This window comes from Anoplophora glabripennis, unplaced genomic scaffold (assembly GCF_000390285.2).
Source record: "Anoplophora glabripennis isolate ALB-LARVAE unplaced genomic scaffold, Agla_2.0 scaffold99, whole genome shotgun sequence".
Taxonomy (NCBI): domain Eukaryota; kingdom Metazoa; phylum Arthropoda; class Insecta; order Coleoptera; family Cerambycidae; genus Anoplophora; species Anoplophora glabripennis.
In genome coordinates this window covers 1069355-1141443 of record NW_019417182.1, presented here as the reverse complement: position 1 = coordinate 1141443, position 72089 = coordinate 1069355, and the positions used below count along the sequence as shown (strand labels likewise).

Sequence of the window (72089 nt, the reverse complement as noted above, 5' to 3'; positions counted from 1 at the left end):
CTATATTGTACATTACAGATACGTAAGTAAGCATAGGTAACAATTTAACTATCCGTTTATTTAACTAAATACTAATCGAGACTCGATATGTTATTGTTTTTAATTATTGTAACAAACCACTATAGTTAAACACAATTGTTACCAAAATAACCGGATAAACGGATACTTGTCCAGCACTGCATGCCATACACCACGCCACGAGATGACCTTATGGGGACAATGGGAATAGATAATGACAACGCACGACAACCATAGAATGGGGTGGTGTCACTCAATAATAAAGACATTTATTTTGATTTAGCTACAAGTGTACCAAACACGACTTTATCTGCAGAATTTATGTAAGAGGCTATATTTGAGTGAAATTTCGCAATCTTATTTCAAATATTATCACAAATGAGTAAAATTATTTTGATAATTCAATATTGAGTGAAAATGTACTCAATAATTTCGCTCAATGGATTCACCTTCGTTACTTTCATTCACATCGATTTTTTACAGTGTACAGGATATAACTTTGAATGGGAATCATATTTATAAGGAGGTTGCTTTTGTAATTTAGAACCAGGTAAATTTGAATTTTCAAATTTTGTCGTATAAATTTGCTTTGATATTTTTTTTTTGTAATTTTCAAGCCAATGTAAACTTAAACGATTAAGTTTAAATAGTTTAAATACAGGTAAAAAACTGAATTATAACTCGATTATTCATTTGATTAAAAAAAAAATTTCATATTGGTTATTATAAGGAACATATACTTTAGACATACATACATACACCATGTATTAAATGTCGTAATTTCTTAGTAGTGAACATTTTATATGTTTGTTCACTTAAAACTACAGTTTTATTTATTGAACACAAGAGTTCTTTATTTCGCAAGATGAAAAACACAAAAAATTACCCTGTTTTCAATTCCAGTCGTGAACACTCTACAGGGCGTTAGGTGAAATGACGAAATGAGAAATTCCGTTGCTTTATCGGCCATTAGCAGATCAATTTTATCGCGACCTATATTTGCTTGACCCTAATTTTTTTTAAATGAGATAACTTTTTGCGCTACAGATGGAGAATATTTTTAGTAACGATATAAATAATCGCTTCCTATAAAGAGCCATCTTTTCGTATCGTTAGGACTTCTTTCGGAATACGAGAAACTTAGTTACTCCCTTGATACCCATAAAATATGTAAAATATTTATAAACTTTCACGTCCATTTATGCATGATAAACACCGCTTATTGATGAAGTTACCTAATTTCAATTGCTTCCTTAATTTATAATGCATGTTTGGACCCAAACAACAAGTAGAAATGTACAGGGTGTCCCAATGTTCCGTGTATATGGACTCACAGATGGTTTAGATTAAAATAAAATTTCAATAATGATCTCATCAAAATTATTTGAGTACATATAAATGCAGAAATTCTGTAGTACAAGATTCTAAATTTTTATGACTTAAATTGTTTGTTTTCTAGTAGATTTGTATTTTTTATATTCTTTGTTTTCCATCTCAGTCCAAGAAAAAGTAAAAACAGTATTTTACAAAGAAATACAGTCCGTACGATATTTATTGAGATAGAATTCCAAGAAGACCCCTGCGTCACTTTCTTGGAATTAACCGCATTCGACACTGGAGGCAGAAAGACATTGGCGGGCGTGTTTCTTCGTAAATGTATCGTCCTGTGCATTTTCAGTGTAATTTCTTATTAAAATAGGTAGATGGAGATTAAAAATAAAAACTACTTTATATACATATTATATTTACCTTATACATATATTGTAATATTTTGAAAACAACGCGGAAAATTTCAAGACACGCCCCTGTAGCGGTAAATTGTTGCAGTAGGTACGATAGCAGAACTTTATTGGCTTATTCTTTTGTTGGAATTCTGTCTCAACAAATATTATACGGACTGTAGTTTATCTTAATTTTGGTTCAATATCAAAACTGTGTAAGTCAATATACAGGGTGATTCAGAACTTATCCAAAAAAAAATTGGATGTACAGGGGACTCTTACAAATACAATTTTGTAAAGAGAAAATCAAAAAGGACAGTTCGAAAATGATTTAAAAATAAAAAAACTTTCGCAAGGAAAGAAATAAATATAATTTTATAGTAAATACATATATCAGCAAATTCAACCGCTTTTGCCGTTATTGTTATTATTAATTAATAAAATTAATTTGTGGCTTTATGTAATAAGATAATTTAACATATCTGATGTTACAACTGTTTAAAATTTTATCCACCGACATGTACATACATTTGGGTCCGTCTTACTCAGTTTCTACGAACTAACACAAATGTTGTCTTGCTTCACCATAACACAAATGCTTCACCATAATACAAATGTTGTCTTGCTTAATCATAAATTAAAACTATATCCACCAACTCCGGAGTTGCTATACACGCAAGCTATTTTTGACACTAACTATTAAAAAACTATTGTAAACACCACAGATAACAGGTGAACACTTTCGCAACGACGATTTTAAAATCGGATTTCAGTATTCGCATATCTAGAGATAGACTAATAAACTACAGTTGTCCAGCTATGTAATGATTGAATATACTACAACTTCAATAATTTTTTTCTCGGAAACTATAAGGATTTTACAATTTTTTTTTACGATATTGACTCCATTTCTCATGCTGCATCTATTCCCAATTTTTTGCATAAGTTGTGAATCACCCTGTATAAATTTAAATCAATGTATTTCTGTATTTTTGCCTAACCTACGTATAAAACATTGATTAGAAGCAATGATTTACACATACCAAATACAATGACTTTAATATTTTTATTTTTGAGCATAAGAAGCAATAAGTTAGATGAGCCCCATCAAAAAGTAATGTTTGTAATTTACATAATGAAACAGATCTGAAATGAAAGCTGTTTAATTTTTTTACAATTTTGTTACTAAAAATGGTAATTATTTTCAATAATCTTCGTGAATAATCTTCGGGTTAAAAGTTTCTGAATTTCCCAAAATATAATTTCTTTTTCTGTTATTAATAAATAATGTTTTGCTGGCATCTAAAATTTGTATCGGAAAAGTGTCGGGTCATAATTATTATTAATAAAATAATTGGGCACTCGAAAGCTGTTACATACAAAGGTTTTGTAAGTAACAGCTTGAAAAAAGAAACCTTTATTTTTATTTTAAAATAAGAACTGAAATTCTAATGGAAAAAAATATGCAATAACTTCAATTACCATGTAAAAAAGTGTCAAAATGGCAAAACAACTTTTGTATTCGAAAAAGTGGTTTTAAGGTTTTAATATCAATAATACAAAAAAATAAATTTAAAATTTTTCAATCCGTGCTATATTTTTTTTAGTTATTTTAGAAAAACCGTTTTTTTTTCAACTTTGCAATTTTTTTAAACCATGTTCGCCATATTGAATCGAGTTTAAAGAACAAGAAACTCAATTTAAAATTTAATTTTCTATACGGTCATATTTTTTTTGTCCAGGTAATAATTTCTGCAAATTTAACATTAATCCGTGACAGAATGCTTGGACTATCAGCTTAAGCCCGCGAGGCCTAGGCCTAAGGCAACAAAATTTGGGAGGGCAGTACAATTTTAGAAGCGAAATAATATCATTCATATCGGACTGCGTGACTTTTTTTTTAGAATGAAACGAAATAGTGTTTAAGTTTTGAAATTTTATGTCGGTAAAGCGCTAATTGATTGCGCGAGCATTTTTTTTACTCGAGGCCTCCCTCAGTAAGCTTAGTTAAAATTGTCCTACTCTTTTTTATTTGAACACTAAGAATCCGTTTCATATAAACGCCTAATGTAGAAGTATAATAATTTTTCTTTTATTATCGTTACATTACACTTTGAGAACCGCTGGAAAATTTCCTAAGACCTTGTGAATTTTACCGTTAAAATTATTACACTTCTGTATATTTGCCGGTGCTTTATGGTGTCATAATTTAATTTGGTAGATATTAGAGGAATTTTATACGTCTTGCCTCCTTATTAGACGTCCGTATAAACATTTTTGGCATATTTACAAGAGTGAATTGGCATGAGGTCATCAAAGCTATTCGGTCGTATGAATGTATTGATAGACAAAATAGTTTATAGTATTGGGTTACGAAAGCCCGAGCAGTATGAAAAACGCAGAAGTAAGGCAGTTGCCACCAGCCTCTCATTAAGTATTGTACAGAGAATATATAGTCAAAACTCTTATTGTTATTGATGTTCTTTCAACATGTAAACACAGTTTGTGTATTGTTTGATTACGATTATATGTTATTAATGATCGGAAGTGTCGACGTATTATTTGTGTTACCTTACATAGCAGCGGTGGGATAGACCCAAAACTACCCAGTGAGATAAAACACAGTGTTGTGAATTCTGCCGAAAAGATAGAAGTGTAAAAATGGGCAAATCCAGATCTCATTCCAGAAGAGCAAAACGATCGAGGAGAGCCAGGAGGGCCAGAGACAGCAGCAGCAGCAGCAGTTCGTCATCTACGACAGATGAACGTCATCGTAAGAAAATGAGGAAATTAGAGAAAAAGATAAGTAAACTTACGCAGCAAGTAAGTGATAGTCAAAATAGTAACCAAGTGTCTTCTGTTCGCGCTGTAGTTGATGAGAACATTATTCCTTTTTTTGATCCTAACGCGAACAATCTAACAGCAATAGAGTGGCTGTAGACAAAATTAAGCCATGGATCATGTTTAAAGATTAATACAGATGTATTAGTGGTTATAATAATGATTAAACGATTAGGTTAATCAGATTAATTAAAATTAAACATTAAATAATTTTAGTTCGTCGCAGTTGGTAATGATATCAATAGTCACAGTAGACGAAAACATTTTGTTTGCAGTTAGCATTTACAAGATGTACATGTTATTGATTGTGTAATTATGATTTAACAGTTTGTTTATTCAGATGTATTTAAAAAATAATTTTTATTTGTTGCAGTTTGCACATTTGCAGTTTGCGACCACATCAGAGGCAATTTATTTAACAGATAAATTAAAATTATTTATTAACCGAATTTCATTTGTTGCAGTTTGCACATTCGCAGTTAGCACATTCGCAGTTAGCGACCACATCAGGTGCAGTTCGCACATTCGCAGTTAGCGACCACATCAGGTGCAGTTCGCACATTCGCAGTTAGCGACCGCATCAGGTGCAGTTCGCACATTCGCAGTTAGCGACGACATCATATGCAGTTTGCACATTCGCAGTTAGCGACCACATTACGGAGTTATCGATTAAAAGATATGTATATTTGATTGTGTGTAAAATTAATTATTAACCGAATTTCATTTGTTGCAGTTTGCAAAATCGCTATTAACGACCCCATCAGGAGCAGTTTGCACGTTCGCAGTTAGCGACCACATTAGGAGCAGTTTGCACGTTCGCAGTTAGCAACCACATTAGGAGCAGTTTGCATATTCGCAGCTAGCGACATCATCAGGAGCAGTTTGCACGTTCGCAGCTAGCGACCTCATCAGGAGCAGTTTGCACGTTCGCAGTTAGCGACCTCATCAGGAGCAGTTTGCACGTTCGCAGTTAGCAACCACATTAGGAGCAGTTTGCACATTCGCAGTTAGCGACCTCATCAGGAGCAGTTTGCACGTTCGCAGTTAGCTACCACACCAGGAGCAGTTTGCACGTTCGCAGTTACCGACCACACCAGAAGCAGTTTGCACGTTCGCAGCTAGCGACATCATCAGGAGCAGTTTGCACGTTCGCAGTTAGCAACCACATCAGGAGCAGTTTGCAGGTTCGCAGTTAGCGACCACATCACGCAGTTAGCGATTAAAAGATATTCTGCACAATCGTGTTTGCGACCACATTAGGTGCAGTCTGCGACCATATCAAGTACATGTCCTGAGGACAGGACAATTTTTCCAGGATGGCCGAGTGTAAGGGATTCTGCTGACCAAGGAATTGGCATGAGGTCATCAAAGCTATTCGGTCGTATGAATGTATTGATAGACAAAATAGTTTATAGTATTGGGTTACGAAAGCCCGAGCAGTATGAAAAACGCAGAAGTAAGGCAGTTGCCACCAGCCTCTCATTAAGTATTGTACAGAGAATATATAGTCAAATTGTTATTGATGTTCTTTCAACATGTAAACACAGTTTGTGTATTGTTTGATTACGATTATATGTTATTAATGATCGGAAGTGTCGATGTATTATTTGTGTTACCTTACAAGTGCACCGTTTAAAAAATGCATGATGTTCTGGAAAGTTTGTTTAACTTATACATAACAAATATAAAACTATATTTAGTTTTGCGCTAATGTTTTTACAACTGACGTCCCGCCGGCCGACGAAAAAATGTAAACACAACCTACATTACGACTTTATGTAGGAAAAGTGAATGAATGCCAGACTATTTCGGGGCGTACGAATATTTTCGGTAGTGACTTCAAAAACTATCCGATATTACTTAGTATTACGGTAACCGGTGACGTGCGACGCCACTATTTTTAACCTTATACGGGGTGTTCCTGAGCAGGTACGTGAAAACGGAAAATTTTCTATAAAAAAAGATTTTAATTATTTAGTAGCTTAACCCTCAAAGGTCATACTAGTGCGAATTCGCACCACCGTTTTTGTTTTAACAGCTGGCATTTCTCAGGTAGCAGCTGCCGAGGGTTTCCCCCCACCACGATAATTCCTTCTACAGCCCAAACAGTCGAGCCGTACCGCAGCTGGCCTCAGTCTGTTATTGTCGGATTGTGGTTGAATTTATATCATATACCTAATCTAGAACTAAAGTGAATTGAAATACAAAGCATTTTTATTTTCATTAATAGTTTTAATTGTATATAACATATTTTTGTTAATTATTTATCTATAATATTGTTTAAATTAATATTTTTATACAATAGAGTGCATCAGAAGAGCCAAAAATCACAACTTCAAAAAAATACCTATATTCTAGATACCGGGGAAAATCGACAATGTCACTATCAATATGGGGTATTTTTTTCTAAAAAATATAGACTGAACTTCAAAATCCTTTTTTAACTTTTTCTCTAGCCATTAATTATTAAAAAAAACTACGAAAATTCATTTTTCGAAAACTGTTTTTTTTTCGGTCGCATTTTTTTATTATCAAATTAATTTTGGTTTCAGAACTGATTACATCATTCGATTTCTCAGAAAATTTTACCCCAGTTATGATATAAATATGTGAAGTTTTCTTTAACAAATAAGGAAGACAAGACAAATTTATTGAATTTCCATAAAAAATAAATTTAAGAATATTTCATATCGTTTTTTTGTCAATTTTAAGCACATTAGAGTATCTACTTTGCAAAACACGTCTTGATTATTCTTAAATACTTCAAAGTTCTTGGAAAAATAAATTAATTTGAAGTTGTTAATTTCGATGGCATCTATGTAAATAGTACATAAACATCAAATTCGGTCTGTACAATTTCGACTATGACAATTTGTTGCGAGTTGCCTAAATATGTGACGTCACACTAAAAGAGTCTATATCCTATTGTAATTGGCCTTTACTACGCCAGTGCTGCCACTGGATATCATGATTTTTTTATACAATTCTAGGGAAAAAAACACCAAATACGTTTTTCGTGTATGTACCAAATAGAGAAATATAACTTAACAATTTAGATATGGTCGATTTTAATTTTGAAGTAAGGAAAGTTCTTTTGATAACCAAAATAGCGAAATTAAAAATATCTCTTAGATTAGGAAACAAAACATGGAACCTGTTAGCTTAATTTTAAGGCGGAAATACACATACCAGTATAATAGGTAAGTAACTTACATGCTAAGAAATGGCATATGTCGGCGGATGGCACACTGCTGATATATTTGCAAGTAAAATGTAATGCCTCGTTAGTATATGGCTTATTGGCATGTCAGCAGATAGATAGCAACTGGTAATACACATGCCAGTTTTTCAGTGATCAGAGAGTTTTCAAGACGGAAAATAATAGGTTAACTATGGAAAATGTGCGAAATGAATTAAACAATATTATCCAATTACTTGCACCTCAATTGGTAGTTAAAAATATTAAGCAACAGAGGATCAGAAGAAAGAAACGAGATATTTGGGTAAAAGACTGGATTAGCAGAAGGGAAGAATATGGAGCAAGCAGTTGTTTGCTTACAGAAATGCAGCTAGAAGATACAATTGGTTACAGAAATCATTTGAGGAATGCTTCTTGAAAAATTTGATGAACTGTTATTGAAAACTGGAAACAAAATTCAGAAAAAAGATACCCATACAGTCATCCAAAGTAGAAAACAAAATCGCTTATAGTGGTGATAGCTACTGGAGTGCCAGCAACTACTTAGTAGACACGTTCCGACATGCTGCTTGAACTCCCCCGAAACCCCCCGTCACACATTGCATGCCAAAAAATCAAATGATGTGCAATTTACTTGCGCGCCTTCTTCAGGCATGCCTTTCAATAAATACACATACCAGGAGCTATCTCCTGCAAGCTACTTGCATGCTATTGTGCAAGCAAGAGGCATGTGTATTTCCGCCTTTAATATCATCCGTTTGTTTTAATAGATTATATATAAACTTCTGCATCGAAAAAAATAAGTAAGTTTTAAAAAGAATTTGAAAAAATGTTGTTTTTAATTCTTTTGGATTGGTTTAAATTGTAGAGCATTTACTTTGGACTTGGGCTTTTTAAATATTTTTTAAGAGTATGCATTTATAAATTATATTACTATTTTTCCAGTAAAACCTACCACTTATTTTTCTGAAAGTGTATTTTAAATTTTAGCTTGTTTAAAGCACAAAAATTATTAGATTTTTTTTACAAGATTTTTAAGATAAAAAAAATATCTCATTCGGTGCAAACTTTATGACATCCAGTGTATACTTTTCTGAAATAATGCTTTGTTTAATACTTAGGTACGTGAAAGATACTAAAAAAAATGTGTTTATTGAACTTGTCTGGAAATATCAGGATGTTCTTTGTTGCTATATAATCTGAAAATAGGAAAACAAAGCTGTAAGATTGAATAGGTATGCACTTTTGTCATTAGTTCCCAAAATTTCAGAACCCTGAAATAAGGCTTAAAATATTTCACCCATTTTCTAACTTTTTCTATTTTAATTGATATGTATGTAATATTTATCAAGTGTTTAAAAATATATTGCCAATGTCCTGCAGATTATCGATATCGAAACGAGAAGACCTTTTTGTGCCCTTTGAGATCTCGATTTCAAAAATTATTTTACCGATAATCCCACGGACAATATTTACATTAAAAAAAAACTTAATTAGGAATCCCTTGCGTTTCTTCTACTGTTAATGAGAAAAAAACTAGTGATTCCGTAAGCTTATTCCAATCGATAATCTAAAGATCTGTACCGAGCTTCATTGCCACGTCGCCGGTTCACCTTCGACGTTTCGAGAGACATGTCGCTGTCTCCTTCAAGAAAACCTCTTAACCTGCTTCTGAAGAAGGAAGCGATGTGTCTGCCGAAACGTCAAGAAGTCTAGACCGATGACGTGGCAACCAGTCCGGAAATTGTTCAGCCACATTTCAACTTGTAAATGAACATTCAATCCTGCCGTCTTCGTTTTTATTATAAACAAGCACGGCACTCGTCAAACTGTTAACGCCCCGCATTTGCATTTTCCGCAACGATAAATTTAATTCTAAAAATAAGACAATGGGGGCCACTAATGCGAATAAATGTCTCTCAAAAGGCCGCGTAGTTGATGTTACGATCTCCCGCCTACGTCAATCGGAAGGCGGGAGAGCCTCTGGGAAAAAAATTGATCAATCGCGGTTGCAAGAGGCGTACGGTAATTATACATTTACTGTAGAAGGGAAAATATTACAGAGAACGGGGTTTTCAATGAAGTATTAAATAACCGCGTTGTTTTCGGATAAAAAGTTTAAAAAGCCCTTTACGCACAGAACTCGTTTAAAAACATAACTACACTGAGAAAAACTGTTCGTTAAAATAAGTCTTCCCATTATATTTAAGTCTGTACAAACTGGATTGGACTATAATCATTACACTTTTACTTAATACTAAAAACAATATATTTATTGTAAATATACTTGTTTGATTTCAATTTATTAGAATAACCTCTGTTATTACTTGATATCAGTAGGTATGCCTCACCGACAGTAGTTCAATGTGGTACAACAAAATATTTGATAGTTTTGGATTCAAAACTATCATCTACTAATCGTCACATTTTAGTTTTCTCAGTGTATAAAATCCTCTGCAAAAAATGTGTGCCGGTTATCCATTCATTTCTGGAAAAGGTCGAAGTAAGTAGCATTCATTCAGAATCTTTCTTCCCTCGGAGAAATTGTCAGCCGGACTATAAATATTCTTTAAAAAGCTCCGTCGGTCACTTTTGTATCCCACTTCTGATTACCATTTGTCACTGTCACCGTTAACTGAGGGATATCGGATGGGCGCGCAGCAAAATGACAAATTCCAGGAAACTGTAATATTAGAAGCTTTGTGCACCAGGAATTTGCAGCCCACACTGTTTTTTATGCCGTAGATATTGCCCTGCGATTAAGGAAACTGATTGCGTTGAGATATTTTAGCTATTATATCGTAGATAAGATGAGATGGTTTAATGAAATTATGATAATTTTTTTATTTTATTTTTCATCAATGCAGGATATTCTATTATCATTGTATTGTTAGCGGTGAAAAATACTTTTAGTACAGATTTATATATTTTTTAGGAATTTGCCAATTACTTCTGTATTTGGATCATAATTTTCAATAATATCAGTATTTTTTTTGTAAAAAGAAACCACTAACTGATGCATAAGTTTATTTTGAAATAAGCTGTCCCAACAAGTATACTCTAGCATTAATAACATGATTTTCCGTCTTTAAATTTCAGAAAAATAGTTATTTGTTTCAGATAATTTAATGGAATTTGGAGGAAATTAAAATTCAGCGGATTGATGGTGAACATTTTCAGTCAGTAAAAACAGAGTGTTTTTTTATAAAAACACCATAAATGATTTTTTTGTTGTAACCCACAAGCCTTTAGTTATAAGTGTACCTCCACTATCACTTTTTGAACTACACCATCACTTGATGAACCACCAGAACAATCCTGATCACATCGAAAAACCCATACTGTTATCTTGAAAACTTTCACTTCTTTCACTACTATTTAGCCACGTTTAAAAAAGAAATTTTTATGTCCACAACTTCGGGCGAAGCCCCTTCAAATTCTGATAGAAAACCGAGATATCTATCCATTACAATAGGAATAGGAGATGAAAAAGAAATCCTAACAGGACCTTTAGTTACAAAGTAACTAGTTAATTTTTAGTTTTAAGAATTACACAGCGCTACAAAAAGTCAACTAGGGTCATCTACTAGACCAGTGTATCCTATATTATTTTGATCCTCTGTATCTGAATCTAAAATTAGAATTTCCTGATCAGTTAATATCCTAACATCAAGAAATTCCACTAAAAAGCGTTTTTCAAGATTACAAATCGTGTAGTCAGTGTTTGGAAAACCATAACCCCCATATAACCCATTAACCTGTTATTTGAAGATTTTGATCGCAAAAACTTACTTTCACTGATTGTATAGCTTATATGTGGTATAGCTAAGGAAGTATAGTCATTCCGAAGTCAGTTGAACATAAATAAAAACGCCTAGTAATTACTGCTCGGCAAGAACCAACGGGAAGATATGAGCATATCCTTCCAGGAAAGGATGAGGAAAGGTTTAGGCTAGAAAAGTTATTAAATAAAAATAATACCGCATTGCTGCACTGCACTGCTAGGCAATTTGTCAACAACTGAAATTTATGGCCAGTCGTCCAGTGCAGCTGTGTTTGAGCGCCTTTGGTGCGCGCGTATTCTTCAACTGGGTGTGTACATTTCTACCACCTCCACGTTTAGTTCTTCCAGGCCTGTATATGGGCGTGACTAAATAAATATGGGAACAAGTTTTTCAAATATTTCAATGCAGAGTTGCTGCGTCAGCGACCGAACCTGGTACATACTGCCTAGCTCTGGTCTGCAATTGAGATCGGAAAGACATACTGTAACACATATCTGTATGCCCCAGATCATGAGTCTACAAAAGCTCGTGGTTATCTTCATACGCCCTTATTTATGGGGTTTATGGGGTTATGGCGCAATGAAATCATGAATTCAAATGTTTTTACAATCACTGACAGCGTACTAAAGTCAGTTTGAAATCTCGAAAATCGTTTTCTAAAGGAGTGTTTTGATGCTAGAGTCAAAACACGAACTGATCCTGGAGTTTTGACTTTAGAACTGTTTTTATTTCAAGAACACATTGAATATTGTTATGAAAACACCTTGTATTATATATAACTCAAGCTTATTTAGTATTATTTCAATATCAAGGAGCTTATTTGTTTACTTCTTCTACGTTTTAACTGGTTGCCTCGAGATAGCCGCAGTGATTGTGATTATAATTTTTCCAATTGAATAGTCGGCGTGGACCCACTTACGCCACCACTCTATTATATATTACAATAGCCATCAGGCAGTGCCCTAAAGTGCCTACGTGATTTTCGGAACGTCCTTCTTGTGTCCCCTCCCGCGACTACTCTTGTGTTGCGTTAACGCTGGCGGTATCTCGACCACGGCACGTCCAAGAACCATTTAAGCAAGAACGACAACGACTGCTCTTTTCCGTCGGCTCGGGGAGATAGGGTCGGTGAGGATTAATATATTGACAGTAGACGTGATAGTAATACAGGGCCATTGAATTTTACCACGATAAAGTCCCATACTGGGGTAGAGTCAGTAACCAAGTTTCGTTATTTAGTCCAGTAGAATTAAAGTTTGAAAGTAAAAAAATATATTTTATTGCACTTTATAACGGTGAAGGGTATGTAGAATGATAATATAAAAAATGTTGGCAAATTACAAATAAGTGGCAAAATTACGTGTTTTTTCACTTTTTTTACTACCCATGAAAATCTAGGGTGTTTAGATCGGAAAATTAGTTATTTTATATTGTAGGTAGTTAAACTACAATCAATTTAAGGTACATAAAGTCACATTTCACCAATTTTTTAACTGTAATTTGTAAATTGCCGTAAAAATAATCTCTATTTAATGCAAAAAGAGCGAATTGCCGAGCGGCTTTTGCCTGACCCTGAGACAGTTTATGTATAACTCTGTTTTGCATATCCTACTTTGATAGTTGTAAAGAGGAACTTAATTTCAATTTTTTGAAATTTCTGTTATTACAGAGTTCGTGCTCGTCGCATAGGTATTTTATGAAAGTTTCATATTTTAGCGGTAAATAAATACGTACCTATACCTAGGCATTTATTTCATATCTTTCCAAACAGATAAGTGACAAGTATTTTCAAAGTTTCCCGTCTAATTTGCACTTTCGCGCAATTTTCGGCTTACACTCAGTAACAGAACAAAGTTTATCATCATTATAACGTATTTGAAATAAATTTAAATCTGAAAAGGCAATTATTTGGATAGCTTTGCGTGTTTCCGATATAAAGATAAAATATTAAAATATATAATAATACTAGGTTGACCCGGCAAACGTTGTTTTGCCATATAAATTAATCCTAGGATTATTTTAGTAGATTTTTCATAAAGAAATTTCACTTCTACCACCTATATTATATTTAGTGTTATTCAGTGTATATCGTGTGTATATATTTTTTTTATGAATGGTAATAGTAAATGTCATTATTATGGTTGATGCACAAACAATAATAATAATGGCCGAAAACTGTAGGGAGTGAGAAACGGCTCATTGTGTGAAAGAGATCTCATCCCTACTCCGTGCTGTTTACTGGGTCAGAAGTGACACCGGTCGACGCCTGGCGGGGATAAAAAAAATGATCAAGTGATAATTGATCAGTTATCGACCGGGGTTGAAAATTATTGAATTACTAATATCGCTATTAAAAAATAAGGGTTGATGGTAGAAGGGTGAAAATTTAGGATTGTATGTATTTTTTAAGGCCACATCATAAAAAAATAAAAAAATAAAATTTTTTCCAAAAAACAAAAAAAATTTTGGGGTGGACCACCCTTAACATTTAGGGGTATGAAAAATAGATGTTGGCCGATTCTCAGACCTGCCCGATAAGCACACAAAATTTCATCAAAGTCGGTCCAGCCGTTTCGGAGGAGTACGGGAACGAACATTGTGACACGAGAATTTTATATATAAGATTGAAGCTGTAAATGTAAACATAACAATTCATGTTTTACGATAAAAATATTGTATTTAGTTTCACCAGTGGCGTGCGCACGGCACGTTTTTGGATATTTTTAAATAAAAAAATGATACGCCACTGACTTTTCTTAAAATAAGAATTATTTTTCAATTCCTTGTTCAATTTGAAAGAGAAAAGGTTATCTCGATTGTTTTTCTTATGACACACCGTTTTCGAGTAAAAAAAATAAAATCGATGGCATGGCGTAATCCGGTTTCAATAATTTGAAAAATAGCAGAAATTGTGCACTCAGCTTTTTTTTGTACCAATTTTATTACAAAAAATTATTATTCCTCGCAGTTAACAATATCAGTCTAAAAAAATTATCAGTTTTTAGATTCACTATTCACTATCTAAACAGAAATTAGCAAGTTGGCTGTGCACTCGTTTTTGTTATTGTTTGACAAAATTAATAATAGCTGTTACTTTGAGTGTGAAGCAGTTAAATGCATATCTGCTATTTCCAATTTATTGAAACTGAATAACGCCATGCTGCATTTATTTTTTTTACTCGAAAATGGTGTGTCATAAGAAAAGCAGTCGAGATATCTTTTCTCTTCCATATTGAACAAGGAATTCAAAAATAATTTTTATTTTAAGAAAAATCAGTGCTGTATCATTTTTTCGTTAACAATATCTAGAGACATGCCTGTGCGCACGCCACTGATGAAACTGAAAACAATATTTTTATCGTAAAACATGTATTGTTGTTAACTGTCAAAGCCTGTAAAATTTCATTAAAATATTCTGAGCGGATTCCGTAATATTTATAAATTTTAATTATTTTTTTTATTAAAACTTTAACACCCTGTAGATCGGAAACTAAACGTTTTCGGAATATGGTAGATTAAGGAAATATATCAAAAATCGTTTGTACTATAACCTCCTGCGAGGAATACATCGACTTACCAAACACCCTGTATATTTTAACGCATTTTTATAGATCTTAACTACCACTATGTTTTAGGTTAAAAATAGGCTCGTATTCACATTTAACAACCCTAAAAATCCCATTATATCCAATCTTATTAGAATAGTTTCAAAAGTGACGGAATTATTTAAAAAAATTAAATAAATACATTTATTTGAAATCTAATAACTTTTTAAGCAAACAAAATTCTACTAAGATACAACCTTAATCGATTTATTTTCACTTCGGGAAGCTACCCTTGAAGTATAACTCCCTTTTTTCCGGATACCCCTATATACAAATATAAAAATGCCAATAAAAACATTTTTAGCTTGAATGAAAGGATGGAAATGGGTTTTTGTTTTTGTATTTTTTTAATCTACATAATACGTATTAAGTGCGTCGCGATAATATTTTATGTAGAACATGCGTTGTAAATGAGCAGTTTGATAATGTAGATATCAAAATTTATTTATTGCGTCTTTGAGAAACGGATGATAAATCCCGCAAATTCCGCATCCACTAATTGCTCATCGTTCGTCAATTTAACGGCATTACGAACTGATATCGCTCTAAATTTATACACCAGCTATTTGCGAACATACGGCGGAGACGTTCACTTTAATTCGTTTTATCGCGAAAAAATTGAGATAGTATTGAATTTATTGGTTTGGCAGAGGATCTGCGTCGAGGCATTCGCGGCGCGTGGTGTCAATGTATTTTTATATTTTTTAGGCACCCGTTAGGACGTATTTCACGTGACATAATACGCGTTTTGGATAATATGACTGCAAAGTTGTTCAAAACCTCCATTAAAAAACTGACGATTTGATAATGCAGTCAAAATATAGAATGTAAAATGAAAAAATAAAAGAAAATGTCAAACAAATTTAGTAAAAAATATAATTTTTACTCGATTTGGCGATATATTAACATTTGTTGTAATGGATACTAACTACTGTATTGAGTATGCTCAAGTTTTATAAGCAAATCCTATTGTAATATGTTACGCACAAAATTATTCATAACCAGGATGATACCAAAGCCAATACTTACTTAACACGTCTGCATATGTGACTAGCACTAATTTAATAATGGAGTAAAAGGAATAATGTGTTTTGAAAATACATATATGCATATAATGAATTATGTTCAAAACATAAAGATTGGTGAAATGTTACTCTTGAAATTATTTTTATAATACAGGGTCATCATTATTAATAGCGCAAATTGAAACTGCTGTAAGTACACAATACTAGAAGCAAAAACGTCTTCGTAACCGTTTTCGATATAGGGTGTCAAAAAAAAATATTTTTTTCACCCAACTATATTCCGACTATACTATAAAAATGAGTGTTTTTAGAGATATAAAAATAAACGTTGAACCCTCTAGTATCCAGCGAGACGCCGCTGGCAGAGGCGGAGAGGGCAGAGCTTTTGGATCTCGCACACATTTTTTATTCAAATCGACTGCATTCCTGGGCGCAGTGGCATCCCATTACCCAGTAAAGAAATTGAATCGTGTAAAACCCGTGTACACCGGACAAATGTATTCCTCAAAGCGCACGCCTCGGAATGCGCTCCTTCTAGGGAGGCGACGACGACGACGACCACAAGGAAAATTACCATTACCGTGGCCGAGCCAGAGACGAGGCAGCCCTGATTGTCGTTAGTCACTGAACAGGTCCGCGTCGCATGTAAACTACTGATTATCGGTGGTAGACATATGATAGTATGCGATGGGTGAAATAACTATGCAGGTGACTATTTGTGGGTTACCTATTGGAGATGTGAAACAAATGAAAAATATTGCCTTAAAAAACCACTCAGAGCAGCCGATATCCCAGGTCTCGAGTTTGTTGTCACCACACAGTCAGCGCCGGTCGAGAATGGAAATCACTCCGGACAACTAAGCCAGAGCAGAGCAAACGACGTCGTTGGAGACGTCGCAGACCGCTCAAATTTTCTAGTAAAATAGTCCGAAATCATCTGTTGCGACTACAACCAAAAGTCGCGCCATCTGTAGCAACAGGCTAATATTCCCCCAGAAAAGATATAAATCAAGCAGTGGCAACAATAGCCGAAATTCTGAAATCCATGTTGAGAATTTGTTGAAGCCGGCAGTAGGTGCGATCGAACGTCAACTCTGATCAAATGCAGTTGGTTAACCAGTACGCCAAGAACTGGTCTGTACGAGCCTTAAAGTGCGGTTTTTAAGAATTTTTTTTGGCATTCGTTACCAACAGAAACTGCTAGCTTTAGCTGAACTAATGTTAAACATATGAGATTGTGTTGGAGATAGTCGAATATCAATATCAGCTTATTTTATACCTAAAATTCGAAGTCGCTAAGAACACTTTAATTAGTATTTTGTTTTTAACCATATTATTTTCTTGGTAGTGATTTTGACAAAACGCAGATATTTTTTGGAACGCCGCTGTATTCATTTGAAATAACATATATTTGTTGCTCGTTGCTCGGTATAGGCTTTCCGATCTCAATTGAAGAACCAATAGGTTGGCAGTATACCAGGTTCGGTCGCTGACGCAGCAACTCGGCATTGGAATGTTTGAAAAACTTGTTTTCATATTTATTTAGCCATTCCCATATACAGGTCTGGTCGAACTAAACGTGGAGGTGGTAGAAATGTACACGCCCAGTTGAAGAATGCGCGTGCGGGCAAACGGCGTATAACAACAGTTGCACTGGGCGACTGGGCAATAAATCTCAGTTGTTGACGAGTGGTTGACAAATTGACTAGCAGTGCAGTGTAGCAATGCGGAATTTGGTCTAATTCGGGTAATTTTAATTTATTATAGGCACCTTCTATGAATTATTCATATTACTATTGCGAAAGGGAGAAATAAGAGGGATATTTTGTTTACTAATATTATCACAACATGGCATTTAGGAGACTCTTTTTTGAAACGGAACAAAACGAAATTTACCAATCATACATACAGGGTGTCCCGTTCATGTTTCAAAAAAACTTGTGTACAAGTTCCTCATGGGAAAATAGTAGGGGTAGTTCATATGAAGTTTTTTTTTTCTTAGACGCCCTGTTTTCGAGATACAGTGTGTTGAATTTGTTACTTTCCAAATGGTTTTCCTTAATTATCTTTAAATCGGCCAAAGATAAAAATGTCAAAATTTGTACGTTTTTCTGAAACATGAACGGAACACCCTGTATAATAAAACTGTTTGAGGAATAATTAAAATATGTTGTTGCCCAAATGAACATATAATAGAAATTTTCTACAAATAATACAAATTATTATAATTTTTTACCTTTAGCAGAAACCTTTTTTAATGACGCTTACGAAACTCATTAAGTTTTGTTGCTAGGCGTTTTTATATAAGTTCAACTGTCTTCGGAAAGACTATAAAAAGCACCGGTCTAGAGAAAAATGGATTTCAATTTTTTTAGTGCAGTTTTCTAGTTTTTATGTGGAATTTGCAAATAAAGGAAATATTTGTCACAGTTCAGATAGACTTGCCTTTTTCAAAAGTAAACATCTACTGGGAATATTTGATATTTGGGAGTAGGTACTCTAGTCGAATTAACTTAACACGTTTGTTAAATTTGCTATTAAATTAGGCATTTTTTACGGTTGTGGTCAACCTATTACTATTAAAATATCAAACACTGTTGAGATATGAGCTTTTGAAAGGGGAGAAGTTGATTTAAATCTAAAGAAATATTTAATTTATACTCTGTTTGGAAATGAAAGAGAGTAATAAAGATAAGAACCCGCCATGGGCGTGCTAATATTTCGTTTCAGGTAATTATCGGGTAACACTAATGCTAACAAGTAATGTGTGTACATTAGTATATTTTACTGGATACATCATAGGGCAGGAGCCAGTGTATTGTGACAGATCAATCCAGTCTTAGAGCTGAATATACGAAGACGTGCTAGTGCAATAGAGTAAAATTCGACTTGTGTTTAGTGACTAAAGTACACTCATTTTATTTTAAAAAAGAAATACCAACGCTAAACAAAATTTTAAGTGAACTTTCAGAGGACAACGATTTGCCAAAAATCAGTAGAAGCAAACTATGGGCCGTCTTACGAGAGTTGAAGTTTTGCTGGGAAAAGCATAACAGGAAGTCAGTTCTTATCGATAAAGATGAAATTATTTGTTGGCGAAGATCCTACTTAAGATCAATTAGAAAATTCCGTGACGAAGGGAGGAATATTTATTATCTAGACGAAACTTGGGTCAACGAGGGATATACTGTAAAAAAAGTATGGCAAGATAAAAATGTAAAAAGTTTTCGACAAGCATTTTTGGATGGACTTTTTATAGTTGTTAATTTTGCAGAAATTCGAAGTTTTATTAAACTAGAATACCCTCAATTACAATGTCTTTTGTTGAGAAAAATTCTACTAAGGTAACTTGATCCGAATCAGTTTATTTCTACCCGAGGAAGCTGACCTATTCACCCTTTTTGAAATCTTATCTAGTTTTTTTTTTATTTTTTTTTAAATCTCCAAGAGTTATCGAAGTAAATGAGCGTTGCTTGCAGAGAATCAGATCCATATTCTTATCATACCTCACCTTGTATATACATGGTATTCATACAATTTCCCCTATGTTGAAAAAATACTTTTATTTATGTTAAAAATTCAGCCTGTAGACTTGTTTTGTTTAACTGACCTTATAGCAAAACGACATAGCTTTACCGATTTTTATTTGCACATTTAAACTTTCGTATAACCTCTAATTATATACCGCAGAAGGATTTAACACCTAATAATAATCAGTCAGACGATACTCAGATCCGACTTGAACCTTCGTCAATATGTGCATAATTATGTGTAACCGTCTGCCAAGTTTGCGTAATATTTGCTTAACGCAAATCTGGCCAAAATGAGTAGAATTTATTTATACGCTGTTATTTAAATTGTGAAAAATTCTTGACAGATCTGTAATTGACGGAGAATCATTTTTCATTCGCAAATACAGTTTACGCTCGGCGGCTTGTGAAAATAAAAATGAATTATAATATAGACTTATTTCAAGAAAAATTCTTGGCACCCTTCTCAGGTGGGGTGACGGCAAATATTAAAAATATTAACTTAAAAAATGTACGTTTCACTAATATTAATAAGTGCTTTATATACGCTATTTTTTTATTTGGATGTTCAGTATTATTAAATTTTTTGTTTAAATTGCCTTTAGATTGATTGGATAACGTGGAATTTGGGGATATACAACCCTATATACACGGTTAGAACTTGCAAATGATAATCTGTATAGATTATCGTTATCTTTGAGAGAAAATTATGGTATTACATTGCAATAAATAATTTATGGTTGTATTTTACTGACAAAATAATTATTATTAAAAAAAAGTTAGACGTAATTTATCTAGAAAACAAATTTATTTTTAATTTTTATCGTGATATTGATAAAGTGGAATTTCTTTTCAATTTTACCTTCAGTTCTCTTCCGTATTTAAAATGATTGCATTTTGTTAATATATTTTCTTCGATAAAGATTTAGTAATATACAAAGCACGTTTTCACAAAAAGAACTAATGAAAAACGAAGCGAGACATTAAATTTTTCATAAATTTTAGATTCAAGTAGGTATTTCCAAACATTTCATAACGATTGCGACCGTCGCAGAAGAAACAGTCTGGCGAACTTCCCTGCTGTCGAAATAAAACGGCTTTGTAACTTGTAACACTTACTTAACAAATAACTATTAAACTATTAATTTTTTGTAGCTGAAAGGGGAAACTTGGCAATCTGGACTTTTTAACTCCGACACCGTGTGAAAGCCGCTTTCAGAGCCGAAGGAATTTTATAGATTTAATTAACAATAACAGTTCCTACAATGGCCTGTCAGCCAGACATGTCGGAGAACGTGGGTTGTCGGGATAATTTTCAGAATCTGCAAGTCTAACTAGACGGGAGTTTCTCCTAGGCAGACAATTAAGCTTTCAAACGAACCGATTCCCTATTAGGTTTTATTGCGGCGAGGAAAGACGCTCGTAGAAAGCTGAAAAATCGATAGGAAATTATTGTCCGTACAGCTTCTTCCGAGATGCCGGCAGTTTTATGTGCAGCGCGAGACACCCGTCGGCTACAGGCGAGAAAACAGAACATATGCCATATGGGCACCGTACAGAGACGGAATATGTTTTAAATTGAACCATTTACGGGAATCATAAAATTAACTTTAAACTTTTCTTTAAATATATATATTTTATTTTCTCCCACATAAAATGAATTCAAGATTTCTAACAATTTTCCTATTCGAGAAGCCGTTTCCGTAAATCGAACTCATGAGCTGGCAGCACTGACTAGAAGGAACTTTGTGCAAGAGCCATCTAGTAGTAGTAGACGTGGTCGGAATTATTCACTTTTGTGAGCAATTATGTAAAAATGTAAATCTGCATTTGCAGTACACTGAATTTAATTGCAACGAAACTCCAACGCACTATTTATGAATCCTAAATTGGAGGTTTTATATTCATCAAAAGCATATAATCGATTCTGTAATTGCCCTTATAGCTGCCAAAAAAATGCACAAACTCACAAATAGTAAGTACCTACATCATCAAAATGAAATGTTTTGTTCGTGTTATTTTCCACAAAAATAAAAAGGCTATAAAATAATTCATTATAAAAAAAAACGTGGAAAGGTTCCTATTAGCAGCATGAAATTTCTATCGGTAACAGGCCGGAGTCGCATAGTGGATCATTGTGCATTTCCTGTCGTGATTTTTCTGTGAAGTGCATTCTGAACGGTCAGATCGCTGCAGAGAAAGCAGGTGTTCGTTTCATTCGATTTAAGTTTAATTGACAGTTAATTCTAATGCATGGTTGCACATGGTGTTGTAAACATACCTCATATATTGACATGGCATATGAATTGCGACCGTTTTATGTGCGCTATAAATGCAATTATAACGATTTTTAATAGTGTTGAATAAATTGAACATTTAAATGAATTGTATTTATTTTTCATTAACATGTATTTGTAGTACATTAAATATTTCTATAGTTTCTGATTCATTTCTGTCTAGAATCTGAATGTAAACTTGCAATTCTTGTTTTTGGTTGTTTAATAAAAAAAGCCTGTTTTGTGGCCAATAAAAAAGAAGTTCTTTTCTTTCAGGTGCATATGTCTATATGCATCTTTGCAGGAAAAATTATTTCCTGCAATATTGGCGATCCTTCAGTCTTTATACCCTGTCTTTATATCGTTGACATATTTATTAAAATTTATTAAAGTTCGTTTCAGCGAATATCAGTTGACACCCCCTACATTTCACATAAGTTTCCAATCGTTCGCGTTGCTTACAATCGTTGCTTGCTACTTGCAACCCGAATGAACGTTTCTAGAGGATTTCCACATATAAGAAACATTTATAGTATTTATCGAAGTTTGCAAACCTTTCAGGCATTCGTCTAGTTCTAAAATATTAACGAAAATATGTTCCTTCGTACCGGAATACCGGGCGGCTAAATTTTCTCTTCAATGCATTTGCCTACGTACAAGCAATGTATCTGTGTCCCCTTTGTGAAATAATATACAGGGTGTTTTTGAATGAAGTAGCATAAATGATACGAGTGAATCTACATTTCGAAAGAACACGATCTGCAAAAAATCGCCTTAGTAAAATGTTCACCCCTGAAAAGATATGGGCCATCAAAGTTTCCAAAAAAATTATGAAAATTGGCTGTAATTTGAAAACCGAACGAGGTACAAATAACAAATTTTTTACAGGTTGTTTACTAATACAGATGCGAGTTTTCAACTGTTTTTCGAAAATTTTAACCCCTCGAAAGGGGTTGAAATAACCACCCCTCAAGCCATTTTTTGCCATAACTTTTATATTTCGTAAAAACTCGATATCCAAAAATACGCATTAGATAAACTGGTTCTTTTAGAAACTTTTACCTCTCTAGCAATTTTCCTTTAAAACTTTTCGTTTATTAATAAAAAAATAAAATGTATTACCATTCACCTCACACCGTATATGATTGCAATCAATCAAAGAAAAACTAAGTGTGCTGCTGTCATGCCAGTTGTCACAATTAACTCTTCTGTAAGTTGTCACTGTTATCAGCTAAATACTTTTTGGGTGTAAATTAACAAGAATTATGCCAAATTTTACTAATGATGAATATGTGGACATGCTACAAGTGTATTTTGAATGTCGCAAAAACTGTGCTGCGGCAACAAGAGCGTATAATGAGAGATATCCAAATCGTCAAGTTCCCCACAGACAAACTTTTTCGGCGGTAGAACGAAGACTTCGGGAAACTGGAAAAATACAGCCGCATATTGAGGGTACCGGCCGAAGACCTACTGTTCGTACTATTTATCTTGAGGATGCAGTACTTGAAGAGTTTGACGAAAATCGTCAGACTAGTACGAGAAAAACAGCAATGCACTTAAATGTGTCCCATAGTGTTGTTTGGAATATTGTCCATGATAATTTATTATATCCTTTTCACCACCGGCCAGTTCAAGCTCTACTTGAACCAGACATGCATAAGCGAGTTGTTTTTTGCGAATCGTATCTTAATATTCTAAGAAATAATTTGAATTTTGCCTCAAAGATACTTTTCACAGATGAAGCAACTTTTCAAAGACATGGTTTAACCAATATGCACAATCTTCATTCCTGGGCTCATGAAAATCCTCACGAAGTATCTATGACAACATTTCAACATAATTTTAGTTTAAACATTTGGGCAGGAATTGTAGAAAATGTGCTTGTCGGCCCTTTTGTTTTACCTCATCGACTTGGTGCTGTTGAATATTTGCAGTTCTTAAATGAGCATCTACCACCACTTCTGGAGGAAGTACCATTAAATGTACGTCAGGCCATGTGGTACATGCATGACGGGGCTCCTGCTCACAGCACTGTAGTAGTTAGGCGGTGGCTTAATTTAAATTACCCGAATCGTTGGATAGGTCGCGGCAATGAGGCACCTATCTCTTGGCCTGCACGTTCTCCCGATCTAACGCCCATGGATTTTTTCTTTTGGGGACATATAAAAAGTATTGTTTATGCGACCCCAGTTGACAGTGTTGAAGAGCTACAGGAAAGAATATTCGCGGCGGCTGATGAGATTCGCAACAATCCCATAATTTTTGCTCGAGTCCGTAACAACTTTGATAAACGTGTTAGGTTGTGTTTAGAAAGAAATGGCAATTATTTTGAAAATGTCCTTTAACTAAGTTTTTTGTTTTTTCTCTTTTTGATAATAAATTATTTCTTAGTTTCGTTTTCATTGTACTTCTATTTAATAAAAGTTTCTGCGACATTCAAACAGTTATTTGTGCAACTACTGTAAAGAGTGTGTATTTGTTGTACGATGCATGAAGTTTGCAGCTCGAGACGAAGTTGAGAGCTGCAATCATGTTAAGTGCAACAAATATGCTTTTTGCACATGTTGCACGCAACATTTTTTCTACGATTGTTTTTATTTCAAATTTTATTTAACAGTATTTTACATAATATTAAAATTTTAACTGACAACTGGAAATTAATTGCGCAAATTGTCAATGTCAGACGTTAGGTACTTATGGATATGCTTAGATTAAACTTGTAATCAATATTTTTTTTGTACTACTGTAAAAAAAGTTAAACTTTTGGCACAGTAGGTAGTGCAATAAGTAGTAAATTTTGCACGATCGTAGAAAAAAACACTTGTAGCATGTCCACATATTCATCATTAGTAAAATTTGGCATAATTCTTGTTAATTTACACCCAAAAAGTATTTAGCTGATAACAGTGACAACTTACAGAAGAGTTAATTGTGACAACTGGCATGACAGCAGCACACTTAGTTTTTCTTTGATTGATTGCAATCATATACGGTGTGAGGTGAATGGTAATACATTTTATTTTTTTATTAATAAACGAAAAGTTTTAAAGGAAAATTGCTAGAGAGGTAAAAGTTTCTAAAAGAACCAGTTTATCTAATGCGTATTTTTGGATATCGAGTTTTTACGAAATATAAAAGTTATGGCAAAAAATGGCTTGAGGGGTGGTTATTTCAACCCCTTTCGAGGGGTTAAAATTTTCGAAAAATAGTTGAAAACTCGCATCTGTATTAGTAAACAACCTGTAAAAAATTTGTTATTTGTACCTCGTTCGGTTTTCAAATTACAGCCAATTTTCATAATTTTTTTGGAAACTTTGATGGCCCATATCTCTTCAGGGGTGAACATTTTACTAAGGCGATTTTTTGCAGATCGTGTTCTTTTGAAATGTAGATTCACTGGTATCATTTATGCTACTCCATTCAAAAACACCCTGTATACACGGCACTCGTCAATTCTTTTTACTTTGATTAACTGCTACCAACTAATTTTAGTTCTTATTATTCGCATTTATTTTATTTCTTTGTTCTTTTTAAATTTACCGTCAACCTATTGCGAATGTCGTACGCGAAGGATTTGGAACTTGCTTTAGATTATATGTATAGTATGAAGCTTATAATTTCGGGCGTCGCATTAATAAACAAATGAATTTAATTTACGCCACGTTGCATTGTTTGGAATTACTGGATAAGGAACAGCATGTGGCTCCCAGTGGATGTGTATTTATTTTTATATAACATACATACAATACAGAAATATCAATATTATGCGTATGTGTATCCCGGCCAGACGATACAACTCGGACGTGCGTCATTGTACACGTGGGAATAGTTTTATACATCCTTTAAATAAATTTGAATAGGCTTACTCGGTAATGGGAGATTCGATATTTTAATTATCGATTGTATGCATTTGAATAATGTATTTTCAAAGCCAACGTAGGCTATAAGCGAGTGGAGTCTTCTTGGACCTGTTAAGGTAGAATTACACTAAGCGACATGTCGCGGGTTTGGCGTCACACGATTTGACTACAAAAAAAATCGGTTTTACATTTTACGCATTTGAAGATTTAAAAATTTATGATTATTAAATAATAACAATCGTTTTTACTTAAGTATTACTGGAGGCTGATAACTTTCTTGGTTTTAGGTTGAACAAAGGGATGTACCAGGGATCGACTGCGCCTACTTGGCCATGGATACCGAGGAGGGGGTCGAAGTCGTCTGGAACGAGGTCCAGTTCTCCGAACGAAAAAATTTTAAGAACCAGGAGGAGAAGATCCAGCTTATTTTCGAAAATCTCACCCAACTCGAGCACCCCAACATCGTTAAGTTCCACAAGTATTGGGCTGATACACTCAATGACAAACCTAGGGTAAGCATTTTTACTATTTCCAACATACATTCATAAATGTTTACAAGCCGCTTGACTGTAGAGCTTAGGCAACCAATGACTGGTACTGGTAACGAAAAATGACTGAATCTTGCCGTCACCATTAGTAATGATTCGTTTACAATGAACAGTAACAAACCTTTACTACTATGGTCGAGATAATACTGTTTGAATAGAAGCTCGTGAAAAATTACATCAATCACAGCCGATGGAACAGAACATTGTGTTTTAATGTAATCTTGATCTTGTTTTAATAATTTTTAATTTTACCGAAATTTAATTGCAAAAATGAAGAAAATAAAATTACTATTCACGAGGCTTGTGATCATTTATGAAGGCTCTGTACTTATGATGAAAAAATGGCCATGACAAGTGCAGCAACACACAATACAACTGTGTGTTGTGGTGTTGAATCTTGAATACTGAAGAACATATTGGTTTTTTCAGGTCATCTTCATAACAGAATACATGTCCTCCGGTTCCCTGAAGCAGTTCCTAAAGCGTACCAAGCGAAACGTGAAGAGGCTACCTCTACAAGCGTGGAGGAGGTGGTGCACCCAAATCCTCTCAGCATTGAGGTAAATATAGCTCGATGGTGACAACAAAAGTAAAAAATTGTCATCTTTAGGTTAAGAGTACTATTATCGATACTATTTATACTGACTTTTATATTTTGCGTAGTATGTAAGATGCCTTTTTTATATGATAATTATGATAAACACCCTTATCGTCCACAATAATCAGATTTTTTGTAAGTATGTAAATGAATTATTGTGGCCGATGTTACTCTTAGTATTTGCCCCTGTATGTCTCGTATTATTGTTAATCCATGTGTTCACAGTGTCAGCGCAAAGGTAAGTGTGAGTCTGTATATGACGATTAATGATGTTTTTTTCAAAAATCAAGGACAAATCGGAGATTTTTTTGCCAGTTCAACGTAAAAACTTGTCCAACACAACCGATAGTTTGCTCCTTTATTCTGTCTGTATAAGTTTATCCGTTGCATCCCAAAATCTCGACAGGAATGCTGTGTTTTGGCACCTCGAGCATTTCGAATGTAACGGATAACAAAGTCGAGTCAAATCCGCGGTGGTAGAATCGTAGATCCGGAACATTGACTGATGTACGGATAGGCACGAAAATTCAACGTTTTGTTCAGCAGTTTGCAGCGATGAGATCGGCCGGAGTTCGTCAAGCAGCGTTGCCAGATCGGAAAAGCTCCATTTGGTTTGTCCCTCTATCCCGTTTTCTATTTTTTGTGACTTCCTTCACACTCGAGTGCTACAAATTCCTCTTACCGGTTCTAACAGTTCCAAAATGTGAATAAAAACTGATCTTTGTCCAACGAATTTTACTGACAAAAAGTTAAAAACCATAAAAAATACAAAAAAAAAATCTTCACGTGAGTATTTCTTCAGTAGTTTAAATTGAAATTATTCGACTGTGACATTTAACCAGTAACGGTAATTAGAAATGTTATTGCACAATTTTTTTTATCGTTTTAGTTTTAATAGATTCTATTTCCTTTTTGTTATATCACATATTATTTTTACTTCTTGTTTTTTTTTTGTCTGTCTTTTACATTTAAGTAAGAATAGAAAGTCACATTTGCAAAAAAATATCTCTCAATATCAATTCGTCAGTTTTTTATTTGTCTCTACTGTTTTTACTTTTGATCACTCGTAAAAATCTAAGAATTCGTGATTCCCCACTAAAACAGTAGCTATTAAAGTTTTTTTTTTTTTTTTTCAAGAACACTTATTACACTGCCTCCTCTTCCACACGTCCTTTGAATCTTGGTTGTGATTTTTTTTGCAAGTGTGGCACTTGTGTCCTGTGTGTGTGTCTGTCAGAAGAGTCACGATCGTTCCCAAATCCAACTTTTTTTTATGTCCTCAGAGTATAGAGTTGTATCCTAACTTCCCCCGACGAAAAATCCCCACCCCAGCCACCCATCTATACACACAGTCTGGCAACACTGTCGTCGAAGTTCTATGAATGCAGTCTGTTTGTTTTATTTCCAGTTACTTGCATTCCTGTTCACCGCCAATCATCCACGGCAATCTGACCTGTGATACCATTTTTATACAACACAATGGGCTCGTCAAGATTGGATCAGGTAATGCCAAAAACAAAAAAAATCATCGTTCTATACATTTATATATTATAATGAGAAATTCTATCAATTTTTTTTGGAAAAGTACTGTGTCAATCAGATTGGTTCAGTTCGAAGTCTCTTCCAATATGACGACGATCGCTGCATAGGCCCGGGTCGGTGGCGGAGGACCGTTGAGCGCGGCTCAGATTTCCAATGTTCAATTGTTTTTCACAGCGGTTGCCTAAAAGGAGTCTCTCTTTGAATATTTTCCGAGCCGCGTACAGTGGGTCGCATTACATGAAACTTTTTCGTTTGTATCGTCGTATGGACGCATTGAAATTGTCATTGTAATTTTCCAATGCGTCATTCTGTAGGTGCATGTGAATGGTTTCACGTAGGCGATCAGGGTTTATCTGTTAAGATCAGAATTTAAAACTCGACTGGTATTAATAATATTAAAAAAAAAAGAAATTATACTTAAGATATACAACTAGCAAAACACATTTTGTGTTTTGTTGGTTGCATAAATTCTGAGAAATTAAATGTTTTCTTTCAATACAAGATGTTCCAAAAATAAATATTAAAATTTTAGATGATTCAAATCACAAAAATAACACAACTTAATTAACAGCACTCTTTCAAAAATTCTGTATTAATGAAATTAGATAACTTGAAATTTATTATTATTATTTTTAATATCTTGATATCTTTTTTTTTCAGTTAAACAATTGTTTTCAAATTTGGTATATTGACCATAAACCACATCAGTGAAAAAAATATATATCAAATTCATTAAGGCCTAAAGAGGTTAAATAGCCCTTATTTGTTATAAAATTAATCCTTACTGTGATTTTTTTTTAATTGGACTAGTACTAAATTTATTAAAATATTTTACAAAAACATACTCTTCGATTACATTAACCGTTTTAGAGAAAAATCCGAATTAATGTTTTGAGGCAAGTATAAAAAATAACTGAACAATTAGAAAATAAAAAAAATTTGCTTATATAGGCTGTTACAAATTCGCTTCGCACTCCAGGAATCTCGGAAACGGTAATAGATACGAAGCAGCTTAAATGGGGCAAAGTTGCGTAATCAGGGGACCAACATTATGCCTCTAAAGAATCAAGGCTAACATGATTAGTTTTCGAAATATTTGAAAAAAAATGAATTTTGGAAATTCGTTTTTGTTTAATTTCAGTCTTGTTTGAGGTGATATTGAAAAACGAAGAACACTTACTCATGGCCACTTTTTGTCCTCTATTGAATCAATTTTAACGTTTTGTCTTTCCAGGACCATCATCAACTTCATTTAAATACATTTTAAATACGATCCTGGAAATTTTATTACATTTTCTGCAAGCCTTCATGACTCCCAATAATGTACTGCCTCAGACCGAACCAAATTCTCTAAAAATTCATCTTCAGTGTACTCATTCCAAACTTATTTAAATTTTTTATTCAGATTTCTTCATTTATTGAATTATTGTACACTGTAAGTGTCGTTAGACCGTGTTAAATCCATTTAAACTATTACCATCACTTGGTCGTACATACATAATTCGATAAGTTGTTGTGTTAAACTTAAAAATTATTACAATTTTAATTTTATTATGACAAATTAATTCTTAAAAATGCATATGAACAACCAAAACGCCAACTGAATATTATTCTTTAAAAAATTTCAGCAAATGTTCAAAAACATTTTCGTTTTGGCAAATGTTGAAAATGAAGATCAAGGTAATATTATCGGAATTTATTATACCTATAACCGCAACAGTAAAAGAGCATATCAGATGTATTTGTACAAATATCCTGAAAAAAAAAAATAGGTTGGAATTTGTTTGAGCACTCGAGAAGCTTAGAAATAACTATGGGTACGGGAATAAAACTCTAATAATGTTTTATTGTAATGTGTGATGGCAATAGTTTAAATAACTAGATGGATTTCACAGGGTCTAACGACATTTAGAGTGTACGATAATTCAATAAACATAGAAATCTAAATAAAAAATTTGAGACATTTGGAATGAATACATGAATACAAGATGAATTTTTCGAGACAAAACGTCTGAATCTGGTTCAGGCTGAGGCAGTACAGTATTGGGGGTCATGAAGGCTTGCAAAAAATGTAATAAAATTTTCATGGTCGTATTTAAAAAAATGAAGTTGATGATGGTCCTGGAAAGACGAAACGTTACATATAATTGATTGTGCCATTCGATAGAGCACGAGAAAGTGTTCTTCTTTTATCAATAACACCTCAAACAACTGAAATGAAACAAAAACGCATTTCCAAAATTTCGGGTTTTTTCAAATATTTTGGAAAACTAATCATGTTAGCCTTGATTTTTTAGAGGCATAATGTTGGTCCCCTGATTACGTAAGTTTGCCCCCATTTAAGCTAGTTTATATCTCTTACCATTTTCGTGTTCCCTGTAGTGAGAAGTGAATTTGTAACAGCCTCTATAGTTGTAAGTATTAAAATCTGCCAAATCATCTTTAATTGAATTGAATGAAAATTGTAAGATTTAAAAATAATACTCTTGGAATTTGCACAGAAAATGTAATAAATTATTGTCCCAAAACATCAAATATGCTTTTTTTTTGGAAGTGGTTAAAGTGGCTATTGTTATCAAATTGGGATAAGATAACGTTTTTAAATATATATTTTAAATATTCTTTTTTATTTATATTTAAAAAAGTGGGTATAAAAAGTTATTTTTTAAGTATTTTTATTTGTGGGTATAGTTTAAATCTAATAATAATATCTGCTAAATTTGAAGAAAATCTTTTAACTGAAAAAAAAGTTTCAGCTGGATATTAATGAAAAAGAAAATATTTTTGAGGTCATTTTGCTTCGTTAATATTCACTTTTTAAAGAGGTGTCATAGATAGTTGTACCGTTGTTTTTATGAGTAGAATCACTCCCCAAATTTTATGCACATATTTCTGAACTACCCCGTATGTAGCTATAATTTTTATAAATTTGTCGAGAAACAGTTATTCCAAAATAAAAATATTTAAATCCAAGCGTATGCCTCGGAGAAATTTTTTAAAGTTATTAATGCAACAGTAAATAATTTATTTGTTACACACATAACCGCTTGTTTAAAGCTTTGTGAATGTCGGAACTGCTGAGCTGCGCGTGAGGGGTGTGATCGTTGAGGCTTGTGTTAATCCGTGCCTGCGCGTTTGGCGTATGTAAGGCGAGTTTGCAGCGCCTTACACGCGCTGACTTTCGAGTAGACGCGGATACCCTGTAAAGCGCAAGCCTTCGTTCTGTGCCCTAATCATTTTCGAGTGTCACCTACTGACAAAACTTTAAATCGTGTCAGTGTCGGATACGGTACATTGATATTTACTTGTTTCAATTCGAGAATGGTTTGACGGTCCGTTTGTCGGCGATCCGTCCCTATCAGCCACCACTCTGTAGCTAAAGGCCTTCTACTAATTACTACTTTCGTTTTCTCTAGTGGCTCCTGATTCCATAAACCATCACGTTAAAACATGCCAGGACGATTTCAAAAATATGCATTTCATTGCCCCTGAACATCCCAGTAAGTACCAAATTCTGTCATATTGTTTGTAGTTTGGAAAAAATGGGGAAAAGTAATTGAACAATTTAAAAAATTCCAGCATTTTACTAAACTTTATTGCATTTTTTTTTTCTAAAACTCCAATCGAGTCCTGTTTTGTCTTTGTTAAAATGTCCACTTTTATTAATGTTTTTTTAACAATTTGTTAGTAATACATTTTTGGTGATGGTTTTGCTTTTTGCATGTCTGTATACAGAGTGTTCTGATTTATAGGTGTACCGGTCATTAACATAGTAAGTAAAAAACAAAAAAACCTTCAAATATGTTTATTAGATAGATATTCAGAATTAACATATTTGGAATCTATAAGTTCCTCAAAATTGCAGTTCCTAAATCTGCTAAGATTTTGTTACGGTACCAAACCAACTGAAAAATTGTATCAGCAGTTTTTTTAAAACAGCACACATCCTTTGGTTTTTAAGGATTCTGACATAAATTGAAGAAAAATTTGAAAATAATTGAAATAATCAGAAATGTACCAGAAATTATAATTTTGTATATACAGGGTGTGCCATTTAACACTCCCGCTGCCAGTATCTCCGAAATGAAGAAATTTATTTTGGTTCTGGAAACTGGAATGGTTAGGTCTTTCGAATAGCTTCAAATTGCAGTTAGAATTGTTAGTTCAAATCTTTCTGTATAGATGGCAGGGTGATACTAAAAAATTTTTTGATTCCTGGAACGTGGAAATACGGTCCATCTGAAAGATCGTTCAATTTTGAATAATTTTGTAATATAAAGTTTTTCCCAGGATTTACTTGTTTCCGAGACATGTCGACTTCAATATGCAATGTATGATGTAACAGGAAAATCTATTATTTTATTTAAATTACACTGAGATAAAATATTGTTAAAATGGCTATAATAAAGCCATTATAACAATATTTTAAAAGAATATTTCCTGTTACATCATACATTGCATATTGAAGTGGACATGTCTCGAAAACAAGTATCTATTGGGAAAAACCTTATATTACAAGAATTACTCAAAATTTAACGATCTTTCATATGGACCGCATTTCCACATTCCAGGAATCAGAAAATTTTTTGGTTTCGCCATGCCATCTATACAGAAAGATTTGAACTAAAATTTTAACTGCAATTTGAAGCTATTCAAGGGACCTAACAACCCCAGTTTCCGGAACTAAAATTTCTTAATTTCGGAGATATTGGCAGCGAGAGAGTTAAATGGCTCACCCTGTATAATTACATTTTTATAACAACTTTATGTTCTTCAATTTAAGACAAAAAATGCTATTTAGATTAAAAAAAAATTGATATCAAAAAAATTAATTGTGAAATTTGTTTATACTTTCCCTCATTAAACATCATTTATTTTAAAATATATATACAGAACATATATTTTTCTGTGTCATATCTTCAAGCTCTAAAAGTCTTGACGATTGGAATTAAAGAAATTACTAAATTATAATATTTTAAAATTTGACTGTAAAACATTAAAATATTATAATTTATATAATTTCGATTGTGTAGCTTTTTTACCCTGAAGATGTGTCAAAATTTTGTCATGAAACTAGTTGCAATAAAATAAAAGGTGTTTAAGGAGACAGAATATTTGTTTTTTTTTTAAAGCAAAAAATGATCTTGTTATAATTGTTAACAGGTCAAAATATATGATCTGTGTTAATTTTTTACTTACCTACTTTTAACGGCCAGTACACAGTACACCTATAATTCGCGACAGCCTGTACATCTTTATATTCTTTGTGAATGTGTTACATTTAGCAGTGCATAAACTATGGAGTGTATACACTCCATAGTACAAACTTCCATTACATAACTTTAAAGCTTAAAAACTTCGACAAAGTTTGCAATCATAGCTTTCTGGATTTAAATGTATCACTTCTATATGTATTGTTGATATTTTTTAGCAAATTTTTATTTTTTTCTTCATATCTTGGAATCAATTAAAAGACAGTTTTTAAATATAAAATTGTTTTTATTTCATGTATAATAACTACCTTAATACAGTGTATTATAAAAAAATATGTTTAGCTTTTAACCACAGATTCTTGAGGGAAAATAATAAGGCTCCTCATTCCATTTTGGAATTTAGCGCCTCTTTTTCAATATACATAGTATCAAAAATCGAATTTAAGATTTTTAGTAGTAACGCTGTTGGTGTTTAAGATATGTCACTGAAATTTTTCGCAGACTTTTGTGTGATGTCGGCACATATTTTGTATAATCTTGAAATGTGAATGGAGAAATGGGGGTTGTAGTATCTATTCTCTCCCTTCTTCCTACTTTTAGTGCATGCGTGCGAGTGTACCATTCTTTAGATCAAGTACATGACTTGTATTTACTTAATACATGAAATTATTTTGGGCTTGGGTTATGAACTTTTTTGGATATTGATATTGAACCATAATGTGGTGACAGAAATTTCATTTTCCAGCAGGATGGTTCATAAGCTTACAAAAAAATAGTTTGGAGACAATGATATTAAGGTTGAATTGATAATCAAGCGGCCTCAACTTAAATATCATTGAAACGTTATGATACCACATGAAAAAGTTGTTGGGAAATAACCCTGACAATTCCCGATCTCAAAAGAAAAATCCAGGAGATTTAGAAATGTTTCACTCTGGAGTTTTGTAGATCTTCAGTGGACACCATGCCAAAGAGAATTTGTACTATTATAAAAGTCAAAGGGGACATTACGATTTACTAAATCATAAGCAAACTCTTCCGTTCGAACATTTACTTGTCACCATATTTTGTAGATTTTGTTTAATTCTCATTGCAGTTCCATTGTATTTTTAATAAATGTGTCTTCCAACTTCTTTTCTAAAAAATATTACAAGCAGTCTGCGAAAACATTATTTTTTAAGGGTTTAACCAATAGAACAATTGCCCAATGATGCAAAAATAAGTTATTGAATTTACTCAAGTAAATGTAACAAAAATGGATCGATTCGTTCAATTCTTAATATTTAGAAAGCGGTTATACGTTTGAATGATAATCTGATAAACTGTTTGTGGTGTTAGTCAACTATGGACAGTTTTATTAAATATATCAAATAATATAAATGCTCATGTAAGGGTAACTGTGGACTGTAGGGACAAAAAGACAATAAATTGGTATTGACTTAATAAATTTGGTTTTTCTTCCCACCTATTCCAATCTAAGTTAAACATATACTTTAAAAAAAAAAGACTGTTGTTATTTAGTGGATAAAATTTCCAAAATATACTTAAGGGGTAACGCCACTAGAGATTGGGAAAAAGGTGCTTTTCGGGAATTTTCAAGGAAAAATCTATACAAGATATAGTATCAGGAACAAAAAGGTTTTGTTGTATATATTTTCAGGTAGTATTGTAAATGTTTTCAAATATTTTGGATTAAAAATGGTGGCTATATGTGATGACAAGCAATGGCACATTATTTATGTATTTTCAGAGGCTGTATGGCCGGAAAGGTTTCTTATTAAAAATTTTATGATAATATATATTAAAAGCTAAGGAACATCTTAGGAAATTAAAAAATATTAATAATTGTCGATTTAGTGATTATTCAAACAAAATATCGGAGAGACGAAGAATTTCGCGTTAAATTGTTAATAACAATAAAAATTGTTAATTAACCATAAAATCACTATGCTGTTCCATGAATTATGTTATTGTGAAGCTCTATACAAAATTTGAAGTCGATTCATTGAAAATATTTTGAGTTATGTTTACTTACGTCCAGTTAACCCATTACTGGCAGAGACAAGAAAAAACATATTTTTTAATTATTCTTTTTATTAAAGTGTATTCAAAACACATACATTAAGACTAATTTACTATTAAAAAAAATCATATACAGTATTTTGAAACAAAAACACATAGGTGCCTTTGGCTGGAAACAGTTATTAAAATTAATAAAACTAAATTGGTTTTTTATGTGAAAATTTTCAAAGCAAGCTGGATGCAAATGCACTTTATACAAATAAATAGTATTATTTTTGCAAAATCGCCACTTTTTTCTTGCATTCTTAACCTTTCTAATTATACGAGTAATATGCTAGATCTTGTCAAATCTGACTTCACCTGGTAGAGCGAATTGAGATGGTCTTCCATGGGTTCAGTTGAATACTGCGGTATTTGAAGCAACATCGGTGTTTTCTGTATCTCCGTAATATTTTAGCAAAGAGAGTGCTAAATCCGAAAGAAATTTTAGCTGAGATTTTGTTTAGTGGAACGTCATCTTCCAAATCATCATCACTGTCTTCTATAGGTACTTGACTGTATTTCAAACGTTCCTGAAATATCCGTCGGCAATCCCTCTTCTCCAATAGTATTTTCATACTTTCCTCATCTGTAATTTCATCTGTTTCTGGCGGCACATGAACATCATCAACCGATTTAGCATTTTCACAATCTGAATCCTCTTCTAACAGAACAAGTGGTTAGTGCCCTTTTCATTTCCCATTTTGACAAATACCTCTATAGTTTCTATACAAATAAAAAATCTCACCTCATATTGGCAATAGATGTATCCAAAAAAATAACTATTATGGATTACAAAAAACTTTAGTTCAAATAATATTTTATACAAAACTACACTTTTTTACACAAAGGAAAACGGAAAAGTACACTCTGCTAATAATGAATTGATAGATGTTCTGACAAGTCCTGTATTTTACATGCTGATATTTGTCCAGACTTGCATAGCAATGAATAAATATGTCGATCGTTATCAGCCAAAGGTGCAAATACGCATCCAATACATATATGTATCATTATGACCATCGTTTTGAAAACATGAGTATCAAAATAGATCTTTTAGTTACGCCTGGCTAAAAAATAGTTGCTCATTTTTACTAACTTAGAACAATATTTGTTTGAAAATGTGTTCAAAAGTTTTAAATACCATATTTTCTTTAAAAAAAATAATATAACAATATTATTTTTAATTAAATAAAAATACTAGTACATTCTCTGGACTGTAGACATAAGATTCTGTAGGCTGCTAATGGGTTAAAAAAAGTAGTTTCTTGAAAAACGCTTTTAAAGATTTTGTTGCCATTAAATATAAGGAATTCGTTATATGTATATGTACTTTTAATTAGCGATGCCTGCAATTTTTTTATCCTTTTCTTTTCGGCCGATCTGAGCTTTAATCTGCGTTATATAATAGTCAACTATCGAGTGTGTTCTCATGAATTACAGTAAGCACTCCTGCAGTGCGATGCGAGTGATTGCGCTCCAGCTTAAAAGAAATTTGTGTTCCCGATAATTAAAAATAATTGAAAAAAAATCCTACGTTCCCAAGTAGAAAACCTGTACAAAAATATTGTACCTAATTTTGGAAGCAATTGGTCGAGCTGTTTTTCGAATGTTTTGGGAACCATCGATATAAAATATACACACGATTTTCTTCATAGACAACTTGGAGAATTTTTTTTGAAAAAATTGATTTTTGTAAAAAATTCTAAATATGTGTAGGTGATATTAGGTGATGTCCTGCCCAAATTTCATTAAAGGAGAAGGGTCAATAAGACTGGTTTTCGGCCCTATCAGAAATTCATCCTAATCATTATGGAATATGCTTTTGGATCTTCAGAAACAATATTAAATCGATTCTAGGCAAAACGGATACAACCCCCCAACCCAAACATTAAAAATGCTTAGAAATGTAATAAAAGCATTTTTCTTACATCTGATATACAGAATCATATAAATAATATGTTTCGGGCATAATTTAAGTAAAAATACTTCTTTATAATCATAAAAGTTAACTCTTACTATTTTCCCTCTCTATCCCCCCTCCCACTCAACTGCATAACCTCTAAAAGACACTTAAGTAAAGAATTGAATATAAAAGAAATTCCACATCATGTAAAAACATTTATTTAAAGGTCTAGAAAAAATAATCTACTAGATTTAGTTATAAGTAAACCTCCCGACCGCCAGCACTTCACGGTTAACTATACGGTCTTACACAGTGGGTGGTTGTATCCGACGAAGAAACTCTGTATGTGAGTAAAGTATTCGCAATGCCTGATGGAGGTACAAGGAAGAAAAAGATATACGGGATGGACACTCAAATAGAAAGAGGTGGATTGACCTACTTTTAAACTAGAAACATTTCAATATTGTTTATATTAGACGACAGATAAATCTTTTTCTGAAATTTCTTTGATATTATTCAGTATCTTTTAGGGGCTACGTAGAAGAGGAAAAAAGTTAAAAGAGTTTTAACCGTTTTGCCTAGAATCGATTTAATATTGTTGCTTTAGGTTAAAAAAACATATTTCATATGTTTAGGATTAATTTCTGATAAGGCCAAAAACTGGTCTTATTAACCCTCCTTTGTTTGTAATAAGCACTTTCAGTATTTCCCGAATTTCCAATTTTCCAGTCAACTTTTCCAATTTTTATTTCGATAAAACTTTATTACGAACATGTAAAAAAAAGTAGCTTAATTGGTCCAGCCGTTCTCAAGTGATACACCAACACCACCAATGAACATTTAAATTTTTATTTATATAGTAAGTTTTTTTTTATTTTACCGTAAATCTGAGGCAGCGCCTTCTGCTGCGATCTGTGACTACCTTTGCTAAATCCTCCCTTCAGAGGTTGCATTGTTGTGAGTTTTAACTTCGGTGGAACGCACACGTTCTGCATCTTTGATCTCGCAATGCTAATTAGCTTTTCTTTCTACCTTGATGTCTAATGCATTTCGTTAAATTACCGTAACTATAATTATTGGAATTTCAATTTGAAATTTACATACAATATCCTTAAGATTACAAAATTCAAGATGACCAAAAAGAAATTTGAAAAAACATTTTTTTCTACTCGGATATTCCCGCTTAAGACGATACCACATCTGGCGTTGTTCAAAAATTAATTTCATGACATATGTTGTCTATAATTATTTAAAAGTTATTTTTATTTAAATATTTTAAGCCCCATTGTAGTCCCTCAAAGAATTTATGGTTAACGCCTTGACCTACTTTTTAATAACACCTGTATATCATGTATTGCATTACAAATTCCTAATGAGCGATTCTGTTTCCTTTGCAGCAATAATGGGTCCCGCGATCGACATCTACTCGTTCGGCATGTGCTCCCTGGAGATGGCCGCTCTCGAGATAGTAGGTAACGGCGACTCCGGCAACAAGGTGACTGAGGAGAACATCACCAAAACCATCGAATCCTTGGAGGACGAGCAGCAGAAGGACTTCATCCTGCGGTGTCTGAGGAAGAACCCTGCCGAGAGGCCCACCGCCAAGGAGCTACTCTTCCACCCTTTGCTCTTTGAGGTGCATAGCCTCAAACTGCTGGCAGCCCATTGTTTAGTTAAGAAATCTGGTGAGTTCCATTGTAATAAGCCAGATCAAGTTGGATTCGTGTTTTCTGTTTTTTGGGTGATTTGCCACATTGAAAGATATTTTAAAATGTATTAATTAAATCTTTGTGATAAATGGATCGGTCAAGGGTTGTTTTTATCAAACAAGTTTTGCCTAGCCAAAAATTCGAAGCTAAAAAAAATCATTTCAACACAAGAACATGGTTAATTATTGGTTTATATGTGTAAGGTTTCTAAGATTGGAGGATGGCAAAATAATTAACTTCAGAATAGATGTAGTAAGTATTAAATTGACCAGATGTTGTCATAACAAACTTGGAGGTTCTTAGTTCGACCAAGTACCACAACCTACTTTTTCGTTTGCCCTAAAATGACAGTTTGACAAATGTCGTTTTCTGTATGACGTTTCTAAACATTTTGCTATACAGGATATCAAGCTAAGGTCGGCAAGGTATGATATTAGAGAAAGTATAAGCCCTTGAGCTTCGTGGAAAAAATTTTGATTAATATAGAGAAATCACTGGAAATAGTTTTCGTAGCTCGACCGCTAGGGGGCGCAATCTGCATACCAAAACAGATTTGAATTTTTCTCAGAAATGTTCCTAATGTCTGATCAGAAAATTGCATATTTTAAAGGATTTACGTACCAAAATATAGAGTTGAATTTTTCTCAGAAACGCTCCTAATATCTGATCAGAAAATTGCATTTTTTTTAAGGATTTGCTCATCAAAAGCACGTAGTGTTATACTTCGTTGGAAAGATCTTTTAATGCTTTATGTCATGGTGAAAGCTTAATGTCATTTATATCAATATGGAAACCTGTAGATGGCGTTATTTCAAAATAATGCTGTTTTATGGATTTTTCTCAAAAATTTAAAATGCAATGCTATAGTTTTCTTTACATAAATGAATTCAGCACAAAAAATTAATGAGTGTAGTATAAGTTTGAAATTTCCAACAAAAGCGTTGTTTATTTATTGGCGCTATTTGTCCATGTTTAAGTTGTTTCACGTTTTCTTAAAAAAGTGAAATAGCAGGATAAAATTTTTTATAAGTTTATTTGAAGAGCATAAAAATAGTTAAATTTTGACGTTAAAAAGGGTTCGATATCTTTTTTTGTTATCAAGTTATTCCCAAATTAGTGAGCAAAAAATAAATAATGATGAATTGAGGAACACGACACTAACGAAAAAACATTTAATTAGGTACCAAAACAAAATGCATTTATAAAAGAACCTACCTAAACCCACGCAAATGACTGAATCAATAAGAATCTTGAAAATAATAACAAAAACAAATAAACTGATATTGAGATTATCCAACGAAAGAGCAATTAAATTTTAACAAAAGTAAAGATGTATAAAAATGCTCAAAATGCATACTATTATTTTTAATACAGGAATTTAACCTTCGCTGCTTGGTTAGGTTTGGTTCTTTTATAAATGCATTTTGTTTTGGTAATTAAATATCTTTTCGTTAGCGTCGTGTTCTTCAATTCATTATCATTATTTATTTTTTCACTATTTATCAATTTATTCATTCATTCATTCATTCATATTCTGAATTCATGTAAAGGAAAGTATAGCATTGCATTTAAAATTTTTGAGAAAAATTCTTAAAATCCTTTTGAAATAACGCCTTCTATAGGTTTCCATATTGACAAATCATTACCAAATCACCACAAAATAAAGCATGAAAAGGCCTTTCCAACGAGATGCAACACTATGGGCTTTTAATGAGCCAATCCTTAAAAAAATGAATTTTTCTGATCAGACATAAGGGGCTTCCCCCTCCCTTTCTGGCGAGAGATGGAACAATATGTCAATGACAAAAGTTATTCGCAATGAATCTGGCTATCCATATTTGTACTATTTAATATATAATCTTTTGGTATAAAGATTGCGCCCCCTAGCGGCCAAGCTACGAACTTGAAAACTATTTCCAGCGATTTCTCTTGGTTGATTTGTTGATCAAAATTTTTTTCCCGAGGTACACCCTATATAATACAGGGTATAATGTTGATTGGGAATCATATTTATATACTAGGTATGGCTTTTTTTACCTTTAAAACTGTATCGAAAGTTTTTCTCTCAAATACGTCAAAACTGAACTCTCTTTTAACCTTTTTTTTCATAATTTTTATACCCTGCTACTGGACAGACTAGTGTAATTTCAAACAACTGCGAATGCATACTCAACTAGGAGCTACAGCAAGCATTATAGTCAAATTTCAACTTTTTTTTCCATAACCTTGTTAAGAATATTATACCTCTGACAATAATTTGCAAAAGAAATTCATGGGTTTGGATAATGAAAATACAACTTCACTTTTTCTTTAAAATTGCCGACTTTTCAACAACTTTATTATGTGACAATAAACATTTTCAATTTTATGGAAAAGTGAAGTTAATTTCTTTACTGAATTTTTTCATAATGTCGACAGAAATTTAACTATGTAGACACACCACACCATCTTTAAACATTGAAATAAATAACTTTATAAGTTACACTTGAACTACATTATTCACTTCACGAAATACTATTTTAAATTTTACAATAAAATCAAATTTAATAAAACAGACACTGCACTATCCTGCAAAATCCTTTTAATTTAAATAAAAACGCAGTAAATTGTGAAGTTACCTTCTGTATTACAGTTAAAATAAAAACTAAAATGTAATGAAATAAAGCGTTGACGTATTCGGCAATTCTCATTTCACTGAATTAATGTTGGCCATTTGTTTTTTGCCTCCTAATACTCTGTTGTCCTATCACATCAAATGGATTGATATTATGTAATTCACATAAACTAGGTTAACGTCAGAGGTCATTGTCAGTGAAATTCATAAATTAATGATCTTAAAAAATATTTCCAACGTACCAAATTAATAAGTATTTTATTTTAATTCAAATTCATTCAAAAAATATCTGCATTTACGCCAAAAGAATAACGTGTCGCGAAGTCTTCAGCAAAAAATTTGTTTCTATGAAATTATTTTCCATTGCAGTTTCTGTTAACCCGTTACTTTCATATAGGTAACAGGTAATACTGATAAGCACGTAAAACGACTGAGTTTGGGAGCTGCCCAGTGATGGACTAGACAAGGTTTTAAATGCATTTTATAAAACCAAATTATAACATCCTGTATATACAATTTTTTTGTAGTTTAGGTGTTAGTTACATCAAACTTTAATTGTTTGTAGTATCTGAAAACTAGTACAAAAGCTCCATGCCTGATTTTGTTTGCAGAATTTGTAAAAATAAAATAGTTTTTTCGAAATTTTCCAAATTTAGTTTCCAAAAGTAATAATGTTATCAACATTTCAACCAACAGGAAACTCAATCTGTTCAATAGTTTTTGCGTAATCGTGTACATCAGTTTAAGAAATGTAGTTTCGAGAAAAATGCGTCTAAACTTTCGACACGTGAAAAACCAAGCTAAAAGGACAACTATAAACTGTAAACAAACTTGGGCGGCTATTCCCGAAACTTGTCCGAATACGGTTAATTCTACAAATATCTGGTCAACGAGTATACCTGCCCCTGCGCGCTCTTGTTTCTACCTGCGTCGTGCGCTCTGAACCCGAGTGGACATACACAACGATTACAGGCTGTAACTTTCGGAGTTTTTTGAATTTCGCTTTCAAACTTTCAGAAGTTATTCTTCTATATCAAAAAAAATCGATTTTCTAATCGTTGTAATTGTATATGCCTCCTTAAGGAGATCTTTGATTTGACACATCAGATCAGATTTGATATTTAATTAATTTGAAACTGAGTATATGTCTTGAGTTAAGATTATTCATCAGTTGTCTCACCTATGGCGTACTAATAAAGACTAATAATTCCTAAACCATTAATTATATGTCTGGTGGTTTGACTGACGAACAATTCTAGCAAGATACGAAGTCCAGTATTGGTTGGGGCAGATAGCCCGTAGAGAGTTGTTTTCTGTTATATCTCAGTTATAATTTGGCAATTTTCTGGCATTTTAGCAAAAAATATAATAGCATGAGTTGTATTCTTTTTATTTGTTTTATTCATTGTTAATTCGTTACAAACATAGAATTTTATAATTATTAAAAAGCATCATTAAAACTTACTGTTATAAACTATATTTATTATCTTTTAACTGCACTGCCATTAAAGTACCACTTAATAATTTTGAAATTTATTGCCTCGTAAAACTAAAATAATAATAATTCAAATAAACCAAACTTGGTAAAAATTACTGTGTTTGACTCTAAAATTGTAACCATCAAGCAAACCATGCATGAGACCATTTGTGTACATGGTTTACATAATGGTAATTTATATATAAGTAAAATAAAGAACATAATGGTTTATGTAATGTGTTTATAGAATGAATGTATTTTACATCATTTTTTAACTTCTCTTACCTGCACCTATGTGACGTAACACTAAACTTGTGCAATAATAATTATTAGTAAAATGATTAATTAATAATAATGATTATGATTAATTAATGATTCCTTTCTAATTTCTTCGCTAACTCCCAATCAAAACCTGAATTTTCAGCAGGTTGATAAATTAATCGTTGTTTTCACATATATTTCCTATATTGTTAAGAAAACTTCCTATAATACTTACCACGTTGTATAGTCAGTGGTAACAGATTGTATGTTCTTGGAGCTAAATTACGTGTAAATTTCATGTCTACACTTTTATGACTGCTCAACACTTTTAACCATTTATGGGTTATACTACAGGTCACAGCATTATGAGAAACTACGTTTCTAAGTTCTTTTTTGTATATATGTCGATAGAATATAAAAGTATAGAGATCTTATACTACACTTGTCCCTTTCATATAGTACTCTAGTTGGGCACAGTATATCCTTTTTGATAATGTAATTTCTAATGAATTAGTGTACAAGTCTTCCCAAATTAATGTAGAGGATGCGAAAAAAATTTCTTTAATTTTTTGAGAAATTAAAACCAACAATTACAACAAATATTCAGAATTGTCTCCTTTGGCTTCAATACATTTATGTAACTGCTTTCGAAAATTTCCAACGATGATCGCACACTCTTTTACTGCAAATTTGCCCCAGATGTGTGTTGGCAACACTTTCAGCTGCTCCGCTGTAGCGTATCGCCTCATGAGACTTTTTGTTCTACGGTGCACCACACCAAGTAATCCACTTCGATTTATGCTCCAGTAGAACTGACCTTGATTTCGACCCAGTCAATGATTGCCATCTGCAAATGACAATTTCCCAGCTTTTGGGACACGTTTCGCCACTGAACTCGCCAGATCTCAACCTGATAAAATTTTCTTTTATCGTCAAAGTGACATGGTGTAAAAGGTATTTTATGGGTATTACCTTGATAAATGTTAAAAACTTTCTACCTGTGTATGTGACCGCACAAATCGCCCGTTTTTTCACAATTCGCAGGGAACTAAAGAAAATAGATAAAAATATGTTTTTGGTCTCAAATTACTCGTAAAAAATTAAGATGAGCATAGCTTTTAGTTTTTTGAAAATTTTCAAAAATCGCCCCTATTTAGGAGTTGAAAAGACGCCCAAAATGAAAAATTAATTATTACCAATAAATATAAAAATTATTAACATTTGAATTTTTCTGTCGAATGATTCTTGATACAAAGAAAGATTTATTCTCATGACTGAAATAAGCATGTTGAATTAGAAAATCCAACCTTAAGCGCGCTCAGTGGGTGGAATTATCCCCAAAAATAGAGGATATCAGAAATAATTGTAAAAATTCCAAAAAAAAAATATATTAAGATAATTCACATGCTAATAGTTTTTATATCAGTTGGTAATTCTTCATTTTTGGCATTTTTTCAACCACTAAGTAGGGATTTTTAAAATTTTCAAAATACTAAAAGCTATGCTCATTTCAGTTTTTTACGACAAGTAATTTGCGACCAAAAACATATTTTTATATATTTTTTTAAATTTTCTGCGAATTGTGAAAAAAGGGCAGAAATCACAGGTTTTTTGCGGTAATTCTTTTCAAATCCAAAGTCAATTCTGACACTTCACTAAATGGCGGCTCCAATCAAAATGCTTTAACACCATTATCACAACGTCCTTTATAAACTGCTGTAAACAAATTTAAAGTCTCTATATTGCTAAATTACCGTAATCGCTCGCCATTTTGGTGTAAATTCCGTGTTGCCAACCTTAAAATAGAATATATATTTTTGTTGACGAAAACAAGCAACCAAGTCATGGCGCTGCTTTCGTTCTGTTAATAGAGAAACAAGTAATTTTGAATATTGAGAACGTGATTTGTATTTCACATCCTTCTGTTACTTTTAAATTGTATTTTATATTATGACTTTCGGCTTCAAGTTTCTTTAATAGCCATATTTTTTTAAAGCAGAATGTATAAAATCGTGTCAGGTTAAATATGTAGATGTATTCTGTATACACATTTTTGTCTTGCAATTTCCCTCACACAATATGAAAATATTTTTAGGAGAGTCAGATAGATTGCGTAACTTGTGGCTGTATTTGTTGAAATACAAGACGACACCTCTTCTGCAAATATGCTTTAGTGACATTATTATTATATTTGCTTACCAGTTTAACAGTATACGTTTGAATTTTTATATGCTTGTAGATTTTACCTCTTTATGGCAATAAAATGATACAAGTTCTGATACGTACGTACGGTATTGTTGCATTATGGTACTGGAAAATATATTTTTTACTTGTTACACCGCTGACCGCGTATTAAAAATAAACTACCGTTGATTTTCGAAAAGATTAAAGAAATTTACCAAAAAAAATTTCAAAATATTCAAACATACCGCGATCAAACTGAAAGTCTCTCTATTAGAGCGATTTTAAATTAATATAGTAGATGTCACACCCTTCATTGTTCTCGTGAATAGGATATAATTAATGTAATTTAATACATACATGTGCAGTTAAAAATAAAACTCCTTAATTTATTAATCAAACTTAGAATTTTAACGGAACATTTGTACAAAATAATTTTGGAAAGTTTGACAAGAATCCAAAATTTGAATTTAAAATAGTAACAACTAAATATAAAATGTAGGTAGCGGTATATTTAGGAACTTTAAACATAAAGTAATGCTTGTCAAGCCGCAATTTTGAGTCAAAATTGAATCAACGGTTGCTGTAATTCTCTAACATATGCCAATTTAGTGATTTAAACAATTGCCACATTTGTCAAGTCTTGTCGCATGCTGCCATGCTCCTGATTTAACACTCAATAATTCAACTTTTTGTTAACAAAAAGATGTGCTTCACTATAACATATATTTCGTACAATAAAAGTTGACAGCAGATCAATTAAAAATTATAGATTTCTGTACAAATTCCAATTTCAAATGTGTTTCCGCCGCAACAGATGGCGCCACGGTGCGCGATCATTTGTTTTCCTCAAGAATAATTTTTTAAAATACAAATTGCAGATTTAATGAAAATACTTGTTTACCGACCTTTATCTTATCAGTTAAGTATTACGTCTCGCGAAAAATAAAAGCATTGGAGATATTTTTAGACATGACCGAATGTAGATAAGTTCCCTTTATAAAAGAATTTTATCGTAAGTTTGCATTTGAATCCTTGCCAGATATATTCGTTGTTTGTAATTTCGAAACTGTGAAATTAACAGAAGTTTGTTATTTGTTATTAAAAACAAATACATATACACAAGATTTAAACGTAGCTCAGGAAAATTTACGGAGCTTATTTATGTTTTTAGAATTCTAATTTTCAGCCACAGCCATTTGAAAGGTGTTTAAATTTTTCTAAAAAGTTGTATATTTGATATAAATACTCATTTTTTATTTTTTATTGTCTGTTGCAGTTTTTATCAGCTGGAACTAATTTCTTTTTTATACTCAATTAATTTCGTATTTTTCGTCTCGTTTTTGAACTAATGTTGCATACTGTGCGAAAAATACACGTAATCTTAGTTAATACTGATTCATTATTTGTTTCTACGTAGATTGCGAAATTTCATAAATTTAAAAATAATTTATTGCGGCAATAACCAATTTATCAGGTGTGGATTAACGACCATACAATTAATCGATAAATATGGTGACTCCGCAATAAATATAATTGACTAAAACTTTACACCTTATTTGGCGATAATTCATGGAATTTGATTAGATTCCAACAGAATATTTTTTTGAAATTATTTTTAACATATTTTGAATAACTTGTATAATGTCTATTCAACTTTAATTCAGTAATTCAATTTAACTATTTTGTATTTGTTGCGATTGAAGAGGAATTATTGTTTTTTTTTTGTTACTTGAACTACTTTTAATTCTTGGATATAGATATCGAAAAGACATAATTTAAGAAGCAATCAGCTGTTTTTAATCCAGGATTAACCTTTCTCCTGCAAAACAAGTTGTAAAATTATTTGTCTCAATGTTGTTTACTGAAAAATGAAGGTATCAGTGAAAAATCCATCAAATATTGACGAACGGAAATCTTATTTCAACAAGTTGTTTTTATATTATTTAATTGCATTAATTAGTCTGGAAATTTCTGAAATTTATTTTCTTTAAAAAACAGCTCAAGAAAATTAGGAAACAAAAAAATTCCAGGTACTCTTATCTTAATTAGAATATCTTAGTCTTAACTAAATAAGAAGTGGAATTTTAGTGTTTGAAACTGTTTATAATTTTTCAAAGGAATCCAAGTAGTTTCATTAAATCTGTTTTATAGCTGTGAGCAAAAAAAAGTTTCCAACTTTTCCAGCTTTTAAATAGGTTTGAAAAACGAAACCAATAATATCCAATTTTGTAAGAGGCCATACCCCGATTAGGTTGGAAACTTTTTATTGTCCTCAATAATTGTACATGTACATAAATTGTGATAAAATTCTTACCTTCAATAAATTGTCCAATAACTAGGAAGTAATCGAAGTTGCTGTAGTTTATGGACTAATTTCAGACATTTACTGACTTTTAATACTTTTAATACTTATTCAATGGTACCAATTTTAATTGCATTCTACAGTATTGACAGTTACTTTTAGTATTTTAATATTATACATGTCAGTTATTGTAGTTAGAATAACTTTGCTGCTAAAAATTGGTACCTTAAAATTTGACTAAAAAATTTGTATTTATTTTTTATTGTAAGTTATTAAATTTATTGTAATATGTAACAAGGAACTACAGACGTAACGAATTATGACAACCGCTTGAATAATTTAATATTTAATAGGTTTCAGTTATTAATTAGGACATCCATATATTATTTGGATAAAAATAGTTTTAACTTCAAATCTATCAGTGTTGACGTAGATTGTTGGCATCAACAAAGTTTTGCAATTTTGTGGAGGTCAGCCTGGTGAATTCTATCTAGACTGCATGGCCTCTGGTCTGTGTTTACAGTGAATATCTTCAAAACAAAAACGTGCTCGCAATGTTAAAAACTTCCTCTTAGCAACAGTGGTAAATAAATAATCTTTACAACTATCAAAACACACTAGAAGATGTTACAAGTATTATGTAAACAATTTGAAAGACCGAAAGGTGAATAATAAACCTCGATGATTGTGATAAAGCTTTATCTTGAGTACAAATAAGAAACTAGGTTGTTTCTGTTGGATTTTCAATGGAGGAGATATGTAAAAATAAGTTTTATGTACTACAAAAGCTATTGTTAAAATATCAGGTCCTATCTTATCATTGCCACGTGTTTATGAAACCCTGCAGTCTGGAGAAAAACACCGACTTGACGGGCATATTTACGACTTGTTTTCGAGTACAGTTTTTATGGATGAAGATGAAGTGTGTAACGATAAAAGAAAAAGTAGGATTAAATATCATGTAAAACTTTTGCTAATCGCACTACGTTAAGTAGTGGAAAATTAATGTTTTCGTGTCCAGGATCGTTATTAACATTTTTATCTCACGGTACAATAAATACTAATTGATCATAACTAAGCGATTGAGACCAATAGATAATATAAAATTTATAAGTGGAATAAGCCCAAAGTTGTTGGAAATAGCCCGAAGTTTTTTGTATTGATTCGATTTACAGACAGTTTTTTTCACTATACGGGGTGTCCCATCGGGAACTGCGTCGATCGATATCTAGGAAAGTATCACTTCGAAAAATTTGAAAATTTGGCAACATGGCAGTGTCCCTAGAGCAAACACAACTAAAATATCTAGAATTCTCTAGCATTGCATTTTCAGATTCTAAGTGAAATTTGAGGGTCAATTTATTAAATATTCCCTACATCTAGGAATTATAGAATTTGAGATATTAATATTTAAAGAAAATAATAACTAACTTTAACTAACTCTTTAACATTGCCAAGTTGTCAAATTTTCAAATTTTTCGGAAGAGTACTTTCCTAGATATCGATCGACGCAGTTCCCGGTGGGACACCCTGTATAGTTATTAATTAATACCATTGAAAAATAATAAAACATTTTTTGGTATAAATAACTTTAATCTTGGTCAGTTTTTCAAAATGTTTTATGGTTCAATTAGCTGAATAGGTGAAAAAAAATTTAAGTATAAATTATAAACACATCATATTTTTTTTGTGATTTATTAGATCAGAAGTGGGATATGAAATATTAAAATGTGTCACTTTTTTTCCACGTTAAAAAGTTATCTGATAACATTTTTTGCTTTATCAAAATATTTTTTAGCTTAGTCACATACAATGTGTAATAAGAATTGTCTAAATTTATCACAAGTCATCTTTACAATATCTAAATTTTATATGTTTAACTACTGCTGACCCGACAGACGTCTTATCCAAATTTCAATAATCCCGTCAAAGTTCAGTTTTTCTCGAGTTTTCCAATTTTCTGTTCAACTTTTCCAATTTTACTTTTCCGAAAAACTACTTTAACAAACATTTAAAATGAAAAATTAGCTGAATCTATCCAGCCGTTCTGAATGATGCGCTTACCAACAAACAGCATTTAATTTTTATTTATATAGATTATTAGCTAAACGACTGGTCATTTAAAAATCGGTAACTCGCTGAAAAATCTAACTGATCATTTTTGGTTGTTTGCATTTTTAAATTTCAAAAATTATGTTTCCTTAGACTGATCTTTTGTTGTCTAAATTATTTTGTACTTTACAATTTAATGACTGCTCATTCTGGACTTTAAAAATTTGCATTGCATGTACTTTTTGTCCCTTATTTGAACAGTTTTAAAGTAAAAACAGTAAACGTCACTTTTGACCACGTTTTAAAAGGAAAAATATTTATTGGCAACTGCAAATAGCCATTTTAAACGAATTATTGAAACAGAGGGAAGTAGTGGTCATTTTAAATTTTTTAATATTAGTGGCTACTGGTTATTCACTTTGATCAATTTGATCTGCCTTCAGTAATTATTATTAACATTAAACTACACACCTTATCTTTGATATTTTGTTTTCGAGCATACATTTTTGTCCCAGTCAGCTGTTTTGATACCGAACTCTTTTTGACACCGATCGATAACCTCCAGTTTTCTTTCAGCAAACATATCTGAAACGATAACGGATGAACTTATGCAGAGGTGGTATGGCCCCGATGTAATAGTCGCCGAGATTAATAGGAGGAGCGGCGAACACATCCAGATGAAGATGGCCGACATTCCCATTACAGAGAAACTGGAGAAGTTCGTGGAGGATGTCAAGTAAGTTGATCTGAATTTTTCAAATATTTTGTCTCTATTAAAAATTACATTTTAAAGCCCATTAAAATTGCATCTATTTAGATAAGGCAAAGCAAGGTTATATTTCAGTTACCGAGAACAACAATCCTGCATATTTTTAGTTGAAATTTAGTTCAAATATTCGAGATTATCTCTTCTTTGTATTTTTGCATAGCATCCGACTGTGGCATGATACCTTTTTTATAGCTTTATTAATACGAATACTTATATGCTTATCTTATATAGATCGTTGAGGTTGATTATCCAACTTGCATGTTAAAAATAATAGAAAACGGCGTGATAAACGGCAGATTACAACATTTTTTGAAAAATCATTCTATATATAGACGTGCTCGAGTTTATTACGTCAGTACAGATCATTTTTATTACTTTGAACCCTAATTTATCCCCAATTGTTTGAATGTAAATAGTTGCGGATTTTCTCTACTATTTCAACAATGTCTAGTGCGCTCTTCAAGTGGTTTGTTTGTATTTGTGGTTATTTTAAATTTTTACTACGCGGTATTTTTGATAATGTATGTTGAGTATGAGTAAAAGCTGACCGGTTACGGTTAAACGTAGTGCACTTATTACTTTATATATTTTGACTTATTTTTCATCGTTGTTCAAATAAAAATTTTGTGTGAGCTACGGTAGATCTTAATTATTTACTTACAGAACTAAGCTTATTATTTAGAATATGGAATATTCTTAGTACCTGTAATAATTTAATCTAGATTGACGTGCTTATTAAAATCAATTTACTTAATCATAAATTGGAAAAAGAGAAGCTGTATATGTTTTTAAAAATATATATTTTATTATTAGCTCTCCTATTTTTACTTTAATATAAAGGTATTAAGCTAATTCAAATGAATAAAAAAAAGTCCTAAAAAGTCTTATTAAATGAAAAATAATTCACATTAATCTAGATATATTGTCAACACTTTTGGGGATGTTGTTTCAAATTTTTTTTTTCTAAAAGTTTTGTGTTTTTTGTATATAATTCTGTTCTATTAATATTTATTAATTCCATTCACAAGCAGGTCACTAAATAAAATGTTGAAATAGTAAGATCTTTCTATCGTGGCTATTTTTACATGTTGGCCTTTGTCTAGAGTGATATTAGAATAACAAAAATACAAGATATTTATTTAAAAGATTAGACAAACGTTATTTAACAATGTTATTATGTCAAGCATGTGTTTTTATGTTAATAATATTTAGACGTCTTTAGACAATTAATTATTAATTACTAGATATTACTGGTATAATTTCATGCTATTTGGGAGCATAGAAGTACTTAGTTGTTTCCCGCAATATCAACAGTTAGGAATCATGTCTGTGAGGTTAGATTTTTGCATGCTTAAATTTTTTGAAACACTTTGACTTCATTTAACGGATTTTTTTTAGAAAAAAAAAAACAAAAATGTGTATTAAATTAGATGTGATATGTATACAGGGTGTTCCGATTTATCGGTGTGTATAATTTCCTCAAAATTGCAAATGCACTTTTTATTGCAACACTATTCCATATCCCTACTTATTCATTTTTAAATTTGTATATAAAATTTGGAAATGCAACAATTTCATTAATTTTTGTTTTCTTTTTTTAACTTTTTTCAGTATCAATCAACTGAAAAAGAACAATTTGCATCTTTACATAATTTACAGTCTTCTTGAAAAATACAACTTTAATCATTAAAAAAAGTGTTATTAGAAATTGGATAAAAATAATACAACTTTTTTAAATTGACCGAAATAAAAACTACCTGGCGTTTGATTTGCAGTTTTGAGATAGTTTTCAAAACGACACGTTTTATTGTTTTAAAAAGCCTCTGTGACATTGGGATAAGAAAATTCAGGGAGTTAGTTTAAGGACATTATTTTTATTTCAATGTGAATACAGGTATTAAAACTGCTGTGATTCGGACTTTATTATTACATTACGGACATTACGTATCTATAGGGTGTCCCAATTTATAGGTGTATACAGTGTGGCCACGGATTGAGTACACATGGGGTGTAAATGGCAAAAATTTTTTCGAGTTGAAATTTCAGCTCTGAGCATAAATTAGAAAGTTGGAAAAATCAGTCCAATTAATTAATGCACAGGGTGTTTTTACGATGAATTATCAAAAATTGTCAAGAGTATAAAGTTGTTTTTAAAAATATCAAGAATATTTACTTAAGAAAGTTATTGAGAACTAAAAGTTATGACAGATTGTCAATTTTCAATTTGATTGGCCAACTTTGTTTTTTTTTATTTTTCACAACCACAAAGTATAAATTCCTAATTACTTATTAGAGTAAAAAACGTAACTAATATAATAAACATAAATAAACAAATAATATAATGTTATTCTAATGTGCTGCTCAGCGCGGTTGGTAAATTCTGTATAGGTAGGTGTTTTGGATTTCTTGGATGGGGATTGTATATTTCATTCTTCGTTTCAATTCAAATAAATAGTTATTCAACTGCTTGAGATAGCCCCATAAATAAATGTCCATTAGAGTTAAATCAGGACTTCTAGGAAGCCAAGGAATTGGGCCATTTCACCCAATCCATCGTCCAGGAAATTGACCATCTAGCCGTTCTCGAATGATTCGCATTGAATGCTTGTTGAAAGTAAAGAAAAAAAAACAAAGTTGGCCGATCAAATTGAAAATTGATAATATGTCATAACTTTTAGTTCTCAATAACTTTACTCTTATCAATTTTTGAAAATTCATCGTAAAAACACCCTTAGTTTAAGGCCAAGCAGAGATTGAACCCAGAAGCTTAAATTTTAACTGGAAAAATTTTTGTCATTTACACCCCACCTGCACTCAATCCGTGGACACACTGTATAACAAGTAAAGAACCAGTGAACTTCAAATCGATCAATTTTTTACAATTTAAGTGTAAAAAAATATATAGGGGTACTAGATTTTGATGATATCGCTAATACAGTTTCTTCAAAATTGGCCCCCAAAAAAAATTGTAGCAGGGGTAACATTTTGAGGACGTTATACTTTCTAAATATGCACCTTGTTAGTTTTGTAAATTAGGACACCCTGTATGTTGTCAGTTACCTCTTAAAAGCACTTGAATCGGCAAAAAATCGTAAATGTTGCTTTATCAAAAAAAAAAAATTGTTGAATTCAATTGTTCAGTGATTATTGTCGAGAGTTTTGTAAATACGAATATAATTGCACTTGATTTTTAAGAAATATTGTCAGGATCATAACTCATTAAAAATCACACCTTTCCTAACTTCCTTGAGAACTATACTAATAAAAAGTATTTTTATGAACATGTTTTGCTTGCACTCATCAATTATTTTTGTTCTGCACCCACTCACTTTTTTTGTTGCAAAATAATTTGTGCATAAACAGGTTTTTAAAGCTTTGAGAGTTGAATGAACACCACAAAGTACGCAGATCATATTAGAGCATAATGAATATATAAAAACCTGACTCAACCTCACAGAAATCAATTCATTCTGTTTGTGTTGACCCAATGAGTAAGAACAGGACAATCGAATATAAATGAGAAACACCAACATTTTGCATAATGGCTATTTATATATACCCACCATGACGTAAGGGGGACTAGTTCTATCACACTCTGCTTATCACTCCACTCTCTTATCAGCAATATAAGGATGGCAAAGGTGTAACTCGAGTCATTGTGTCTAGTGGTTTGGAAACAGTGGTTGCCCTTATACAGATACATTCTTGCTGTTATCACTTTTTCGGAAATTAGTACATATGTGTGTTAAAATGTCACTGGATGTGCTCTTTTATCAGCTGGCTGCGCTTTCCTCCGATCACCGGTGAGTCTCACGAGGAAGTGACAGTTTTTAACAGATATGTTGGGCTGGTTGACCTTTCACCTGTATGGACTTTAAACTTTTGCGTTTTCGTTTACTAGCCTTTGTTTTTGTTTTCAAATTATGTACAGAGAAATTTGTTAATGTTTTTTTGACCTAAAAAGATAATGTGGAAAACAAGAAAACTGTCAACAGGTCCCATGCGGGGCAATCTAATAGGCTATAATGTCGATCTTTATAACCTTTAAGTGGTAATGTATTGATTTATTTGAAATTTATATGATATCGATTTCGGTCTGTGCTGCTACATGTTTTTATTTTTACAAAGTAAATATATTTTTACTTATTTGTCTGAAGAATCTGACTTTATAATGTAGAGTATTAAAATTTAATAAAAAAAATGCTTAATAATAAATTACGGGCTTTATAAAATTTTGTTTTTTCCAGTTTCTAAAATGTCGTTTTCAAAATTAAACGTAGAAGTTATTATTTTGTTTTGAATGTAAATATAGTAACGTCTTCATAATCTGGGTCGATTAAAACTGTCGCGATCTAGATTTTAGGAAAATTTGTATTACCAAAGCATTTCTATAATTATGTATATACATGGTGTTCCGATTTATAGGAATACAAGCCTTTATTAACGTAACACGTAAAGAACCAATGAAGTTTAAACGTATTTTGTTAAATAGATTTTAAAAAGGCGTATATTTGAAAACTATAACTTCCTCAAAATTGCAAAACTCTGCCTGCTAATACTTTTCCTAAGAACCAAATTTAAAAACGTATTAATTTTTTTATACGAAATCTAATAACACTACATTCTTCTACGTCTTTCAAAATGTTCCTCTATGAATTTTTATTATTCATATACAAGATTTAAAAATAAGTATATCATTTTATTATTTTTCGTGTTATTATTTTAATTTTTTCTCAGTTAATACCGAAAATGGACAATTTGCACTTTTTCATGAACAACTTTTCTCTTGAAAATTTATTAAATCAAAGTAGACCGTTTCAAGTGGCTTAAAATAAAGTGTTGTTAGATTTCTGATAAAAAAATCAGTATGTAATACAATTTTCAAATATTACACACAAAAAAAAAACAACTGGCATAAGATCAGCAATTTTGTATTGTTTCTAAATATGCTCATTTTTAGGATCTAGTTAATAAAAAATATTTCAATTTCGTATTAGGTTGAAACACTCCATATTACATAATAATATAATAAATAAATGGTTCGAGTCGAATGAAATACATATATTAAATCAAAACAAATTTCTATATTGTTATTAACGTTAAATTAAAATGTGTCCGGAAAATCTCCTCAAACAGCGAATATGTATTCGCTTCCTGAATTATAAAGTGCCACAAATCCTGATTTTATAAAGAACATTTTGGAAAGAAAGGGAATAAAATATTCGAATAATCAAGGTATCTGGATTACCGAAATTTGGTTCATTAAAACATTACTGCAGCCCCCAATTTTTGGCGAGTTCTTTTAATAAAATATCATATTTTTGCAATAAATTAATTTTTGCCTATTCTGCTCTTGAAAATCAAAAGGTCTCAAAACTTCCTTTGCCACACATTTTCTAAGTCTCTGTTAAATCGAGTAAAGGAAATAAAGAAAACCGAGGGAATATCTTTCTTCTGAGGTGAGAGCAATGTCAGATAGTCCATAAAGCAATCACAAAGGTATTATAAACTGAAGATATACGATGTTTATGATCATAAAAATATGTCAATGCTAGCCTGGTGAACAAAGTAAGTGTGCTCTTGTGACCTTTAATTTAACAACACCTTAATCTCAGATTACACTGTTTGCTTATCACGGTGTTCCAGAGGCGTGTTGTTTGTTTTAAATTTCCGTTCACGACTTGAGGAAGTGCCAAGAGCTCCTACTATTTGTGTCGGTAAATAAGAGCCGTTTTGCAGGTGTTACTGGCTGACAAAATTCACTGGAAAAACTGTATCGGTAGGAGTAAATTTTGTAAAATGATGTTTGAAAAAACATTACAAAAAGAATTATTTTGGATTTAATTTAGTTTTATGAATGCCAAGAATAGAATACTGTTCTTTTCCTATAAAAACAATAATATAAATTTGATTTTGTTTTTGTGCCTGTGTAAAATTATGTTGGCATCTGCCGTTTCTAAATTTAAATGAAAATCTTCCATTTATACCAGATACCATTGTATTTTGAGTTGGATCAAACTGGTTCTGGAATGTTTTCTAGAGATAAGCATGTGTCTGAGATAAGATATTGGGTCTAGCTTGGCAGATAACTTGAAAAACAGGTATTTTTCCCAGCAAAATATTAGTAATGCAATCTTTATTTTATATATTATTATAATCGTACTTTAGAATAGTTTTTGGCTTTGATATATTTTTCATCAATTTGGGAAATGTTACTTATTGTAACTTGTCTTAAGATAATACCCTGTATATGATCTCTGAAACCCGAAAAAATATTTTTTATTATAAAATACTAGTGTTTATATTACAAAAGTTCACTTTACTATATTTCTTTTATTTGAAGATGTACAAAAACATTTTGTCATCCATTTCAATGGTGCATATTTCATTTCGGAAACATTTACGAAAAGTTGTAAGAAAAATTTAACTTTTTTTTCTGGTTAAAGTTATATTCTATTACTTTATTTGTGATGGTTAGTAAAATTAAAATGGTCATATTTTGATAAGACTCGTTCTGTTTTCTATGAGCTACTTTCTAGGACCACAGAAAACTTTCGTGATGAAAATATTTTAAAAAATTAAAAAATGCAAAATAAATTATTTTTTCGTAATGAACTAATGAATACAAACAAATGCTTTCTTATTTTTGTATTTCCTAAAGTTACAGCAGTATAGAATTTTAAAAATGGAAGTACAAAGAAAATTATTATTTTTTAATTTAACTAAATTTAAAATAATTTTTAAAACAAAAAAAAAACTCCTGATTGTTTATATTAATTGATCATGAAAAAATTATATTTTGTGTATACAGTATGTCCACGGTTAGAGTGGAAAAGAGGGGAAAATATTTTTATTTTTCATTTTACGAGAAAAAGGCATTCTTGATTAAAATTGTTGCTTGTCTTTAAAATGTAGTTGGCATGGAGAACTTTCATCTTGCATGTATTAACTATAGAAATCGTTCAAGAATAAACTGCCTTTGTTTTTAACAAAATCGAAATATGTTATTAAGGAAAATTGCTTAGAATTGAAATTTATATTGTAATTTCAATTTGTGTATGAATCGGCGTATTTTGATAGAATCGGACTGTTAAACATTTTTATTGTTAAATTTACGGGAAAAAAAAAGGCATGCTTGATTAAAATTTTTGCTTATCTTTAAAGACATTTTAAAGATATTTTAAAGACGAGCAAAAATTTTAATCAAGCATGCCTTTTTTTGTAAAATTAACAATAAAAATGTTTTGCTGACCTATGATAGTAGGCCCATTCGTACACAAATTGAAATTATTATATAAATTTTAATTCTAAGCAACTTTCCTTAATATTTCTGTATGTAAGGCAGTTTACTTTGGGAACGATTTTTATATTTACCAATTTTCTGATGACCCTGTACGAGCAAGATGAAAGTTCTCCATGCCAACCGTATTTTAAAGACGAGAAAAATTTTTAATCGAGAATGCCTCTTTCTCATAGAATGAAAAATACATATTTTACATACATATTTTCCCTCTTTTCCTTTCTAACCTTGGACATACAGTATATGGGCAATTCGAGATCTCAGTTTAAATTATTTATTTTACAAATTATACATCCTTAAAAACGGTATGGTCATTATCAAAATGTGAAATTCAAAATGGAAATGTAAAACAAAATTTTGTTTTCCTTAAACAAACGATACACAAATTGTATTCACTTATTTAACCAGTTCCCAGTTCCATGTACAACGTCGAGTTTCTGGCACCAGTTGTAAATTAAATTAGTCTAAAAAGGTGCTAAAAATAAACATACGATTTCCAGTGTGGTATTGAAAAGTAAACTATTTAACCGAAAGATAACAATGAATCCGCCCATACACAAAATAAACGAGTGAATCTGTGGGCGTAGATTTTTTTTTTATCCGAAAACCTCGAACTCATTACATCACTGACCAGATACACACACACACATATACACACACACACACACATACGCACACACACGGGCACAACAGCAGCATTTTAATTTTAAATGATGACAAGGTAGATGCCGGTTGTGAGCAGTTGCTGGCACAGCCTGTTATAAAAATTTATTTTTGTTTGTTCTAATTTTAGACACACCTGACAAGTCAGTTTGACGTCACTTTTATTTTTTCTCCCTATGTTAGCGACTCAGTGAGTGGTGCTGGTCCGCCTTAGATTAAGTTGTTTCAGCATTAGAGCCCCATTCAGTCTGAAACGAGTGTTTACTTTTAATTGATGATAGTGTTAATGGTCGTTTTGCTGCTTTTTATAAAGTTGTTGAGGTAACACGGAGAGTGTAATTATTCGAATTACTGCTGCTGGCTTCCAAGTTTTATTTATAGATTTAATCATTTTTAATTAATTCGACCACGCTATTAAACAACACCATTAATTTTATTAATATGATCCCTGCATAATTGTTGTTTGTGGTTCGGTATCTTTTGTACTTTTCTCTGAAAAATTCCTCCGGCATTACTTCCTTTCTAAAATTAGCTTGGTGCAATTTTCTCTTTGCTATTTGTCGTGAATGTTTTGTTGCTATGCATAAATTAGCTGTATTTTTCTAACGGCATTTTTAGCGAAATATTCGTAATGCTGCTATTTTTAGTTTGTCTCCATTCAGGAAATTTGACATTTGTGAAAATAAGTTTTATAAAACTTTTGAATATAAGAAACATTTTGGATTTTCTTCAAAAAGTACTTGTCACAATTAACCTTCTTTCTTATTATGTGGGGAGGGGCCGGTTGTAACTTCCATAATTTTATACGATTGAGTTTGAAGACCTAAAATGGGATCTTGTTGTTGCAGGAATGGCATATACCCGTTGACGGCCTTCGGAGCCAAGCAACCCCCGCCGCCCCGCTCGAGGGCCATCTCCCCCGAAATGGCGGAATCCGTCAAGTCGGTCACCCCAGAACCCACCGACGTAGAAACTAGAAAAATTATTAATATGATGTGTGATGTAAAATCCAAAGAAGAGAGCTGTGATTTATTGGTAAGTATTTATTCTAAGTTTTTTCCGTTTCGGTTTTCAGTACCTGTCCAAATTGTTTTTTTTTTTGATAGCCCATTAACAATCTTGACTTTTTCTTTGTCTCCTTGTTCTAGTTGACTATTGTACTGCGGATGGACGATAAAATGAATAGGCATTTAACTAGTTGTATATCACCGGGAGACAATCCAAAGGTTTTAGCGCAGGAATTAGTCCATTACGGTTTTATCAATGAAGTAAGTAAATATGATAAACCAATCATTCCATGACATCATTCAGTTAACTTATCGTTGCCTTGAATTCCTCTACGTTTCCTGTGAAACGTGTATCATTTCTTAATCATTCTCCACTTCCTTTTAAGCCCATCAAACACCATCATTTTATTGATCTAAATTGATCATAATTAATATATTTTTATTAAAAAAAGTTGTGAGAAATCCTCTCTTCAAGTTTCCGTTGAAAGTTAGATATTTCAAAAATATTTTATATTTATACACGGAAGAAAAATTATCATAAATTTAAGGGCAGGTAAATCTTCAAAAAATAAGACAATTTTTACATATTTTCAATTCAATGCCGGTAGGGGCATATAGCCCTCGGAGTAGTTGTTTCTCGCAACACCGACAATTAAAACATTGTCTTCCCCCTCTGTGGGTGGCAGTCGTGCAACAAGTATCTGCAATATAGCAGGTCGCTTCCTACTGTAGCCATTTGAATGTCACAGTTGGGAGTCAGCACGACAGATGGAGCCATTTGCGCTCCTGCGTACAAGGTTTTTACATATTGTCTTTTGTTTTTAAGATAAAAAACAACTGAGATTTTGTATGTGTAAGGTTTTGGGAACGACCTACTTGCTTCATATGTCACTAGCTATGATGTCTCCCAATGACATGAAACTTATTTGAAGAGGTTTTTTGCATTATACTTTGTGTAAAAGTTTCCTTACCAAAACTACTACTCTTGATAAAGCTGAAAATGGTCCGATTTTGCAAAAAACGCATTCAACTCTGTCAAAATCAGCTTTTTTCTCTCCCTAAATTCTGTTATTTTATAAATTACAGTCTATTGGAAGTTGCAGAAAATTATTTTAGCTCCTATTAACCTTTTAATTCATCAAATGTAAAATTATTACATACTTACAGAACATCTTACTAAGAAATTCTCAATTCTAAGTAAAAAAATATATTTTTCTGTTAAACCAAGTTTCAAATCAGTCACGGTTGATGAGAATTAAACTAGTGATAATTTGATAATGAAACATGGGGACTTTAAGGGATGATTTCTATGTTCATACAGAGAACTTTGAAAACAACAAATTTTGTAGGTAATCTGTGAAATAAATTTAAATTTCGTTAGCCTCCCCTAAGATCTCGAAAAGGGTTGCCCATCTATGCGCAATCTATTATTTTTCATAAACATATTAAATTTTTTTTGTGGCTACACCTATTTACACTGATTTAATACTGGACATTTTATTTTTCATAACTCGTAAGGCTGTAACTTTAAGAAATTTTAAGAAAATGAAAATTTTTTGAAAAATAAGACTTGTTATATCAGTTGATTATGAAAACGTGCATGCAACTTTTTTTGAAATTTCAGGAGAGGCTACCCTTATTTTAACTCTTTAGTTCACAAATTTCATTTAAAATTTTTCCATTATAATTGTTGACTTTGTGGGCCTAAAACTTACCTCCAAAACAATAGATTTCATTATCAAAATATGACAAGTTTAATTTTCGCCAGTCGCTACTGCTTCCAATGAAAAATTATCCAAAAGACGCTCTTTTTTGTTGTTTCGCTCTCAAAATGCAACATGTTCATATTTTCAGCAAAACGTGTTAAGTGCAGAATTCGATAAACGACATCAAACCGCATCATCTGATTAAAAACAACCATCTTATTTTCTACAGACTCGTGATTGTTCTCGGTAAAATTAAAAATAATTGTTGTAATTCTTAAATAAAAAAGGCCAAGAAACAGTTTTTTAACTTCACTGAACAATTTGATAAAATACACGTATCACATTTTGAGGGCGCAACCACGATATGTGATAAGAAAAGAACTGGTTTATTATAGTACGATCATATTTGATGCAAATTAATAAATCATTGCCTGTCAAGAGATCTAGTGCAGTGCGGTTTTAAGGGGTTTAGAAATTGAATAAGTTCTTTATGCATTATGAAGGGATGAAGGGATCAGTTCACATCTGGCACTCCTGTTCCTACAAAAATGGCTTTATTTACATAAACTATTTATTTTAAATATAATTTATTATAAAACCAATTTGTTTTTTAAATTCCTCATATGTACTACATTTTTTCCTCTGTACGCGTCTCTGTTAGTATTTGGCGTATAACCAACCACACTCGATCCATCTGGGCGATTACAGCTACTACCAGAACACAGTATGCATGTGGCAGTATTTCAGATTTTACATTCAATGTATTTTAGGACATATATTTATAGGAAGTTTTTTTAGAATGATCTGAGAAATTGTCTAGTACAGTGGTTCTTAACGTTTTGTTTACTGCGGACCTCCATTCAATATTTTTTTGTTGCGTCTCAATTTAAATTGGTTTGAAATATTAATTCTAAATTGCACATCAAACGTAAATTCTGGAAACATAAACAATAAGTTACACTCTGACATAAGAGAGTGCATTTTTTTAATTAGTTGTTAGTAGTGAATAAATGTTTCTAAAAACTTTGTGGACCTTTTGGAAGGGTATGGCAGACCCTGGGGGTCTGCAACCCACAGGTTAAGTACTACTGGTCTAGTATCTATGTTCTTAATTATTTTGCGAACACTGTTTGCTGATAGAAATTCCTTCACTGTGGCACAATCAGTTAACATTTTTCTTGAAGGCGATGCATTTTTAGTAACTTCTGTAAGGTTTTTTTTGTGAAAAGGAATTTAAATTATATGGGTTCAAATTACTAGCTTTGGCCTTACGGGCCCTACAGATTTCGTCCCATTCATGCGAACAAGACCATACGGACCAAATTGCGCGAACTAAGAAAATCAACGTATTTAACCGAAACAAATTTTACATGATAGTGAAACCGTGCCACTTTTTTCTCCACACACTGTGTATTTGGCAGATTCGTGCGGTACAATTCCCATGAATTGAATGAACTCTTTAGTATTGTTATGATTTTAGAGAGAGAAAGTATACTGTCTACATCGCTAAGAGTTAGTTTTCATAAACCTTTAAGCAGAGAATGCATTAGGCGGTTGTGGTCCCGTCGCATTGCGGTCCGTGCTAGTCTCGATCGCGCGCGGTTGAGTTCCTTCCCATGTTTTCTAATGTATGCATTTGCATTAGATGAGCTTGTCACGCTTGCATCACGTTCTCCACCAATCTTTTCCAAAGAATCTCGGGAGACCGCGATGCGATCGAGACGAGCTTCCTCTTCCATATAACTCATTTTTTAATTACTAAAACAATACCTCAACTATTTAGAGAAGAGCGCAAGCAGGAATGTGTACGATTGTCAAATGCGACTGATTTTGTAAAAGACCGCGATCAGCCCAGCCCAGAACGGACCGCGATGCGACGGAACCGCGACCGCCTAATGCGTTCTCTGCTATTGTGACAATATAGAAAACCTAACCCCAAAAGGTTGTATTCTAAATATCAACGAAAAAAACAGGAGTTAACGATCTCTATGAAGTAGTTGAAAATTTCATAAAAAAATTGCCTTATTTATTGATGTTCTATCAGCCCCTATATTTACTGCATCTATTTTCAAGATATCTTGTATAATAATAAAAAAGTTCGAATTTATTGGAATAGTCAGAAGTAAATTTAAAATTTTTAAGAAAGCATTCTAAGACATGAAACGAAACCATTTGCACCCTTTTAGCCTTCATCTTCCCAAGGACAAGAAAGTGCGGGAAACTGCATTGTCGAACTACCATTTCCATTAGCATTTCAGACATCTTTCCGTTCATTCCATCTCACGCTAGAATTCCCTCTCTAAAAACGCCTTCTCTTCAAGGTGGACCGTGACAAGATAGCGAGTCTGATAGAGGAGTCGTTGCAGAACGCCTCGGGCCACAGCAGCCCGACGCACAGCTTCCAGACGACGATAACGACTCTGCCCGCGCTGACCACCGCCCCGCCGCCCGTCATAAACTCATTGCCTCCGCTGACGACGGTCAACACCGTGCCCACTCAAGTGCCCATGCACTCCACCAGTTAGTAGTCAGCCTAGAAACTGCCGTCGATGCACCCTGTCGCTCCTAGTGATACACAGAGACAGTGTTATCGTAGACTGGTTCCCATTTCTTTCGTAGGATGACGCGGGCGAGGAAAAGAGGGAGAGAGAGAGCACGGGCGATGCTTTTTTTTAATGCAAAGTCGCCACGCTCCGCCACGCCCCGCATACCTTAACATTTAGGCTTACGATGGCTTGTGATGTTTGAACCGACGCCGGAATAGTCTATGGAGCCGGAATTATTCTGGTAGATAGCGAGAAGGCTCGAGAAGACTGTTAGTAATGTTTGGACACCGTCGCGCTAGTCATGTGACCACGTGTTATAATCTGTGATTAGAGCTCCATTGACGTAAAAAAAATCGAGCACCGGACTGTTAACATATATAGGTTTTCATATTGTATGTGATCTGTTTTAAGGAAAATAATATGTTTTATAAGAATACGCAAGTCTGCTGTATTTAGATGGGCAACTTATCAGTAAAATTTCTCCCTTCACCCCCTTCGCAGAGCACGGGACTCTTCCGGTAAACGCGAGATTTAACTGGTTCTCGATGAACGGTAAGTCAAAATCAATGTGATTTAATTAAGATATTATTAACATTTCTTCTGAAATTATTTTCCCCTTTATTTTTGTTTCGTTTTACAAATTTTTTTTTTTTAATTTTTTGATATTAAACTACAGGGTGATTCAGTTCAGTACATTCACATGGAAACCTTGGACACAGTGAGAGATATATACAGTTGATTAAATTACAAAAAAGCTGCTCATAATAATTACTCTTGAATGATGTTTTTATTTTTTTTTATCTTTTAAATGTCGAGAAAAATTGAAATTCATGAAAACTACGTTTTTTTTTTTAATAACAAATATTAAAATCTTTATATTTTTGTGTATTACATAAATTACCACCTGACATTGACTGGTGATATTGAAATTTCCTTAAACCTAGATTTTGACTAACGATAATTAACCTTTTTTTTAATTTTTTTTCTTCCACATAGATTTTTCACATTTTTGATTAATCGTTTAAATTTTTTATGTGTCGTTTTGTATTTATAGTAAAATTTGAATAAAAACATTATCTTGCACAGTTGACGATGGCCAGTGTTATAACTACAAAAATTATGAAAGCGCCAGCGCCAGAAATTCTAAGTTTCTAATATACCGGGTGACTCATTTTAATCGACGCACCCGCATATCTCTGTTGCTAAGCCGAATAAAAAAAAATGTTCTGAAAAATGTTATTCAGGACAAAGGGGGTCATCTAACTGCAGTAATAACTTTGACCTTGGTGTCAATTTTCGAGGTAATTTGAAGGTCGAAGGTATTTTTTTAAATGGGAAACCCTATTTTTGACGCCTGATTTGGAGAGCGGGAAATTTTACGACCAGAATGGTAGTTTAACAATTTTTAGAGTGACCTAGAAAATCAAAATCAAATCAAGGTCAAATATTGAAAATTCGTCCAAAAGCTGTTTTTTCAAATTCTTGGTGGTTTAGTAGGCTTAGGGGCCAATGACTGACCGTTTTGACTTTAGTGTCAAATATGAGTCATTTAGAAGCAGTTTTATTAAAAAAAATTTCACTTCAGTTCTTAATCTAACTTTTAGCGTTACCCAGAAACAACGACGTGGACGTAGTAAGTTCTGTTTCCTTTGGGGTGCTTGTCCAAGAATTCGAAAAAACAGCTTTTGGACGAATTTTCAATATTTGACCTTGATTTGACCTTTTCAAGGTCACTCTAAAAATTGTTAAACTACTAATCTGGCCGTAAAATATCCCTCTGTTTCCGAATCCGGCGTAAAAAATTGGGTTTCCCATTAAAAAAAATACATTTGACCTTCAAATGACCTTGAAAATTGACACCAAGGTCAAAGGTATTATTGCAGTTAGGTGACCCCCTTTATCCTGAATAACTTTTGTTTCACCATTTTTTTTTATTCGGCTTAGCAACAGAGATATTTGGGTGCGTCGATTAAAATGAGCCACTCGGTATATTGTTACAGTTATTTAAATTCCTCCGAGTTACAAAAAAAAATAGAGCATTCGAGAGGGCTTAACGATGTGCTTCTTTTTTTGTATTTTAATTAACTGTATCCTATCGATTTTAAGTGAATCACCCTGTATAATATCTGACATTTTGTTAATTTATAGAGAAATAAAGCAATTTAGTTTTACTCAAACCAGAAAAATTATATTTGTTTTGTTAAAAACTTTCTTTTATCATTTCAATAAAAAAAAAACTCGATATCTTTACGATAACTAAAAGATTTTTTAATAAAAAAAGTTTACCGCAAGTAGTTCCAATCTGCCGATGATAATTGTTCTCGATAATTTAACCCGTCAAAATCCGTTTCCGTGCCCTTTTTAAGTTTTATTGAGAAGTTGTCGCGCGGTACTACATACATAATTTTAGCTTCCGTTCCTCCTGTATAAGTAATTATCCAAATACTCGTTGTCGCAAATATGTATTATTGTTTGCCCCTTTGAGACTGATGTAACATTTTTTAAAGAAAATTATTAGGCTAGAGGGTAGTAGTATCAGGACAGGACCAATCGTACACGTTGAATGAGACGTTAGGTTCGATCGATGTGCGCAACTGGGACGCTCTAACCGACGAGCCGGGCCGGTTCCCATCCACGCCCCCCCAACATACATCGATCAAATCAGTTCTTAGTAGGCCTATTCTAGGAGTTTCACCCGCAGTTCTCGCCTATAGTGCCGCTGGGGGGTCGGCGATCGGAACCGACGGGCTCGTGCACACGAGATTCTGTTGTCGTCCGACATGCATTTGGAAAAGTGTCTAAACAGTATTTCCGTAATTTCCTCGAAAATTTTGCTGCCTTGATTGAATTTGTGTTTTCGTAGTGTGAAATGCAACCGTTAGTTTTTATCAGCCGTTTCAGTGATTGTGTGGATTTCTCCGTTTTCCAAGTCGTGTCGAGCGCATTATACCTAATAAATAGTTGTAAATAGTTTAATTATAATAGCCTTGTATGAAATTGTAGATAATGAATTTTTTTATTGAAGAAAATGTAGGAATAAGTATATATTATTTATTATAAACATTTAATTGAGTTAAGGAAGAACTCCCCTCCAGAGAACGTTTTTAAAAGGTCGCTGAGCTTCGAAATTTATTACAAATATCAGACGACAAAAAATTTTCAGGAATTGTTTTCAAATTAAAAAAGAATAGTTTTAAACTTTGCATTTGCCGACTTGAACTTGAATTCGCACGTGAAACGTTTAGAAAGGTTTTTTGGAGGTGCGTTAGAGGTCCCTTGTGATATTTCGCTCAAAAAATAGTTTGGCTGATGATTAACTCATAATAATACGTATTACGTTTAGTTGTTTTTTTTTATCATTTTACGCCAAAATTTTAATATAACTTTAATTATTTTCATCGATAATGTTAAGTAAAAAAATTGTAATATTATTTTGGTATAAAATGGTGAACCGTTTCACTATCTTCTGCTTTTTAAATACACTTCATACTGTAATAAGAAATATTGTTCTTCCTTAGATATGGAACAGAACATGCAGAGTACTTTTTGTTATCATTGTTTGAAAGCATTTTAATCGTTATTTATGAAATAAATTATTTTATTTTTAAAATTATTTATTACTGTATGTCGATTTGCAACTGGAAGTTGCAAATTCAAGAGAAGTCTTGGTGTTATCGTTACTTGCTGCGTTCCTTGCAGGACACCTAAGATTCAAGTTGTAAGTATGACAATGTTCCAAGGTAAGCCCTATTTTTTTCTCTTAAATATTTTCAGTTTTTTATCATGTTAATTAAATTATTTGTTAATTTAAATTAAAATTTTTACACTCGTTTATATCGCAAAGTATATTTTGAAAAATAAAATAATTTTTTTAATTGTCTGACAAAATTTCAAGTTTCTTTTTAAATGATCCCTATTAATTACGAAATTTACCTATTCCGCTTACATCATAGTTCTCAAGTTCCCGTTTAATTGTACTTAAAAGTGAATCCAAAGTTGTGAAGATTTGTGGTTCAATTTTGTTATGGTGATCAGATTAAACGTTAGAAATATTTTTAATACACGAAGAAGTACTCATTTTCCACAAGGTGAATCCTTTCTTAGCTTCAGGGAATGAAACTATGAAAAGGTGCGTAATACAGTATTATTGGATTTTGATTTTTGTCTTTAACAAATTATACTCTCTGCATGTTTGTTCGAAGTAGATTGCTCACATTGAGCAGCTGTATAGGAGACTCATTAAGATGCTAATGGGATAAGACTTTGCATTTATAGCTTCTGCCAAAACACATGTTTCGCTGTCCTGAACTGTAACGTAAATACTCCACTTATTTCTGCTGTTTATATGGGGCACTTGTCAAAACAAAACCTAAAAAGGCATACTGTTGAATTTACCAAAAAAAATTATCCAAAATATCAAAATTTTGTCGTAGAGTTAGGCGAGAGATTTTTATGGAATTTTCAAAATTTTATATTGAGAATGCCTATACCACACGTTTAAGTTAGTATTTTCAAACTGGACATTCGGTTGAGTGACAAAATATGCTGTGAATATTTAGATTTAGATATTTTTGTTAAAACAAGTTTTTTGCAAGAATCAGAAATATTTTACAATTAAGGACATCTTTGAGCTTTTGAACTACTTCTTAGATATTTGGATATTAAAAACAATATCGATATAGCGAAAATCTAAGATTTTGGAGAAAAATCTTTAAATAAAGTTAATACTACTATATTTTCTCGATTTTTATTTATATGTTTATTATACAGGGTATAGCAAAAGTACCGGAACGGCAGAATAACTCGGCGGGAGAGCATTTTAGAGAAAAATGTTATATACAAAACTTTCAGGATTTCTCCCTGGCTATCCTATGATGACCTTGACCTTGATCTTGACCTTGAAGATCATTTCAAGATCAAATGTGATTTTTCAAATGGGATCCTATAATGTTGACTCCAGAAATGAAAAGAGCAAACTAACAAAAGTACAGGAACGGCAGAATAACTCGGTGGAAGATTATTTTAGAGAAAAATGTGAAATACAAAAGTTTCAAGATTTCTCCCTGGGGGCCCCAAGGTCGAAAGGGAGATGGGTCACTCAGGTCATATATGAATGTAAAATTTCCGCTCTTCATTTCTGGGGTCAAAAGTATAGGGTTCCATATGAAAAATCACATTTGATCTTGAAATGATCTTCAAGGTCAATGTCAAGTTCACCATCGGATAGCCAGTGAGAAATCCTGAAACTTTTGTGTTCAACTTTTTTCTCTAAAATGCTCTCCCGCCGAGTTATTCTGCCGTTCCGGTACTTTTGCTATATCCGGTATATATGGCTTAAACAAAATTAAGGAGTTCTTGCAAAAAAATATTTTCCTATAATTGTTTCTACAGTAGCACATATTAAGAACAATATTGCGTGCATATGTGATTTGAAAATATAAATATTTTTTTCATAATTGTCGACTTCAACATATTTTCTTTAAATATGATATTCTTCCTTTTCAATTTTATAAAAGTTTAGCCTTGTGCTTAAATGTTTCAGTGTTAATATTTTCAGGCTTCATATACAGAAAAAAGTGCAAAAAATTTAGGGGGGTGGTTCTATTAAAAAAAGTATTGGGACAATCTTTAACACTTTTTAAAAATTCAATATTGTTTTTTTTTTAATTAATATTTTGCCATAATTTATTCTTTAAGTGTGTCTTTACGTGTGTAAGTGTGTAAGTGTACTTTTGAAAGTTTTACTTTTATTGTTGATATGAAACTGCATAAAAAAAATCAATAAAATTCTGAAGCCTTAAAAAGCCTCATGTAATCTTATTCTCTAAAAAATTTAACTTTTTATTTGAAATTCTTCAAAAAACCAAATATTTTAAAAATTTGATTTAAAAAAATTCATAAAATAACTACTTTTAATTTGATAACAACCGTTTTAGAGAAAAAATGAACTTAAAGTTTTGAAAGATACATTAAAAAACAGCTAAAATATACATACATGCAACAGGATTTGATTATAAAAGAAAATTATGTTTTTATATGTTGTAAGTATTAAAATCCGTCAAATAACTTTTACCATGTCATTTATTAAATTTGTGAAATTTAAAATAATAATATCTTCGTTTGGATCAGTGACAGCTCGTAAAAATTAAAGTGATTAAATTCACTGTGGCGTAGAAATCATCCCCTAAAAAAGGTTATGGGTGCCATACGTAAATATCCAAATATGCCTACATTAATTTTCACGAGCCTGAGTTGGATAGAACAGATAGTCTCAAAGATTCTAGAGAACCTTTTTGTATAGTTTTTTTTTAATGATTTACCCTTACATATTAATGTTACTTAAAAAAATTACTCTTAAATGAGTTTCTGGAAAAGTGTCGTAGGAACTTTTACCATTTATTTTTTTTTATATATAGTACCATCCTCCCCTAAATGGCGAATAAGAAATAGATATGATCTGTAAATTTAAAAATAAAATCTCATAATATTGACACTTTTTTCTCTTTCTTCTCCGTGTTATAAAACTTGAATTTAAAAATTACGCATATATTGTTCTTAAGGAACTGGAAAAGAAAAAAAAAAGAAAAATTCATATTCAACGTAGGAGTTTAGTGGATGTGTACCTTCCTTTTGGATAATTTCCTCGACTTTTAGGTTTTGTTATATTCTTGTAGCGAGTCATATAGTTTTGCAGATATTTTTTATTATCATTTATACTGTTAAGAGTATATTATGTTAATTATTATAGCTAGACACATTTTTAAAGAATGGTTGTATCTAAGTGGTTTATTATACGTTGATATATTTTATTATTTCATACATATTTTAAGTTATCGTTTGTATTATAGTACTGTACCACAGGCTGTCTATCTGTATACCTTATTTAAATAAATATGCAATATGGCCAATTTTATAATCCTTGTATGTTTTTTCTTTTTACGTATTTAATCCACTTTTGATGTGACTGAGTTGAGATGCCATCAAAAAATGTTCAATAAAAAATTTAAAAAACTTCTCTATCTTCTCGTTTATTTTTATAGTGCACTCATGAGAAAAATATTAAAAACAAATATGTATGAACAAAAAGTCTAAAGCAACGTGAATGCATTATACTCGAAATCTGATTGAAAGTATAAATTACAGATTTCCGTAATACCTACTAAAGATCCCTGCAAAACACAACAACAACAATCATAACCTACCAAACAATCAAAAACCGTTAATTTTTAAATTCAAATCTTATTGCATTTTGGCAGATTGTAGTTGTGTTGAAATTTTGAATATGGACGTTTTTAACACGCCTGTAAGGAGAAAGACTGCCGTTGACCAAGTTCAAATTCCTGCTTCACCTTTTCTGAAGAAAATAGGCTACGGAACAGGTAAATTTTTGTTGAATGAGGTTATGTTCCTACTCATAAATTCTCTAGGTGTTGCAGTATATGAAATGGTAAGGTCTCCCGTTTACTGCAAATCTCGTTCACCTTGGGCTGTAAAGAAACTCGTTCACAAACAGAAGAATAATGTAGAACTTAACAAACGTATCAAAGAAGAAGCTGATGTCCTACGACAGCTAAAGCATCCAAATATCGTAGCTTTTAAAGCTTTTGCGAAGGACGCTGATGGTAGAAACATTCTTGTTATGGAGGAATGTTCTAGTTGCCTGGGTGACATGATAGAAAATCGCAGCTCTCCATATTCTGCGAAGACTATTGTTCAAGTTATGAGAGATATGGCTACAGCTTTGCATTATCTCCACAATGAAGCTTTA

General features: G+C 32.2%; 2 protein-coding genes across 2 annotated transcripts in view; both read left to right on the top strand.

Moving 5' to 3' along the window:
• Positions 1-26175: 26175 nt before the first annotated feature.
• On the top strand, positions 26176-67931 carry LOC108904552 (nuclear receptor-binding protein homolog). Its single transcript, XM_018707156.2, has 9 exons — positions 26176-26375; positions 26841-26971; positions 28418-28512; positions 31968-32051; positions 39129-39416; positions 50907-51066; positions 59911-60097; positions 60211-60330; positions 64097-67931. The coding sequence occupies exons 1-9, from the start codon at positions 26196-26198 to the stop codon at positions 64298-64300; spliced, it is 1449 nt and encodes a 482-aa protein (XP_018562672.2). The 5' UTR covers positions 26176-26195; the 3' UTR covers positions 64301-67931.
• A 3637-nt stretch (positions 67932-71568) lies between these two features.
• Positions 71569-72089, top strand: part of LOC108904550 (lymphokine-activated killer T-cell-originated protein kinase) — a 1628-nt gene continuing 1107 nt past the window's right edge. Inside the window, exons 1-2 of the mRNA XM_018707153.2 lie at positions 71569-71700; positions 71749-72089. The exon at positions 71749-72089 is cut by the window's right edge and continues 1107 nt beyond it. Of these exons, the coding sequence (XP_018562669.1) occupies positions 71604-71700; positions 71749-72089 (438 nt within the window). The 5' untranslated portion in view covers positions 71569-71603. The remainder of the gene's footprint in view (positions 71701-71748) is intronic.

What these genes read in the sequence shown, in the direction of transcription:
- LOC108904552 (XM_018707156.2), top strand. Translation starts at nt 26,196, where the DNA reads ATGGATACCGAGGAGGGGGTCGAAGTCGTCTGGAACGAGGTCCAGTTC. An exon ending in CAAATCCTCTCAGCATTGAG is followed by an intron (nt 26,972 to 28,417) that starts GTAAATATAGCT and finishes TTTTATTTCCAG; the next exon opens with TTACTTGCATTCCTGTTCAC. An exon ending in AAGAGAGCTGTGATTTATTG is followed by an intron (nt 60,098 to 60,210) that starts GTAAGTATTTAT and finishes TCCTTGTTCTAG; the next exon opens with TTGACTATTGTACTGCGGAT.